Here is a 71,455-nt window from a genome sequence, read left to right as displayed (position 1 = left end):
GAATCAAACCCGGTTCTCCCAGATAAGAGAGCTCTGGCTGACCCAAGGCCATTCCAGCAGCTGCAGGTGGAGGAGTGGGGAATCAAACCCAGTTCTCCCAGATAAGAGAGCTCTGGATGACCCAAGGCCATTCCAGCAGCTGCAGGTGGAGGAGTGGGGAATCAAACCCGGTTCTCCCAGATAAGAGAGCTCTGGCTGACCCGAGGCCATTCCAGCAGCTGCAGGTGGAGGAGTGGGGAATCAAACCCGGTTCTCCCAGATAAGAGAGCTCTGGATGACCCAAGGCCATTCCAGCAGCTGCAAGTGGAGGGGTGGGGAATCAAACCCAGTTCTCCCAGATAAGAGAGCTATGGCTGACCCAAGGCCATTCCAGCAGGTGCAAGTGGAGGAGTGGGGAATCAAACCCGGTTCTCCCAGATAAGAGAGCTCTGGCTGACCCAAGGCCATTCCAGCAGCTGCAAGTGGAGGAGTGGGGAATCAAACCCGGTTTTCCCAGATAAGAGAGCTCTGGCTGACCCAAGGCCATTCCAGCAGCTGCAGGTGGAGGAGTGGGGAATCAAACCCGGTTCTCCCAGATAAGAGAGCTATGGCTGACCCAAGGCCATCCCAGCAGCTGCAAGTGGAGGAGTGGGGAATCAAACCCGGTTCTCCCAGATAAGAGAGCTATGGCTGACCCAAGGCCATCCCAGCAGCTGCAAGTGGAGGAGTGGGGAATCAAACCCGGTTCTCCCAGATAAGAGCCCGCGAACTTAGCCACTAGTTAGAGATAAATAAGCTTGTCCACTCCTGCTTGGGAAATTCCTGGAGACTGAAGGACGTGTTTGGTGAAAACGAGAGTCTGGAGAGGGGAAGGAGCTCAAAGTGAGGACAGGAAACCATAGACTCCACCCTCCGAAGCGGCTGCTTCCTTCAAGAGAAGTGATCTCTTATAATCCAGATGTCTAGAAGAATTGCAGATTTATACCCTGCAATTCCATCCTGTAAAAAGTCTGCCGTGAAAACCTTGTGAAAGCAACGTCACCCCAGAGTTGGAAATGACTGGTGCTTGCACAGGGGACCTTTCCTTTCCTTTTCCTTCTCTCTGAATCAGAGTCTCAGAGCCACTTACAATCTTCTTTCCCTTCCTCCCCCACAACAGACACCCTGTGAGGTGGGTGGGGCTGGAGAGGTCTCTCACAGCAGCTGCCCCTTCAAGGACAACCTCTGCCAGAGCTCTGGCTGACCCAAGACCATGCTAGCAGGTGCAAGTGAAGGAGTGGGGAATCAAACCTGGTTCTCCCAGATAAGAGTCCGCACACTTCACTGCTACACCAAACTGGCTCTCTCTTAACCACTACACCAAACTGGGTCTAGAAATTAAGAGCTTACCCAATTTTTTTTTTTAGACCTTTATTGGCATTAATACAAGAATACAGTATGCTTTAAAACCAACAGTGACACTATAGAATATAATAAAACCTTAAAAAACCAGCAAAAGTTAAATGATATAAAATAGTAGTAGGCTATGCATGAGTAAAAGCCTCTCTGATTTGAATTGGTGGGCAGTGCTGCTGTTGAGGCTATACCCAGGGCCAAGGAACTTTGCAGAAAGACACCTAGCCACCATGGGGGTCTCCAAAAGCCCAAGGGATACAGAAGATTCACTCCCACTTCCCAAGCAATTAAAAATTGGAGACTTTTATTCCACCCAGATTCCAATTCGCAACCGTTTTGAGGTTTTGGCTTACCCAATTGACCAAATTGGAGGCAGGGGGGAGATGAGATCGTTTGCATTGTTTCCTCATCCTTTGGCTCCGATTACACATGCTAAATAATGCAGTCTCAATCCACTTTCAGTGCACTTTCCAACTGTGCGGACTGTCAAAATCCAGTTTGAAAGTGCGCTGAAAGTGGGTTGAAACGGCATTTTCTAGCATGTGTAATTGCAGCCTTTGTGTATTTTTTGACTTCGCTATGGAGGCATGAGCATTTCTAGGCAGGGTTCTCTGGCCACAACAACATTTCAGTGGGTCTACTTACATCTCGGGATGTAGATCTTGTAGCCTTCCAACTTCCCTAATGGAGGCGTCCAGGCCACCTTGAGGCTATACAGGCCTTCTTCAATGACCCGGAAATGTGTCACTGGAGGTATGGAGGCTTGAAGAGAAACAACATATAACCCAGTCAGTTAGCGACAGAGAACTGCGTCACTCAAACATGGGCAGGTGATTTTCCACAGAGGGCCGGAAGGAAGAGTTTGGAGTCCAGTAGTACCAACAACAAAGCGAGCGGAGATGATGGTATCCCAGTTGAGTTATTCAAAGTCCTAAAAGTTGATGCTGTTAAAGTGACGCACACAAGATGTCAACAAATTTGGAAAACGCAACAGTGGCCACAGAATTGGAAAAGAGCAGTTTATATTCCAATCCCAAAGAAGGGTAATGCCAAGGAAGGTTCAAACTATCGCAACATTGCACTCATTTCGCACGCGAGCAAGGTCATGTTAAAGATCCTACAAGCTAGGCTTTAGCAATATGTAGATCGGCAGAAAAAAAAGTATAGTCCCGCACTTCAGGGTTAAACTTTCTCCATATGTCCTCCAAATTTTCCTGTTTTACTAATTCAAAAAAAGACTTTGGCAATTTTCCTTCTTTTCCACTATTTTTTTCCCCTCCGGATCTATCCAATGAGTTCTCAACTGTTCCATTAAAATCTCCCATTAAGAGTATTTGATCGTAGGTCAACTCATCTAGTTGTTGTGTAATGTCTTTAAAAAAAACATCTTTTGCACCATTAGGTGCATATAGTCCCAATAACAGCGTTTTTTTCCCATTTGATGTTATTTCCACTGCTACAAATCTTCCATCCTTATCTTTAAATACCAATTTTGGCTCCAGGTCTTGTTTAATATAAAAAACTACTCCCCTTTTTTTCTGGTCAGCTAACGAAAAAAATTCCCTTCCCAATTGTTTGTTCCATAAAAATTTATAATCCTTTTGTTTAATGTGGACTTCTTGCAAACAAATTATATTACAATTTTGCTTTTTAATCCAATGAAAAGTTGCCCTTCTTTTTTGTGGTGAATTTAGTCCATTAACATTCCAAGACAATAGTTTGTAATCCATCATGGTGCAAATTCTTTATTTTCTTCAAAAAATCTCCTCAGTTCTCGGGCATTTGTGATCGTGACTCTCTTCCCCTGAAGTTCAAAGCTCACACCCTCGGGGATTATCCATCTATACCTTGTGCCATTGTCTTTCAATTTTTCTGTCAACTTTTTATATGTTCTCCTGTCATTTATCACTTCTTTCGGTAGCTCCTTCATAATTCTCACTCTGCTACCTCTTACTATCAATGATTGTTCAAAGTTTCTCTTCATAATCCTTCCCACCATTTCCTTTGTCATGAATCTTACAACCACATCTCTTGGTAAGTTATTTTTTTTGGCATATAACGAGTTGACTCTATACATGTGATCATACATGCTTTTAGTCTTATCAGGGTCTTCTTCTAAGAATTCTGCGATTATGTTTGTTATATATCCTTTCAAATCATCATTCTCTTCCTCAGGTACTCCTCTCAAACGTAGCTGATTTTCCATTAATTTGCAGTCGTGAATCGTCACTTTTTCTTGTACTTTCAGCAAGGTGGTATCATGTGTTTTAACTTTCTCCTCCACCTCCTGTACTTTCTTGTCTATTTTCCCAATTTGGTTTTTGAGGTCATCCACTTCTTTTTTAATCACTGTAGTAAGTTCTTCCTTCAACTCTTCCATCATTTTCTTAACTCCTTTCATAATCCTGGCTTCCATAGCCTCCATTTGGTCTTGCATTTTTTCTAATGAAAGGGCTCTTGTTCGGAGCTGCCTGGGCTCTGACATTTAAGCAAAGAGCAAGGGGGATGCAATTAAAATACCAAAAATTTCCGTCGCACAATTTGCAAGTTTGACTACCAAGTTCAGAAGGTCTAAATTTTCTCTCTCAATTAAACTTTGTTCTGTTTTCTTCTGAGCTTCCCAGGCCCAGATATAAATTTTTGAAGAATTTTTCCCCTTTAAAAAAATGACGAAATTTTTGACCTCACCAATTTAAAATCTGACAGTCAGGTTCAATAGAGCAGGGCTTGCCCTTTCCAGCAAGCCCAATTTCGCTGGTTTCTGAGCCCCCAAAGCAAAGATATTTAACAAAAAAGTCTTTAAAAAATCCAAAATGGCGGCCGCGATTTTTTCTCCTTTTAAAGATTTTTTTCCCCTTTTAAAATCACCCCAGGAGCCCACCAATAATGTAGTCAATAGTTCTTATCTTCTTACCCTTTTCCCTGTCGTTTCTGTCACTTTTTAAAGTCCCAAATCTTTTTAAAACGATGTTTTAAATTGGACCTCCCAGCAATGGCTGCCGATGTTTCTCTATGATGTAGAGTAGGCTTTTTTCTTTACTGCTTCCTGTCTCTGTCACCTTCAACCTTATAGATTGCTTGACGCACTTCCTGTCTTGCTCAGTAGAGTTAGAGGACTGTTCCAGTATATTCCTGCGCAGTATGGTTGTTTACATTCCACAAATCGTAAGTAGACACAACAATGATTTCTCTTCAATTTTTAGCAGTTTTTAACACTGTCTTTTATGTCAAAATAGTCCAAACTTCACCCTTCCCTTCTTCTACTTGCAAGTTTTATATTTTCCCCTTATTTCCACCTTTAAAACGTCTCTTTAGTCTGTAAATAGCTCCGGAGTGAAAGAAGAGTTTCTGTACCTTTTTTCCTCTGTTTATCCAAGTTCCACTGGTCTTCCAAGACTTTAGTTGTTTAAAAATGTCCCAGAAGGTTAGGATCGTGACGAGCTTATGCCAAATCCATGGCTCTGAGAGATCTTGCAGACGATAATTTTGCAAACTTCTGAGACTCCTCAAAGCCTCAAAGGACCCTTCTCCAAAGCTCCTTTTCAGCCAAGGTAAATCTCTTCTAAAGTTTTTAGTGCAAGTCTTGGACCTTTCTCTCACTGAGAAAGGTAGGCAGTGGGCTTTGGTTTGCCCTCCACTACCCCGAACAAGACCTTCAGCTTGCTCCCGTTACGAGAGACAACTCAGCTCGCCATTTTCCTCCCCGGAAGTCTTTTTTTTCTGCAAGACATAAGACATTTTCTAGAATTGACATGCTATGGGGAACCAGAGATTTAGGCCTCATAACAAGAAAGATAGAGATTTTGCCTAAAATTGGCACTGACCATAACCCAATAATGTGGATTACAAAACTGTCCAAAAGATTGAGAAGATGGAGATTGAATGAAGACTTGCTACAGAACAAAGAAACAGTGACTTTCCTAGGAAAAGAAACTAAAGAATTTTTCCAAGTGAATGATAAAGAAGATATCGATTTTCAGACGGTCTGGGATGCTTATAAAGCAGTAATGAGAGGGTTGCTGATTACTTTGAACAATAAAGATAAAAGGGAAAAAGAAAAACAACTACTGGATATTCAAAATGAAATAAAGAAAAAAGAAAGAAAGCTGAGGAAAAGACCAGGGAAAAAGAAAATTCTAAGGGAAATTTCAATATTGCAAACGCAACTAAGACATTTATTAAACAAAGAAGTAGAATGGAATTTGAAAAGGCTCCAGCAAAAATCGTTTGAAGGAGCAAATAAGACGGGGAAATACTTGGCGTGGCAGCTGAAAAAAAAGAGGGAAAATAAAATAATTAATAGAATTGTGATAGATGAAAGAGACGTAGTTACTCAAGAGGGAATAAAAAGAGAATTTTTTAAGTATTATGCCAAGCTGTTTAAAGGTGCTGAAGTAAAGAGAAAAAAGATAGATGAATATCTACAGAAAATAAAAATTGAGCCATTAACTGAGAATATGAGAAAAATTTTGAATGACCCAATTGAAAAAATAGAAATTGAGGCAGCAATCAACGTGATGAAAAATGATAAAGCTCCCGGGCCAGACGGTTATACAGCCAAGTATTTTAAAATGTTTAAAGATGAATTAATACCAAAATTACAGAAGCTGATGAATGCAATAAGAGTCAAAGGGAAGGTACCAAATACATGGAAAGAAGCTGTTATTTCTTTGATACCTAAAGAAGAAAGAGATGTTACAAATGTGAAAAATTACAGACCAATTTCACTTTTGAACAATGATTATAAAATATTTACAAGAATTCTGGCAGAACGTCTTAAGCAATATTTGATAAATTTTATAAAAGAGGACCAAGCCGGTTTTCTTCCCAAAAGACAAATAAGAGACAATATTAGAACTGTTGTAAATATTGTAGAATATTATGAAAGACATCCAGAAAAGGAAGTAGCGCTATTCTTTGCGGATGCAGAAAAAGCATTTGACAATTTAAATTGGGACTTTATGTTTGCAGTGATGGAAAAAATGGAGCTTGGAGAAAGTTTTATAAGAATGATAAAGGCAATATATTCTGAACAAAGTGCAAGGCTGTGCATCAACGCAGATCTTACAGATGAAATGAAAATTAGTAAAGGTACCAGACAAGGCTGCCCGCTTTCGCCATTGCTGTTTATAATGACTCTTGAAATTTTACTAATGCAGATTCAAGAAGAAAAAGATTTAGAAGGACTACAAATAAAAGGATTTACCTATAAATACAGAGCATTTGCAGATGATATAATGTTTATAAATGAAAATCCTTTAAAAGTTACACCTTTGTTGTTAATGAGAATACAAGAGTTTGGGGAGTTGGCGGGACTTTATATAAACAAAGAAAAATCAAAAATCTTATGTAAGAATATGCAGAAAAATAGACAACAAGAACTACAAAGACTAACGGGTTGTGAAGTTACCTCTAAGGTAAAATACCTAGGGGTAGAGATAACAATGAAAAATATTGATTTGTTTAAGAACAATTATGAAAAGCTATGGCGTAAAATAGAAGAAGATATGCTAAAGTGGAACAAGCTCAATTTGTCACTGTTGGGTAGAATAGCTGCAGTAAAAATGAATATTTTACCAAGGATTATGTATCTGTTTCAAACCATCCCCATTGTGAAAGATGCTAAGCAATTTGATAAATGGCGAAGAAAAATTTCGGAATTCGTGTGGGCCGGGAGGAAATCTAGAATTAAAATGAAAGTCCTGATAGATGCGAAAGAGAGAGGTGGATTCCAATTACCAGATTTGAAACTGTATCATGAAGCAATTTGTTTAGTATGGTTAAAAGAATGGATAACGTTATTAAATAAAAAACTTCTAATGTTAGAAGGCCATGGAAAAAAATTCGGCTGGCATGCATATTTGTACTATGAAAAAAAGAAGATGGACGGTCTTTTCTCTCACCATTATATAAGGAGTAGCTTATTAAATGTGTGGATAAAGTACAAGAAATATGGTGATGAGAGGAGACCTTTATGGATAGTGCCGGCTGAAGTGATAAAGTTAACGGCCAAAACAGTCAAGGAAAAACAACTATCATACAACCAGTTACTAAAAATACAAAGCGGGAAAATAGAATTGAAAACTGCAGAAGAACTAAACTATAAATATGATTGGTTTCAAATGCAACAAATAAAAAGTTTGATGGAGAATGATATCAAAGCTGAAGGAATAAGGAAAGAACAAACAGAAATGGAAAGAGTTCTGCTTGGAGATAATGAGAAATTAATTTCAAAAGTGTACAAATTACTTTTACAATGGGCTACAGAAGATGAAGTAGTGAAATCTCAAATGATAAAATGGGCAATTAATGTAAATAAAGAAATAAAGATGGAATCTTGGGAATATCTGTGGAAAAATTCCATGAAACTCGCAACATGTCATAGTATTAAAGAGAACTGTTTTAAGATGATGTATAGATGGTATATGACTCCAAAAAAATTAGCAAAGATGAACAATAAGATGCCAGATAGGTGCTGGAAATGTAAAAAGCATGAAGGTTCTTTCTACCATATGTGGTGGACTTGTGAAAGAGCTAAAATGTTTTGGCAAATGATTCAACAAGAGATATCTAAGATCCTGGGATATGAATTCAATAAAGAGGCAGAGACTTTTCTGCTGGGATTACAAATGGAAAAATTTCCAAAAGAAGATAGAACATTAATATGGTACTTGCTCTCAGCTGCTAGGACATTGTATGCGCAGTTGTGGAAGCAAGAAAAAATACCAGAAAAATGGGACTGGATTATGAAAGTTATGTCATGGAGTGAAATGGACAAATTAACAAGAAAATTAAGAGACTGTGATTTAGAACTTTTTAACCAAGAGTGGAAGAAATTCAGAAGATATGTAGAGAAAGAGTGGAAAATAAAAGGACATTGGACAATTTTTGAGGATTAAGATTTTTAAGATAACAATATAACTCTTGAAGGGGGTTCTTCTTCCCTATGTTTCTTTTTTGTTTCGTTTTTTTTCTTGATAGTTAAGGGTACCTTTAATATCTGTTTTTTTAAAGAAAATAACACTGGCGGGGGTCAAGTAATTGGGGGAGGGGTGGGAGAAAGTAAGATGTGGGGTAGAATGATGGTCTTTTTCTTAATATATATTAAGCTTTTTATAAGTTGTAGTTATAGTTCTACTACCATATGTTACTAATAAAATTGTTTATTCATGAGCAATATGTAGATCGGGAACTACCAGAAGTTCGAGCTGGGTTTTGGAGAGGTAGGGGAACTAGAGATCAAATTGCCAATATTCGATGGATTATGGAGAAAGCATGGGAGTATCAGAAAAACGTCTATTTCTGCTTCATTGACTATGCTAAAGCCTTTGATTGTGTGGATCACAACAAGCTGTGGCAAGTCCTTCAAGAGATGGGAGTACCAGACCACCTCACATGTCTCCTGAGAAACCTGTATAAGGGACAAGAAGCAACTGTCAGAATGGAATATGGAACAACTGATTGGTTTAGAATAGGAAAAGGAGTTCGACAAGGATGTATATTATCACCCTGCTTATTTAGTTTATATGCAGAGTACACCACGCGGAATGCTGGCCTGGATGAAGCACAAACCGGAATTAAGATTGCCAGGAAAAACATCAACAACCTCAGATATGCAGATGATACCACTCTAATGGCAGAAAGTGAGGAGGACCTAAAGAACCTCTTGTTGAGGGTGAAACAGGAGAGCACAAAAGTAGGCTTGAAACTCAACATCAAAAAAACTAAGATCATGGCATCCAGCCCCATCACACCTTGGCAAATAGAAGGGGAAGACATGGAAGTCGTGACAGACTTCACATTTCTGAGATCCAAGATCACTGCAGATGGTGACTGTAGCCATGAAATTAGAAGACGTTTGCTCCTTGGTGTCAAGTCTGTTATGATGCTGAGTAGTCTAGGCCCAAAACGCTGGTTCAGGAAAGGGATCCTGGGTAAAAGCCATACTGTATTCATCTGCTGCTAGCTCACCCTTGCCTTCCCCATCACCTCCCCTTTGTTATGTAGTATAGCTTGGTAACGAGAGCACGAGAATAAGATTATGAAGCCTTCTCAGAGATAACGAGCGCCAGGAAGCGCCCAAGGCCAACCAAGGCCTGAGAACGATAAATGTAACAACGATGTGTGAATGTACCCTGCATAGTGTGCCCTCCCCTCTGGAATGCTTTTGATTTGTACCTTAAAAGTTTGCCCTTTGTGTATGCTCGCCAGTCTCGCAATCTTTCAGCTACAGTTCTGCAACATGTTACAATAAACTAGAACTTCTTATCAAGAAAGTCTCGTTATTGCAACCCCAGACTTGACACTTGGGAGGACAGCTATGGCGAACCTGGGCAGTATAATAAAAAGCAGAGACATCACCCTGCCAACAAAAGTCCGTAGTCAAAGCGATGGTATTCCCAGTAGTAATGTATGGCTGTGAGAGCTGGACTATAACGAAGGCCGAGAGCAGAAGAACAGATGCTTTTGAGATGCGGTGCTGGAGAAGACTCTTGGGAGTCTCTTGGACTGCAAAAAGATCCAACCAGTCAGTCCTAAGGGAAATCAACCCAGACTGTTCCCTGGAAGGTCAGATGCTGAAGCTGAAGCTCAAATACTTTGGCCACCCAATGAGAAGGGAGCACTCACTGGAGAAGACCCTGATGCTGGGAAAGACAGAAGGCAAAAGAAGAAGGGGACGGCAAAAGAGGAGATGGCTGGACAGCGTTACTGATGTAACAAACACGAATTTGAGCAGACTTCGGAGGATGGTGGAAGACAGGAGGGCCTGGCGTGACTTGGTCCATGGGGTCGCAAAGAGTCGAACTCGACTGTGCGACTGAACAACAACAAAAAGTACCTTAAAGGTAGCCCCGTGGTGCAGAGTGGTAAAGCTGCAGTACTGCAGTCCGAGCTCTGCTCGCAACCTGAGTTTGATCCCAGCGGAAGCTCGGTTCAGGTAGGTGGCTCAAAGTTGACTCAGCCTTCCATCCTTCTGAAGTCGGTAAAATGAGTACCCAGCTTGCTGGGGGGAAAGTGTAGATGACTGGGGAAGGCAAGGGCAAACCACCCCGTAAAAGGTCTGCCGTGAATGTCAGACCCAGAGGCAAGGAAAAGACAAGTAAAGTTCAAGACCTTTATTCCAGCATCATAGGCAGATACAGGCGTTGTCGGAACTGACTCTCCCGCCAGTTCCTCGCTCTTATAACCCCTTGCCCTGACCGTTATAATTCAAGCCAAGCACGCCAAGCTAAAGCGGGGATTTTGCATGGGTTCACTACTATTCAGTCATCACCGCAGGTGCTCGTTATCACCCCTTGGTTACATCTCCTCCAGCTCCCTTGACCTTGGTTGCATAGTAACTAGCAAGTTCCCAGACATGCCACCCTCCCTCCCGATAAACCGGCATAGCAAAGCACAAACGTTAGCATTGTTAATTGTTTGGATACATATGGCAAGAGGAACAAAAATGGAGTGACTCTTGACGTCATGATACGGCATCACCCCAGAGTCAGAAACAACTGGTGCTTGGACAGAGGACTACCTTTGCCTTTTTCTTTTTTTTTAGCATCCTAAAGACCAATAAAATTTCCTGTAAGCCTGTCTTTTCCCCCTTCACAGGATTACAACAGTGAAAGAGGGGATCTGTTTCTATGTTCTGGTTTATTGGGCAAGGAAGGTTCATTTCCCCTTTACATACGTGCACAATTTCCACACTGGTTGCAAGGGAATTGCTTTCCCTTAAATGCAAAACGTGGGGACCGATTCCCCACTAGCCTTACGCCGCTCTCACGCTCCTCTTCTCTGCGGGGACACTGTCGGATTTCTGCCAAGGGGCTGCAACTAGCTTTGCCTTTTTCGCGCAGCAAACAAGATCCTCTAAAAAACGGTTTCTGTTTGCTGCACGAAAAAGGTGAAGCTAGTTGCAGCTCCGGGGCAGACAGTGTGAAAACCAACAGAGGTCTCACAGAGAAGAGGAGCGTGTGAGCGGCATAAGCCTAGTGGAATCGGTCAGGATGTCATTGGGAGGGACGATGGCTCAGTGGTAGAGCATCTGCTTTGTAAGCAGAAGGTTCCAGGTTCAATCTCTGGCATCTCCAACTAAAAAAGTCCAGGCAAATAGGTGTGAAAAACCTTAGCTTGAGACCCTGGAGAGCCGCTGCCAGTCAAGGGAGGGTCGGTGGCTCAGAGGTAGAGCATCTGCTTGGTAAGCAGAAGGTCCCAGGTTCAATCCCCGGCATCTCCAACTAAAAAGGGTCTAGGCAAATAGGTGTGAAAAACCTTAGCTTGAGACCCTGGAGAGCCGCTGCCAGTCAGAGGAGGGATGGTGGCTCAGTGGTAGAGCATCTGCTTGGTAAGCAGAAGGTCCCAGGTTCAATCCCCGGCATCTCCAACTAAAAAGGGTCCACGCAAGTAGGCGTGAAAAACCTCAGTTCGAGACCCTGGAGAGTCTGAGTAGACAATACTGACTTTGATGGACCGAGGGTCTGATTCAGTAGAAGGCAGCTTCATATGTTCATATTGCTAGGACTATTGCTGTTCCAAAAGGCTTTGCGGAACATGGAGATGTAGGTGTCTGAATGTCTACTGATCACTGCCCATGCCAGCATCGATGATGTTGCGTGCTATTTGAACTATGGCCAGATTATCACTACGTTAGTGATAAGGACTGACAATTTCCTTTTCTTTCTCATCTAGAAGGGTCTTAAGAATCCAATCAAGGGCTTAATTTGAAGCCAGGCGTATAGATAAGTTTCTCAGCTGACTAATAAAAACCTAGCCTGATGGGAATTCTTGCCTTGAGGCCAGGAATGCAATAAAATGCAACGATTTCTCCTCTCTCTCTTTGATTTTATTAAGGCTGTCAAACTCCCAGCTATCAAACTCATGGGCCACATCTGGACTGCCCAGGGCTTCAATCAGTCCCGCAGCAATTTTCTCCCCCCTCCTTTCTTGCCCCTTGGAAGCTTCAAGGCTGCAGACGACGTTCCCAGGTTCTTCCGCCTTGTCTTTGCTGGCTTCTGGGCTTGCAAAGCAGCAAGGAAAACCCGGAATGGATTTCCTCTGCACCCAGAGACCTTAATGAAAAATCCATTCCGGGTTTTCCTTGCAAACTTTGTGCTGCAATGTATTTCAGTGGAGTGGAGCTACAGGAGCACTTTGCAGCATTTATGGCCAGGTGAAAGGAAAGGAAAGGTCCCCTGTGCAAGCACCAGTCGTTGCCAACTCTAGGGTGATGTCGCTTTCACAACGTTTTCACGGCAGACTTTTTTTTATGGGGTGGTTTGCCATCGCTTTCCCCAGTCTTTTACACTTCCCCCCCAGCAAAGCTGGGTACTCCTTTGACCGACCTCGGAAGGATGGAAGGCTGAGTCAACCTTGGGCCAGCTACCTGAAATCCAGCTTCCACCGGAATCAAACTCAGGTTGTGAGCAGAGAGTTCAGACCACTGCAGTACTGCTGCTTTACCACTCTGCGCCACGGGTGAAGCGCCTTGCAATTAAAGGGGGGATGCTTTGAGCCAGCTTGGATTAATTGGTGAGTACTCTAACCTAGTATTCAACCATCAGCAGTACTCAACCATCACCAGTGGTCTGACCTAGCCTCAGATCGCAAAGCAAGGAGACACACCATCCACCAGGCTGTCTCTTCCTTTGAGAACACACGCATAGCTGGTCTTGAGGACAAAAGGAGACTGAGGAAGAATTGCACTGCTACAGCACCAACCCTAAATCAGACTTTTCCCTGCAACCACTGTGGCCGGACCTGCCTGTCCCGCATTGGTCTTGTCAGCCACCAGCGAGCCTGCAGCAGACGTGGACTATTGCACCCTTCTTAAATCTTCGTTCGCGAAGCCAAGCCGAGAGAGACTCTAACCTAGGAACCCACAGCCAAAGGAGGACTTATTTCCCACTAGCCTTACCTAGCTCTCGCTCTCCTCTTCTCCACGGGACTTCCGTCGGATCTGCCCCGGGGCTGCAACTCACTTCGCCTCTTTCACATGGCAAACGGAAACCAGTTTTTAGAAGATCTTGCTTGCTGTGTGAAAGAGGCAAAGCGAGTGGCAGCCCCGGGGCAGTTTGTGTGAAGTCTGACGGAAGCCTCGTGGAGAAGAGGAGAATGAGACCAGGGTAAGGCTAGTAGGGAATCAGTACAGGATAGTACACTGGAGAGCCGTTGCAAATGCAATTTTGGGCTGTGTCAACAGAAGTCTAGTGTCCAGATCACATGATGTGATGGTATCACTTTACTCTGCTCTGGTAAGACCTCACCTGGAGTCTTGTGTTCAGTTTTGGGCACCACATTTTAAGAAGGATCTAGACAAGCTGGAACAGGTCCAGAGGAGGGCGAAGAAGATGGTGAGAGGTCTGGAGACCAAGTCCTATGAGGAAAGGCTGAAGGAGCTGCGGATATTTAGCCTGGAGAGCAGGCGGCTGAGAGGTGGTAGGATCACCATCTTCAAGTACCTGAAGGGCTGTCCTATAGAGGATGGTGTGGAATTGCTTTCTGTGGCCCTGGAAGGTAGGACCAGAACCAATGGGTTAAAATTAAATCAGAAGAGTTTCCGGCTCAACGTGAGGAAGAACTTCCTGACCGTTAGAGCGGTTCCTCAGTGGAACAGGCTTCCTCGGGAGGTGGTGGGCTCTCCTTCCTTGGAGGTTTTTAAACAGAGGCTAGATGGCCATCTGACAGCAATGAGGATCCTGTGAATTTAGGGGGAGGCGTTTGTGAGTTTCCTGCATTGTGCAGGGGGTTCGACTGGATGGCCCTGGAGGTCCCTATGATTCTAAGCAGACCCAGAAAGAGAGAGAACTCCCAACTGGTAGGTATGTGCATGTATAGCGTCTGGATTACAAGGTATCCGTTTGCAAACTTAACTGTGCCTCTGACAACCCTAAAGCTATCACTGCTGGAGATCCAAGGCAAAAGGCGTCCTCTTGGCGTGATTGTGGTACCCGGGGCTTTTTGTTTGTAGCAGGAACTGCTTTGCTTTTTCAACAAAAAAATCCCAGCAGGAACTCATTCGCACATTAGGCCACACTCCCTGATACCAAGCCAGCTGGAACTGTGCTCCTGTACGTTCTTGCTAAAAAAAAAAAAAAGCCTCGGCTTTGCTTATTAGATGACATGTCCCTGATGTAGCCAATCCTCGCCACTGAGGATGTTCTCTGCAGCTGAGAACGAAACGTCTGGAAGAAAAACTTTCTCCAGTAGAACACGGCACTTGAGCCTGAAAGATTCTACAAACCCTAATCCTCCAAAAGCTTACAGAGCTCTTCGTACAGGGCCTGCTGTAAGCTCTTGGAGGATTGGCTACATCAAGGGTGTGTGGCCTAATAAGCAAAGGAGGTCCTGCTAGAATTCCTTACAGGGCTCTTCGTACAGGGCCTGCTGGAAGCTCCAGGAGGATTGGCTACATCAAGGGCGTGTGGCCTAACATGCAAAGCAATTTCTGCTACAAAAAAAGCCCTGGTAGTGTTACACCTCAAACAACTTTTTATTGGGGAATATTAATCTTTCTTGGCTCAAAATGGTAGGCCTACGAGAGGTGAGGTGTACAGGATCTATGTCTGTGTCTACGGAGATAGACCACTGAAAATCCTTTGGTTAATAATGGATTTTATTACAGGCATAGGGTTTCAAATAGTTACATCCCGGTCAAACAATTTCAAGCATACAAGAGGAATTACAAAGAGGTTGGCTGAATCGGTATGGATGGGGGAAGGTGATACAATACCTAGATCTTTGCAGGGGAGACTCAGTCAGAGGAGACGCAAGGCCTCTGGAGGGAGATTTCTCTTGAGAGGAAGGGGGGTTGCGGGTAGGAAGGGGTGGGAAAGGAGAGGATGGAGGAATTCCCTTTTTTTCCCTCTCTTCATCTACCAGGATCCTAAATCCGACAGGTGGGGTTGTCTGTTTTCTAGGGTAAATTACTTCACATCACTCAATTAACCCACCCAATGAGGGGGCAGAGCGTCACACCAATGGAAAATCGGGGCGTCATATGTGTAATGTCCAATCAGAGACCATTCGTATCACAGATCCACACCCCAATGTAGGAATTTTAATTACACTGGCCAAATGACTTTATGGCCTTGTTTTTTTCCCAAAACTGGTTCCTTTGAAGCTCCCCGAAAGTGATAGATTTCTCTCTTAGTGTCAAACATGGATGGGCATCCGTCAGGTGGTCAGGGGACTGGTTGACTTTGATGGCCTTAGCAGTTAATTAAAGAAAAAATAAAAACTTTGTTAAGAGTCAAAATTGTGATATCAGTTTACAGGTTATACCACACATTCACAACAAGAGGAGTACTTAGCCTCTAACCTTCGTGTTTCTGCTGTCTTGCCCTGAGGAATAACAGACAAGCCATTTATTTGTGTTGGAGGTTTCTTGGGTCATTCTTATTTCTTTAACAGGACTTTAAAGGTTGCCAAAAGAGTGGAGGGATTTTTATAGCACTGCCCACATTTGTCTCTCTGGGCCCGGAACTTTTTCATTCCCAGGAGCAGAAAGATGGACGCTTCTCAACCTTTCAGCTGGCCACATGTTATTCTGGCTTGTGAACCAGAACCACACCACAGCCTGCTTTGGGCCAAGAAGGAACTGGATTTTTCTCCCTTATGCGCAAGAGAGACCATTCCAATTCAAATGGGCATTGCTGTGTCATATTTAATATTCTAGGATGACATTGCAATATCACATTCCAGGGGTGCATGGCTTGGGAATAAGTACAGGGGTGTCTTCCTGGATATCAGTAGTACCACTGGCCAGTCCATAATACAAAATAAACCAATGAGGCATTTGTGCACGTCTGTGGAATAGATTGGGCTGGAAGTAAATTTGACTACTCCAAGGTTGATTCCTGTTTCCTGGTTGTCCTCTTCACCTCTCAAGGTGGAAAAAAAGTCTACCAAGAAGCGCAAGATTGAAAAAAGGCAGACTCACTGGTTTTTCCTTTGATGGTCATCTGCTCTCCAAGAATGTCTGCATAGATGGCCACGACGGTGAAGGAATATTTCATGTCAGGTTTCAGATCTGTCACCAACACTGTGCTCTTGGTGCCATCTAAAACAATCTGTTACGTGTATGCAGAGAGAAAAGAAGAAGTTGAATTTATATCCCGCCTTATTCTCAGAGCGGTCACAATCTCCTTTGCTTCCCTCCCCCCCACAACAGACACCCTGTGAGGTGGGTGGGGCTGAGAGAGCTCTGACAAAAACTGCCCTTTCAAGGACAGCTCTGTGAGAGCTATGGTTGACCCAGTGCCATTCCAGCAGCTGCAAGTGGAGGAGAAGAAGAAGAAGATATTGGATTTATATACTGCCCTCCACTCTGAATCTCAGCGTCTCAGAGCAGTCACAATCTCCTTTACCTTCCCCAACAACAGACACTCTGTGAGGTGGGTGGGACTGAGAAAGCTCTGACAGAAGTTGCCATTTCAAGGACAGCTCTCCGAGAGCTGTGACTGACTCAAGGCCATTCCAGCAGCTGCAAGTGAAGGAGTGGGGAATCAAACCCGGTTCTCCCAGATAAGAGAGCTCTGGCTGACTCAAGGCCATTCCAGCAACTGCAAGTGAAGGAGTGGGGAATCAAACCCGGTTCTCCCAGATAAGAGAGCTAGGGCTGACCCAAGGCCATTCCAGCAGCTGCAAGTGAAGGAGTGGGGAATCAAACCCGGTTCTCCCAGATAAGAGTCCACACACTTACCCACTACACCAAATTGGCTCTAAGAGAGAGAGGGAGGAAGGGAGAGAGGGAGGAGGAACACGTACACACATGAATGCAAAGTTAATATCCCATGGCCGGGTTTCTTCAGAACAAAAACGAGAATCTAACGAACCGCATTAAAAAGGAAACCATCAGGGGACCAGCAAGAACCTGTGATCGAAAACCAGGCAGGCTTTCTGGCATCCGGACAACAGGATCGGTTCTTGTTTGATTGGCGTGGGAAAGAGACAAGCGTACACCCGCCGTCTCTCAGCTCATGCCAGATACACATATACACGTCGCTGTGGTGGCAGACAGAGAGACTCGTGCCAATATAGCTTCACCGGAGCACTCTCTGCGACACATCCAAGACCTGGCTATTATGCTATGCTCCCGTCTCCTGTGGTTCCGTTATAATAATGGAGATTTAGACATCTGAAGCTGTCTGATACAGGAATCGGCTATTGGTCCAACACTCTGACCTACAGCAGCTTTTCAAGGGCCTCTGGACGGAAGTCTTCTATTACCAGAGGGGAGTATTATTTCTTTTTGTAAATAATATTTTTTTTTATTTTGTAATATAACTCATGTGATTTCTCCATCTTACATTCCTACAGTATCTTACATTCATATTACAGATCCATCAATTACCTCCCTCCCTCCCCCCTCCCACCCCTCCCAAATTGACAATTATAGAACCCATTTATATTTTCAACCATATGCGCACCCTTTGGAGCCTGAGCCTTATTTGATGATGATGATGATGATGATGATGATATTGGATTTATATCCCGCCCACCACTTCGACTCAGAGTCTCAGAGTGGCTCACAATCTCATTTATCTTCTCCCCCCACAACAGGCACCCTGGGAGGTAGGTGGGGCTAAGAGAGCTCTCACAGCAGCTGCCCTTTCAAGGACAACCTCTACCAGAGCTCAGGCTGAACCAAGGCCATTCCAGCAGGTGCAAGTGGAGGAGGGGGGAATCCAACCCGGTTCTCCCAGATAAGAGAGCTCTGGCTGACCCAAGGCCATTCCAGCAGGTGCAAGTGGAGGAGTGGGGAATCCAACCCGGTTCTCCCAGATAAGAGAGCTCAGGCTGACCCAAGGCCATTCCAGCAGGTGCAAGTGGAGGAGTGGGGAATCCAACCCGGTTCTCCCAGATAAGAGAGCTCTGGCTGACCCAAGGCCATTCCAGCAGCTGCAAGTGGAGGAGTGGGGAATCAAACCCGGTTCTCCCAGATAAGAGAGCTCTGGCTGACCCAAGGCCATTCCAGCAGCTGCAAGTGGAGGAGTGGGGAATCCAACCCGGTTCTCCCAGATAAGAGAGCTCTGGCTGACCCAAGGCCATTCCTGCAGCTGCAAGGGGAGGAGTGGGGAATCAAACCCGGTTCTCCCAGATAAGAGAGCTATGGCTGACCCAAGGCCATTCCAGCAGCTGCAAGTGGAGGAGTGGGGAATCAAACCCGGTTCTCCCAGATAAGAGTCCGCACACTTAACCACTACACCAAACTGGCTCTCTTTTCATTATTGGCCCCTCCTGTTTTTACTCATCCTATATATCAGGGGTGGCCAAGGGTAGTTCTCCAGATGGTTTTTTTGCCTACAACTCCCATCATCCCCAGCCAGCATGGCCAATGGCTGGGGCTGATAGGAGTTGTAGGCAAAAAGCTTCTGGAGAGCTACCTTTTGCCACCCTTGCATATATTTATACCACATTTCCTTAATTTATTCAATCTTGTCCTCTCCTTGCTTTCCTTGTTTTAGTATTGATAACATATCTGACTGAATCCATTCGGATAAATAACTGTTCCCAGAGGAACTGCTCCCAGAGGGGAGTAGACAGATTTATGGAAGACACGTTTACCAGTGGCTACTAGCTCAGTGACTAAAGGGAATCTCCATATTCAGAGGCACTAAACCTCTGGATCCCAGAGTCAGGAGGCAACATCAGGGGAAGGCCTGTTGTTGGATCTCCAGAGGAACTGGCTGGCCACTGTGTGAGACAGGAGACTGGACTAGATGGACCCTCACTGGTCTGATCCAGCAGGGCTCTTCTGAGGTTCTTATGAAGGCCTCAGCCTCTCTGCCCTGTTGTTGGCCCTCCAGAGGAACTGGCTGGCCACTGTGTGAGACAGGAGGCTGGACTAGATGGAACCTCCCTGGTCTGATCCAGAAGGGCTCTTCTGACCTTATGAAGGCCTCAGCCTCTCTTCCTACTGTTGGCCCTCCAGAGGAACTGGTTGGCCACTGTGTGAGACAGGAGGCTGGACTAGATGGACCCTCCCTGGTCTGATCCAGAAGGGCTCTTCTGACCTTATGAAGGCCTCAGCCTCTCTTCCTACTGTTGGCCCTCCAGAGGAACTGGTTGGCCACTGTGTGAGACAGGAGGCTGGACTAGATGGACCCTCACTGGTCTAATCCAGCAGGGCTCTTCTGACGTTCTTATGAAGGCCTCAGCCTCTCTTCCTACTGTTGACCCTCCAGAAAAACTGGTTGGCCCAGGTGTGAGACAGGAGGCTGGACTAGGTAGACCCTCACTGGTCTAATCCAGCAGGGCTCTTCTGACGTTCTTATGAAGGCCTCAGCCTCTCTTCCTACTGTTGACCCTCCAGAAAAACTGGTTGGCCCAGGTGTGAGACAGGGGGCTGGACTAGATGGACCGTCACTGGTCTGACCCCAGCAGGGCTTTTCTGATGTTCTTATCAGAAGAAGACCTCAGCCTGTGTTTCCTTTTGTTGGCCCTCCATGGAAACCAGTTACTACGAGCTGACTTCCATGAATGGAAAAAAATCCTCTTGTATGTCATAAAATGGCTGCAATTCAGAATTCCCTGAAACCACGTGCTGACCTGCGAAGGACCCCAGCAAGCCAGATAGCCTGCTTTATGTAACCTTGTTGGTTCAAAGTAAGGGCTCTGAAGCCAAACCTCAGTTATGAAATCCCTAAAATCAGCCAGTATCATAATGATCCTGTATAAATTGATGGTGCGGCCTCATTTGGAGTACTGTATACAATTCTGGTCACCACACCTCAAAAAAGATATTATAAGAGTGGGAAAAGTGCAGAAAAAAGCAACTAGAATGGTTAAAGGGTTGGAACACTTTCCCTATGAAGAAAGGTTAAAACGTTTGGGGCTCTTCAGCTTGGAGAAACGTCGACTGAGGGGTGACATGATAGAGGTTTACAAGATTATGCACGGGATAGAGAAGGTAGAGAAAGAAGAACTTTTCTTCCTTTCTCACAGTATGAGAACTTGTGGACATTCAATGAAATTGCTGAGCAGTCAGATTAGAATGGATAAAAAGAAGTCCTTCTTCACCCAAAGGGTGATTAACACATGGAATTCACTGCCACAGGAAGTGGTAGCGGCTACAAGCATAGCCAGCTTCTAGAGGGAAATGGATAAACATATGGAGCAGAGGTCCATCAGTGGCTATTAGCCACAGCATATTGTTGGAATTCTCTGTCTGGGGCAGTGATGCTTTGTATTCTCAGTGCTTGGGGGTAGGCAACAGTGGGAGGGCTTCTAGCCTCACTGGTGGACTTCCTGATGGCACTTGGGTTTTTTGGCCACTGTGTGACACAGAGTGTTGGACCCAATGGGCCACTGCCCTGATCCAACATGGCTTCTCATGTTCTTATGTGACACACAGTGTTGGACTGGATGGGCCATTGGCCTGATCCAACACGGCTTCTCTTATATTCTTATGTGACACAGAATATTGCACTGGATGGTCCATTGGCCTGATCCAACGTGGCTTCTCTTATGTTTTTATGTGACACAGAGAGTTGGACTGGATGGGCCATTGGCCTGATCCTACATGGCTTCTCTGATGTTCTTATGTGACACAGAGTGTTGGACTGGATGGGCCACTGGCCTGATCCAACATGGCTTCTCTTATGTTCTTATGTGACACAGAGTGTTGGACTGGATGAGCCACTGGCCTGGCCAACATGGCTTCTCTTATGTTCTTATGTGACACAGAGTGCTGGACTGGAGGGGCCACTGGCCTGATCCAACATGGCTTCTCTTATGTTCTTATGTGACACAGAGTGTTGGACTGGATGGGCCACTGGCCTGATCCAACATGGCTTCTCTTATGTTCTTATGTGACACAGAGTGCTGGACTGGAGGGGCCACTGGCCTGATCCAACATGGCTTCTCTTATGTTCTTATGTGACACAGAGTGTTGGACTGGATGGGCCACTGGCCTGATCCAACATGGCTTCTCTTATGTTCTTATGTGACACAGAGTGCTGGACTGGAGGGGCCACTGGCCTGATCCAACATGGCTTCTCTTATGTTCTTATGTGACACAGAGTGCTGGACTGGAGGGGCCACTGGCCTGATCCAACATGGCTTCTCTTATGTTCTTATGTGACACAGAGTGTTGGACTGGATGGGCCACTGGCCTGATCCAACATGGCTTCTCTTATGTTCTTATGTGACACAGAGTGCTGGACTGGAGGGGCCACTGGCCTGATCCAACATGGCTTCTCTTATGTTCTTATGTGACACAGAGTGTTGGACTGGATGGGCCACTGGCCTGATCTAACATGGCTTCTCTTATGTTCTTATGTGACACAGAGTGTTGGACTGGATGAGCCACTGGCCTGGCCAACATGGCTTCTCTTATGTTCTTATGTGACACAGAGTGCTGGACTGGAGGGGCAATTGGCCTGATCCAACATGGCTTCTCTTATATTCTTATGTGACACAGAGTGTTGGACTGGATGGGCCACTGGCATGATTCAACATGGCTTCTCTTATGTTCCTAAGTGACACAGAGTGTTGGACTGGATGGGCCACTGGCCTGATCCAACATGGCTTCTCTTATGTTCTTATGTGACACAGAGTGTTGGACTGGATGGGTCACTGGCCTGATCCAACATGGCTTCTCTTATGTGACACAGAGTGTTGGACTGGATGGGCCACTGGCCTGATCCAACATGGCTTCTCTTATGTGACACAGAGTGTTGGACTGGATGGGCCACTGGCCTGGCCAACATGGCTTCCCTTATGTTCTTATGTAAAACTTGCAAAGGTTACGAAAACAATGTTCTGAAGACGCCCTCACCTGCCGCTTATCCTCTGCAGAGACCTGTCCGGTAGCCAAAAGGGATTCCACAAGGAGGTGATACCCGGTAACTTTCCCCGTAGCTGGAGTCCAGCTCAGTCTGACAGAATTGTAGCTTGGCTCACTGATCGTGAGGTCTCGAGGCCCGATGATTTTCTCAGCTGCAAAAATAAAGAAGGGAAAGCAGAACCAAACGTCAAGTGAAGATACTGGAAGCCAAGGAGAGGAGGAAGTGAGAACTAAACGTTTTTTCCCAAGCGCCATGTCAAACCGGTGATGCCCGTTGGATTCAAGACACGTGTAGAATTATAGAGTTGGAAGAGACCAGGGTCATCTAGTCCAGAGCTCTTTTTATAGCAGGAGCTCCTCTGCATATTAGGCCACACAGCCCTGATGTAGCGAATCCTGGAGCTTACAGTAGGTCCTGTACTAAGCTCTTGGAGGATTGGCTACATCGAGGGGACGTGGCCTAATATACAGAGGAGCTCCTGCTGCAAAAAGAGCCCTGATCTAGTCCAACCCCCTGAAAAATGCAGGAAACTCACAGATACCTCCCCTTAAATTCACAGGGTCTGCACTGCTGTCAGATGGCCATCCAGCCTCTGTTGAAAAACCTCCAAGGAAGGAGAGCCCAGCACCTCCCGAGGAAGCCTGTTCCACTGAGGAACCGCTCTAACCGTCAGGAAGTTCTCCCTCATGTTGAGCCAGAAACTCTTTTAATTTCAACCCCTTGGTTCTGGTCCTACCTTCCAGGGCCACAGAAAACAATTCCACACCCTCCTCTAGAGGACAGCCCTTCAAGGACTTGAAGACGGTGATCCTATCACCTCTCAGCTGCCTCCTCTCCGGGCTAAACATCCCCAGCTTCTTCAACCTTTCCTCATAGGACTTGGTCTCCAGACCCCTCACTGTCTTCGTCGCCCTCCTCTGGACCCGTTTCGGCTTGTCTATATCCTTCTTAGAATATAGAGCCCAAAACTCAGCACAAGACTCCAGATGAGGTCTTACCACAGCAGAGCAAAGTGACACCATCACTTCATGTGATCTGGACACTACACTTCTGTTAATAAGGAAGACAAGTGTGGTTGGGTGCTCCGGATCCTGACCAGAGTGGTGCCAGTCGGTAGAATCATAGATTTGGAAAGGACCTCCAGGGTCATCTAGTCCAACCCCCTGCACAATGCAGGAAACCCACAAACACCTACCCCAGATTCACAGGACCTTCATTGCTGTCAGATGGCCATCTAGCCTCTGTTTAAAAACCTCCATGGAAGGAGAGCCCACCACCTCCCGAGGAAGCCTGTTCCATTGGGGAACCGCTCTAACTGTCAGGAAGTTCTCCCTCATGTTGAGCCAGAAACTCTTTTGATTTAATTTCAACCCATTGGTTCTGGTCCTACCTTCCAGGGCCACAGAAAACAATTCCACACCCTCCTCTAGATGACAGCCCTTCAAGGACTTGGTGATCCTATCACCTCTCAGCCGCCTCCTCTCCAGGCTAAACATCTCCAGCTTCTTCAACCTTTCCTCATAGGACTTGGTCTCCAGACCCCTCACCATCTTCGTCGCCCTCCTCTGGACCCGTTCCAGCTTGTCTACATCCATCTTAGAACATGGTGCCCAAAACTGAACACAAGACTCCAGGTGAGGTCTTACCAGAGCAGAGCAGAGCAAAGCGACACCATCACTTCAAGTGATCTGGACACTAGACTTCTGTTAATAATGTGTAGGTTTCAGTGACTTGACAGTACTTTTCACCAACAAAGCCCATGGATTAGAAAAAAACATGAAGGTTAAAAAAGCAGAGTTCCTAGATCGCTGCCACAGAATACTCATATTCTTTGCAGAATCAGGAAGGAATATAAAATCATAAGCCGAGCCATGCTGGATCAGACCAAAAGCCCATCCAGTTCAACGTTTTGTTCACACAGCAGCCAACTGGCTGCCCCCTGTGCTCTCTGGCAACTAATTTATAGAGCCATATGGCCTCTGGTACTGGAGGGAGTAGATATCCATCATGACTTGTTGAATAGCCTGTAGAGGAGACAACTGAGAGGTGATAGGATCACTGCCTTGGCCAGTTCCGCAGGGCCTGTAAGACAGCCCTTTTCCAGCTGGCCTATAACTAAGTAGCATTGGAAACTCTATGGAAGATTGCAGTGTAGTATTCTGATAGATCGCTTGTTTTTATGTTTGACCATTTTACTGTTTTAACGGTGTAATTTGTTGTATTTTAAATCCAAAATCTATGTTAGTTCTTATGTGTTGTAAGCCGCCCTGAGCCACTTCGGTGGGAAGGGCAGGATATAAATTGAAATAAACTGAAACTGAAACTGCCTTCAAGAACTTGAAGGGCTGTCCTATAGAGGATGGTGTGGAATTGTTTTCTGTGGCCCCGGAAGGTACGACCAGAACCAGTGGGTTGAAATTAAATCAAAAGAATTTCCGGCTCAACATTAGGAAGAAAAACAGGTTACTCACCTGTAATTGATGATCTTCGAGTGGTCATCTGTGCAGTCACACACATGGGTTTTCCCGTCAGGACGAACCCTACCTCGGAGATTTTAAAAGCTAGCCTAGGCGTTATTTTTGGCGCGCACTCCCTTCCGTCCTGGGGAGCAGGCATCCACTGCGCATGCCTGGAACGGGAGGGAGGCGCCCCACCCACCCAGTTTCTTTCCCCGCCGCCGACATAGTAGATGAGCGGTTGCAGAGTACCAGTGGCCAGCAGCGGGGATGGTTGGGCGGGCGTGTGTGACTGCACAGATGACCACTCGAAGATCATCAATTACAGGTGAGTAACCTGTTTATCTTCTTCGTGGTCTCTGTGCAGTCCCACACATGGGTGACTGATAAGCTGAACTGTACGGCGGTGGGTGCTGGCACTAGAGTAGGAGAGAAAAATTAATGCAATGTTAATGCAAATCAGTCAAGCAAGTATTGGACTCCAAGGTAAGTTGGTACTTACCGGATCCAGATCGTATCTTAGTCGAAGATAGAGCGGAGTACTGCCTGTCCAAAGGAGGCATCTTGCCTAGCACGAACGTCCAGAGCGTAGTGCATAGCAAAGGTCGAGGTGGAAGACCAGGCGGCGGCAGCGCAGACGTCTTCCATGGAGACCCCTCTGGCTAAGGCAGATGATGTTGACAAAGCTCTTGTAGAGTGAGCTCGTAGTGTAGTTGGGACCGGCTGCTTTGCTAGTCTGTAGCACAGCTTTATAGCAGCAACCAACCATTTCGAAAGTCTCTGCGTAGATATCCTTTGTCCCTTATTGTGCCGTCCATAGGCCACAAAGAGTCTGGAGTCCTTCCTGAATGATGCTGTCCTATCTATGTAATAAGCGAGTGCCCTTCTAACATCTAGGCAGTGTAGGGCTTCTTGGCCCTTATCCGTAGGACGTTGAAAGAAAGCGGGTAGAGTTGTGATCCTGTGGAGGTGAAACGTGGATACTACCTTAGGCAAGAAGGTAGGATCTGGTCGTAACACTACCCTATCGTGATGAAAAATGGTGTAAGGCGTGTCTGCTCTAAACGCACAAATATCACTGGCTCTTTTAGCGGAGGTGAGTGCGACTAGCAGCGCCGTTTTCCACGAGAGGAAATGCAGAGGGATTGAAGCCATGGGTTCAAAAGGTGGTTTCATTAGCTGGCTTAATACTAGAGATAAACTCCAACTGGGGTACAGTTGTCGTGATGGTGGATGCAGGAGTAAAATTCCTTTCAAGAAGGATTTCGCGGCGGGGTGTGAAAATACAGACCGTCCTTGTATGTGAGGGTGAAAAGCTGAGATTGCTGCCAGGTGCACCTTTAAAGACGAATGAGTTAGCCCCTTTTCAGATAATGACAATGTATAGGCCAAGATTTGAGGCATAGAGGCAGACAAAGGTTTAAAGTTATGCTTGGTTGCGTAGATGGAAAATCTTTTCCATTTCATGGAATATGACTTTCTCGTTGATGGTTTTCGTGCATTTAATAGGACGTTTCGCACTCCCTCAGGGAATTCTGAGAAGGTATCCTCCAAGCCGTCAAGCGGAGTCTGTCCGGGTCGTGATGAAGAACCCTGCCGTTCTGTTGTGAGAGGAGGTTCTTGGCCCGGGGGAAGTGATGGTAAGTATTGTCCGATAGGAAAAGGAGCGTTGTGAACCATGGTTGGCGAGGCCACCACGGTGTGATTAGAATACAATTTGTATTGTCCAGTTGAATTTTCTGTATTGATCGTGTTATCAGTGGAAACGGTGGGAAGAGAAAATGTAATGGACCTGTCCATTTCTGAATGAAGGCATCCCCTGCAGATTGTGGTGAGGGCGGACCTCTCATAAAAAAGAGAGCACATTGTGCATTGTCTGGTGCAGCAAACACATCTATTGATGGTGTTCCGAATTTCTGGAACACTGGTAGGAGGTACTGCCTGTGGAGTGACCACTCGTGGTCGTTGATGAGGTACCTGCTTAATGTGTCCGCTTGTGTGTTCTGGGCACCGGGGAGATGTACTGCAGTGAGATGGATCTGATGTGTGATACTCCAGTGCCAGAGGTGCATTGCTCGCTTGCAAAGACGGGTAGATGCAGTCCCTCCTTGCCTGTTTATATAGAACAGTCGCCACGTTGTCGGACGCTATTTGAACGTGACGGCCGTGAAGAGATGGCAGGAATGATTTCAGAGCTCTGTGGACGGCTAAGAGCTCCAGGCAGTTGATATGGAGCGACTGTTCGTATGGCGTCCATTGCCCCTGGACTGAGAGGGTGTTTAGATGGGCTCCCCAGCCCCTCCTTGATGCATCTGTTGTGACTACCGCTGACGGGCTTGGTCTTAAGAATGGCATGCCTGTTAGCAAATGATTTCGAACTGTCCACCATCCCAGAGAGGGAAGGATGTTGTTTGGGACAGTTAGGAGGGTTTGTTGAGATTGGTGTTGGGGACGAAATGCACGAACAAACCAGATTTGTAGGGGCCTCATACGGAGTCTTGCATGTGGTAGGACCGCCGTTGTCGCTGCCATGAGTCCTAACATGCGTTGAATGGTGAAAGCTGTCTGTTTTGGCTGTTGCATTATTTCTGCGGCTAGTGTGTGAATAGAGGCTATTCTGTCTGTTGGGAGGTACGCCCTGTGGTCCGTGGTGCAGAGGCGAGCCCCTATGAATTGAATGTCCTGTGAGGGGATTAGATTCGATTTTTGCTGGTTGACTTGGAGACCCAGGTCTGCTAAGAGTGCAAGGGTTATAGCAATGTCTTTTTCCAGTTGTGACCTTGAAGGCCCCACAAGGAGCCAATCGTCTATGTATGGGTAAGTTGCAATTCCGCGCTGTCTGAGGTATGCAGCGACCACCGCCATACACTTTGTAAAAGTCCTGGGTGCTGTGGAGAGTCCGAACGGAAGCGCTCGAAACTGATAATGTCTGTTTCCCACGGCAAATCTCAGGAACTTTCTGTGGCCTTGATGGATTGTTAGGTGAAAATAGGCATCCTGTAAGTCTACCAGCGCCATCCAAGCATTTTGAGGGATTAGGGGCAAAATGGATTGGAGGGTGACCATCCTGAATTTTCTGTGGTGGATGAACTTGTTGAGAGCCCTGAGATCCAAAATCGGGCGCTGACCTCCATCCCTCTTGGGGACTAAAAAGTACCGGGAGTAGAAGCCTGTCCGATGGTACTGATCTGGGACAGGTTCTATGGCCGCCTTGGCCATAAGAGTGATGATCTCTTCTTGGAGGGGAGGGGATGGAGGGGTTGCAACAAAGTGGTGTCTTGCAGGGGAAGAATGAAACTCTATTGAATAACCTCTTAAAATGATATTCAGGACCCATTTGTCTGTGGTAATTAACTTCCAGTTCTCGTAGAACGGTAGGAGTCTGGAAGTGTGGTGAGGTGGCAGAGGTGGAGAGTCAAAGAGACTGCTTGGATGCAGTTGCAGTCTTCTTAGGTTGTTGTGGTCTTTGCTGCCGCTGGTTAAAAGGTTGCTTAGATGGTGGAGCCTTACGCTTCCAGTATTCCGATTGTCGAGGGGACCTGGAGCGTTTGAATGGCATTGGCTTCCATGGTCTGGCTTTGTAGCCCTGCTGTTGCTGTTGAGTCACACCAAGTCTTTTTGCCCGTTTGCGGCTGTCGTCGACTGTGGTGAGTATGTCGTCTGTCGTGGCATTAAAAAGGCCTTGGCCGTCGAAAGGGAGATCCTCGATTTTGAATTTAATGTCGGGTTGTAGGGAGGAGGAGCGAAGCCAGGCGTGCCTTCTCAAGGCAATGGAGGCAGCCATCGCCTTGGAGGTGCATCCCACGGAGTGACGGATGGTATTTATTTGTTGTTTGGAGACTCTATTGAGCTCCTGTAATAATGTGCATGCTTGTTTTTGAGCAGGTTCTGGTAGAGCCGAGACAAGCGTGCCGAGTTGGGAGGACAGATTGTGGGAGTAAGCAGCAAAATATGCCAAATAATTATTGATTTTGGCGTTTGCTGTGGAGATGGAATACATCTTCCTTCCCAGTGTGTCCAATTTCCTGCCCTCCTTCTCCGGGGGTACAGGATGACGAGTCTGCTTCGATTTGGAGGAAGAGTGGACTATCATCGAGTTCGGAGCCGGGTGACTGAAAAGAAACTTCGACTCCGTAGCTTGGATCTTGTATAGGGATTCGATGCGCTTTGACGTGGGAGGAATAGATGCCGGCTTGTCCCAGGCTTCTTTAATGGCATCTAGATGTACCGGAAGCATCGGCAGAAAGGAACCAGCAGGTAGGTCCGAATGGACCAAATCGTGAACTACATCCGTGACCTTGGGCGCGTCCGATGTCAGCTTTACATTAAGAGCAGAAGCCATGTTTGCGACCAAGTCCAGATATGTTTTGGCTCCGTCGGATGGTGACAAATCTGCAGGCTTCGCAATATCTGAAGCTGGGGATCCAGGAGAGGACATCGATTGCATCGAGTCCGATGAGGCGTCGGATTCGGCATCGGAGTTGTCAGGTTCGGGTGCTTGCGGGTCCGGTCTGGTTGGACTCGTGTTCTTAGGCTTAGAGGTCGAAGTGGAAGGAGTCGGAGATGGCTGTTTCGTTGGTTGTTTACTCCGTTGGACGGGAGTTGCTTCCTTGGATTGGTTCCTGTGGTGATCTGCACGGTACCGAGAGTGGTGGTAGCCGCAGCATTGATGGGAATCCATTGATGGAGACCTCGAGGTGTAGTAGCGTCTTCTCGGGGACATGGATGGAGACCGAGATCTCGGGTTGTAGCGATAGCGGTCCCTCCCCCTGCTAGGGGATCTCTCCAGGAAACGTGTATGATGGTACCGATGTCTCTCGATGCTCGGAGATCTGGCTGGGAATCGATGAGTATCAAAGTACCGATGAGCATCGTGTCTATATTGGATGGGATTCGACATATCGCGGAACGATCTGGGGTTGATGTGTTGTTGAGTCCACTGCAGCGGGTCTCGGATCTTCTCCAGCGAAGGGTCTGGTATGGATCCTTGCAAAGAAGGGGATCGGGACGGAACCGGGATAACTTCCTCCGTCTGCTGATGCGGTGAGTCCGTAAGCGGAGTGGCCGCTTCCTGGGTATCGGATCCGGGTGTGGACGGATCACAATGTCTGTCAGGCTCGTGTTGTTCCGAAGTTTTGTTCGGAGCGGTAGGCTTTCTCGAGTCCTTCGGGTCGGTAGATTTTTTCGGTGGCTTCGGGTCGGTAGGTTTTCTCGAATCCTTCGGGCCCTTCGGATCGGAGTGCTTGTGTTTCTTGGTGTGCTTCCCAGTTTTCAGTTTAATAGGCGCGACCGTTTGTTGTGACGTCGCCGCGCCGTCGCCGGTTTTCGCGGCATCGCCGGGCTTATGCTTGCTGGGAACAGTGGCCACTGAAGCTGCCGACCTTGCGCCGTCCCCTTGGGGAGACAGAAGGGGAGGCGACTTACTTGTGGTAGAGGATTGCGACATTTCAGGGTGAAGCACAGACTCCATAAGATGACTTCTCAGTCTAGCGGCCCTGTTTTTCCGCGCCTGTTTGCCGAATTGAAGGCAATGCGCACAGGCGTCTACTTTATGGGCTTCTCCCAGGCAAAATAAACAAAGTGAATGTCCGTCCGATGTAGGGATTTTTGCCCTACAACGCGAACACCTTTTAAAGGTTATTCTACTATCCCTTCCTTCCATACGCCCGGGGGGGGAGGGGGGGGAGGGGAAGGGAGGTCTGAGGTAAAAGCAGGAAAGATATTTTTTTTTTTGAAGAGTAATGAAGAGTATAAGAATATTAGAAGGAAAATGGAATAAAAAGAGAGGAAACGACGAAGAAGCGAAGGCTAGGTTCTGAGGTAAAAGAGGAGCGCAACGAGGTAAGACTATCCCAGGCGACGGTTGGAAAGAAACTGGGTGGGTGGGGCGCCTCCCTCCCGTTCCAGGCATGCGCAGTGGATGCCTGCTCCCCAGGACGGAAGGGAGTGCGCGCCAAAAATAACGCCTAGGCTAGCTTTTAAAATCTCCGAGGTAGGGTTCGTCCTGACGGGAAAACCCATGTGTGGGACTGCACAGAGACCACGAAGAAGATCTTCCTGACCGTTAGAGCGGCTCCTCAGTGGAACAGGCGTCCTCCTTAGGAGGTGGTGGGCTCTCCTTCCTTGGAGGTTTTTCAACAGAGGCTAGATGGCCATCTGACAGCAGTGAAGATCCTGTGAATTTAGGGAAAGGTGTTTGTGAGTTTCCTGCATTGTGCAGTGGGTTGGACTAGATGACCCTGGAGGTACCTTCCAGCTCTATGATTCTATGTATAGCCTGGAGAGGAGGTGGCTGAGAAGTGATATGATCACCATCTTCAAGTCCTTGAAGGGCTGTCCTATAGAGGAGGGTGTGGAATTGTTTTCTGTGGCCCCGGAAGGTAGGACCAGAACCAATAGGTTGAAATTAAATTGAAAGAGTTTTCCACTCAACCTTAGGAAGAATGTCCTGACCGTTAGAGCGATTCCTCAGTGGAACAGGCTTCCTCAGGAGGTGGTGGGCTCTCCTTCCTTGGAGGTTTTTAAGCAGAGGCTAGATGGCCATCTGACAGCAGTGAAGATCCTGTGAATTTGGGGGGAGGTGTTTGTGAGTTTCCTGCATTGTGCAGGGGGTTGGACTAGATGACCCTGGAGGGCCCTTCCAACTCAAGGATTCTATGAAAACACAGTTTTAGTCACAGCGAGCGGGGGGGGGGACGAGCGGAGCGCCATGGCAGTGACAGCAGTGGCAGGGGGCGGGGGGAGGCAGCGGTGGCGGGCCAGAGGGGGCTGGCTTCCGGGGGGCAGGGAGGCAAACTAAGAGCTTGCCTGAGGCACTGGAGGGGAGGAGAGCCCAATTTGCCGCCCCCTGCCTCTCGGTGCCCTAGGCTACCGCCTAGTTTGCCTAGTGGGTGAGCCGGCCCTGGGTGTGACAAGCACAATTGAACGCCAAAGGGAGTTCTGGCCATCACGCTCAAAGGGGAACACACACCTTTTAAAGGTCTACTCTCCATTGGAATTCATGAAGGACAGGGGCACCTTCTTTGGGGGCTCATAGAATTGGACCCCCTGGTCCAATCCTTTTGAAACTTGGAAGGTGTTTTGAGGTGAGGCTCCAATGAAAACGCTGTGAAAGCAACGTCACCCCAGAGTGGGAAACGACTGGGGCTTGCACAGGGGACAACCTTGACCTTTTTACCTCAAAAAGACAGCTTCCCCCATGCTCCAGATATTCGCAGATCAATTCTCCATTATGCCCTATGGGAATCAGTCTCCATAGGGAATAATGGAGTGCCCAGCAGCCAATTCCCCCCCCCCCCCCGCTTTCTAATGACCCTGAAGTGGGGGGAGGGTCTCCAAACCGGATGATCCCCTGCCCCCACCTGGGGATTGGCAACCCTGCCACAGTTAGAAAGGATTTCCATCTGCAGAGCGGGACTTCCCTGCCTCCCCCTTCTCGCCGCAGCCCCATACCCCATAAACGCTGTTCCTGGAGGAAAAGGAACCCCCCCAAAAAAGAGTGCAGGGAGAAACAGGAAAAAATTATTCCCCTCTCTGGTCCACAAAAACGTTCCCAGGCACAGAAGGGAGAAGATCAATTTCACAGTCGTTTTCTTTCAGCTTTACAGGCATGCAGGGCCTTTTTTTTTTGGCAGAAACTCCTTTGCATATTAGCCCACACCCCCGATGTAGCCAATCCTCCCGGAGCTTACAGGGCAGGAACTCCTTTGCATATTCGGCCACGCCCCCTGACGTAGCCAATCCTCTTGGAACTTACAGGGCAGGAATTCCTTTGCATATTCGGCCACGCCCCCTGATGTAGCCAATCCTCCCGGAGTTTACAGGGCAGGAACTCCTTTGCATATTAGGCCATGCCTTCTGATGTAGCTAATCCTCCCGGAGCTTACAGGGCAGGAACTCCTTTGCATATTAGGCCAAGCCCCCTGATGTAGCCAATCCTCCCAGTGCTTACAGGGCAGGAACTCCTTTGCATATTTGGCCACGCCCCCTGATGTAGCCAATCCTCTCGGCGCTTACAGGGCAGGAACTCCTTTGCATATTAGGCCACGCCTCTTGGAACTTACAGGGCAGGAACTCCTTTGCATATTAGGCCACACCCCCTGATGCAGCCAAACCTCCTGCAGCTTACAGGGCAGGAACTTATTTGCATATTAGGCCATGCCCCCTGATGTAGCCAATCCTCCTGGAGCTTATCAAGGGTGTGTGGTCTAAGATGCAAAGGAGATCCTGCTACAAAAATACCCGATGTAGCCAATCCTCTTGAAGCTTCAGGGCAGGAACTCATTTGCATATTAGGCCATGCCCCCTGATGTAGCCAATCCTCCTGGAGCTTATCAAGGGCGTGTGGTCTAAGATGCAAAGGAGATCCTGCTACAAAAATACCCGATGTAGCCAATCCTCTTGAAGCTTACAGGGCAGGAACTCATTTGCATATTAGGCCATGCCCCCTGACGTAGCCAATCCTCCTGGAGCTTATCAAGGGCGTGTGGTCTAAGATGCAAAGGAAATCCTGCTACAAAAATACCCGATGTAGCCAATCCTCTTGAAGCTTACAGGGCAGGAACTCATTTGCATATTAGGCCATGCCCCCTGATGTAGCCAATCCTCCTGGAGCTTATCAAGGGTGTGTGGTCTAAGATGCAAAGGAGATCCTGCTACAAAAATACCCGATGTAGCCAATCCTCTTGAAGCTTACAGGGCAGGAACTCATTTGCATACTAGGCCACGCCCCCTGATGTAGCCAATCCTCCCAGAGCTTACAGGGCAGGAATTCCTTTGCATATTAGGCCACGCCCCCTGATGTAGCCAATCCTCCTGAGCTGAGAGGGCTCTTCGTACAGGGCCTCCTGTTAGCTCTTGGAGGACTGGCTACATCAGGGGGGAGTGGCCTAATAGGCAAAGGAGGTCCTGATTTTAAAAAAAAGCCCTGGATGGTGCAAGAAGGGACTCACCCTGGGCGGTTTGCTTAACAGGCCTTGGAGGCTCCGAAGCAGCGAAGCAGAGCCGGCGGGAGAGCTTGGCCGACAGACCGCCGAGCAGATGGAAGTCTCCGACGTGAAGGACGTGCTCCTCCGCAGGGTCAGAGGCCACTTTACTCAGCCGCTTCTTATCTGCATTTTTCACTCCTGACGGGCACAAGGAGGACAGAGGAAAGGAATGAGAAGGCTCCGGTCTCAATGGTTGCCATTGCGCTCTATGGGTCAAACAGGGTCGGCTCTTGCCACTAGGCGAACTAGGTCACTGCCTAGGGCACCAGCCTTCTGGAGGTGCCAAATTGGGTTCCCCCTCCATGGGACTCGGTGATGTTTTCAAGGCGGGGGGAGCAGAAGTTAGCCTTGCAGAGAGTGCCAGGCAGTCTAGGACCGGCCCTGGGGTCAAAGGAGACCAAATGAAGAGGGAAGACATAGGTGAGATGGCAAAGAAGCGCCAAGCACACCAGATGTTGAGCTCTCGTGTGAACCTGCCTGCCCTGTGCTGGATGGCTCCATCTCATCAGATCTCAGAAGCTAAGCTGGTTAGGACTTGGATAGGAGACCTCCAAGGAAGTCCAGAGCAGCTGTGCAGAAGCAGACAATGGCAAGCCACTCTGAACATCTCTTGCCTTGACCTGGATGGCCCAGGCTAGCCTGATCTTGTCAGCTCCTGGAAGCTAGGCAAAGTCGGCCCTCCTTAGGACTTGGATGGGAGACCACCAAGGAAGTCCAGGGCAGCTATGCAGAGGCAGGCAATGGCAAGCCACCTCTGAACATCTCTTGCCTTGACCTGGAATGGCCCAGGGTAGCTTGATCTCACCAGATCTCTGAAATTAAGCAGGGTTGGCTCTGGTTAGCTCATGGATGGAAGTCCACTGTTGCTATGCAGAGGCAGGCAATGGCAAACCACCTCTAAACGTCTCTTGCACTGACGTGGATGGTCCAGGCTAGCCTGATTTCATCAGATCTCAGAAGCTAAGCAGGGTCAGCTGGCTAGCACTTGGATGGAAGATCCAACAAGGACGTCCAGGGCAGCTATGCAGAGGAAGGCAGTGGCAAGCCGCCTCTGAACATCTCTTGCCCTGATCTGGATGTCCCAGGATACCCTGTTCTAATTACATCTCAGATGCAAAGCAAGATCAGTTTTAGTACGTGGATGGGAGACCACCAAGGAAGTCCAGGGCTGCTACGCAGAAACAGGCAAGGGCAAACCACCTCTGTTCATCTCATGCCCTGAAAACCTTGTGGGGTTGTCGTGAGCAGGCTGCAGCTGAACTGGACTTCCTATCACATCGACATCAGATGTTGGGAGGAAGGGGGGGAGGAGGAAGGGAGGGAGGAAAGAAGACGAGAAGGAGGGAGGGAGAAAGGAAGGAAGGAGAGAGGGGGAGGGGGAAGGAAGGGAAGAAGAAAGGGAGGGAGAAAGGAAGAAGGGAGGGAGAAGGGTGGGAGAAAGGGAGGGAGGGAGAAAGGAAGGATGGAGAGAGGGGGAGGGAGGGGGAAGGAAGGAAGTGAGGGAAGGAGGAAGGAAGGAGGGAGAAAGGAAGAAGGGAGGGAGAAGGGAGGGAGAAGGGTGGGAGAAAGGGAGGGAGGGAGGGAGAAAGGAAGGAAGGAGAGAGGGGGAGGGGAAGGGGGAAGGAAGGGAAGGAGAAAGGAGGGAGGGAGAAAGGAAGAAGGGAGGGAGAAGGGTGGGAGAAAGGGAGGGAGAAAGGAAGGATGGAGAGAGGGGGGAGTGTGAAGGAAGGAAGTGAGGGAAGGAGGAAGGAAGGAGGGAGAAAGGAAGAAGGGAAGGAGAAGGGTGGGAGAAAGAGAGGGAGGAAAGAAGGAGAGAGGGAGGGAGGGAGTAAGGAAGGATGGAGAAAGGGGGAGGGAGGGGGAAGGAAGGAAGTGAGGGAAGGAGGAAGGAGGGAGGGAGGAAGGAAGGAAGCCCATCCAAGTTGGTGTAATGATCCAGAGGAGTTAAGCTGTGTTTGTTGCTGCAAAATAGTAAAGAGTCCAGTAGCATGTTTAAGACTAACAAATGTTATTGTAGCATAAGCTTTTGAGAAACACAGCTCTCTTTGTCAGATGCATCTGATGAAAAGAGCTGTGTTTCTCGAAAGCTTATGCTGCAATAACATTTGTTAGTCTTAAAGGTGTTATCACACTCTTTACTATCTTGATGTGGTAGTTCAGTGCACAGACTCTGATCTGGGAAAACTGGCCTTGATTCCCCCCTCCTCCACATACAGGTGCTGGGGTGACCTTGGGTCAGTCACAAGTTCTGTCAGAGCTGCTTTCTCAGGAGCAGTTCTCTCAGAGCTCTCTCAGCCCCACCTTCCTCACAGAGTGTATGTTGTGGGCAGAGGAAGGGAAAGGAGACTCTAAGCGAAGGGCAGAGCATAAAGGAAGTGGCCGTCTCATCAGCAGAGCCAGTGTTAGGGTTTTTGGTGCCCTAGTTGAGCTGCCCACTAGTGCCCCCCCTCAAATTTAAAGAACAGAGAACTGTAGAAGAAATGAAGAAACATGAAGCTATTTACATTTTTAATTTACAGGTGTTTTTTCTAAATTCCATTAAAAAATGGTGAGATTAAGCAATAAAAATTATAAGAATACTACTTGATCCTTTTAGCTGGAGGTGCAGGGACAAGATCTCGTGCATGCAAGAAAGGTGCTCTGCCACTGAGCTATGGCTTCCATCCCATGACTCTGTCAGCCGCCCTGAGACCGCTTGTGGAGAGGGAAGAAAGAAAGAAAGAAAGAAAGAAAGAAAGAAAGAAAGAAAGAAAGAAAGAAAGAAAGAAAGAAAGAAAGAAAGAAAGAAAGAAAGAAAGAAAGAAAGAAAGAAAGAAAGAAAGAAAGAAAGAAAGAAAGAAAGAGGGAGGGAGGGAGAGAGGGAGAGAGAGAGAGAAAGACAGACAGAAAGACAGAAAGAAAGAAAGAAAGAAAGAAAGAAAGAAAGAAAGAAAGAAAGAAAGAAAGAAAGAAAGAAAGAAAGAAAGAAAGAAAGAGGGAGGGAGGGAGGGAGGGAGGGAGGGAGAGAGAGAGAGAAAGGAAGGAAGGAAGGAAGGAAGGAAGGAAGGAAGGAAGGAAGGAAGGAAGGAAGGAAGGAAGGAAGGAAGGAAGGAAGGAAGGAAGGAAGGAAGGAAGGAAGGAAGGAGTGGCAGCATACAACTCCAACAGGAGCCAATTTTTAGAAACTGCAGTTGGCTCTTCTTCAGCTTTCACAATTGGTTAATTTATCCCTGCCGGGCTCCAAGGAACGCACTATGCAGGCGCCGGCCGCTTTCATGTTTCTTGGGTCTGTAACAGACCCGGGGAATGCAAAACTAGCCAGGCAGCATCTGTGCTCCATGGAGCCTACTTTCCATTGGAGAAGGCAGGCTCCAAGGAGCACACGCGTTGCGCGTGAGGAGAGGGCGCACCCAGCGTAGCCCTTTAGGCCAGGGAGCACCCTAGGCGGTTGCCTACTTGGCCTACTCCCACGCACCAGCCAAGCTCGTCAGAGCCTTGGTTTCTACTTATACGTACCCACTGCAAACACTGTGACGCCCTGGTCCCTCACAGTTCCTGCTGGGCCATCGATGGAATCCAGAGAGTTCCCATCTGTAATTAAAATCACTACCTGCAAGGAAACACGGTGAGGTTGAAAGCAGAAAGATGGATGTTAAGGGCACAACAGGCAGAGGGTAATGTGAACATCAGTCGTGGCTGTTAATGCTCCTTGCAACACAGTGAGAAAACCCTCTATAACAGGAGTGTCAAACATGTGGCCCGGGGGCCGAATCAGCCCCCAGTTTGGTGTAGTGGTTAAGTGTGCAGACTCTTATCTGGGAGAACCAGGTTTGATTCCCCATTCCTCCACTCGCAGCTGCTGGGATGGCCTTGGATCAGCCAGAGCTCTCTTATCTGGGAGAACCGGGTTTGATTCCCCACTCCTCCACTTGCACCTGCTAGCATGGCCTTGGTCAGCCATAGCTCTCTCTTGCAGTGCTGTCCTTGAAAGGGCAGCTGCTGTGAGAGCCCTCTCAGCCCCACCCACTTCACAGGGTGTCTGTTATGGGGGAGGAAGGTAAAGGATATTGTGAGCCGCTCTGAGACTCTTTGGAGTTGAGGGCAGGATATAAATCCAATATCTTCTTCCTATCAGGCCCCCGAGCAACTGGCTGTTATCTGCTTCCTTCTCCCTCTCTCTTCCTTCCTTCTGCATCACAGCTTGCTTTCCAAGGCTTGCTCAATCGCACAGGAGCTACAGAGCAAAGCCTCTGTTTTCTTCATTGGCTGAAGCTCCTCCCTTGGGGAGGAAGAGCTTGCTTTGCCAGGCTCTCTCAATCGCACAGCAGAGCTCATGAGCCAAGCCTTTCTTCCGTCTCACTCCCCACTTTCTGTATATTTAGCACTGCTTGCCATTCCATACTGTTGTCTAATGAAGTGTGCTATGAGCACACAAAAGCTTACGTTCTGAATAAAACTTTGTTGGTCTTAAAGGTGCGACTTGACTCTTCCTTTGTTCTACACTGAAACTCTTGTTGATCCTACTGGACTCAAATATAATTGGTTTCCTGCAGAGCAACATGACTTCCCTCTGAAACCCCTCACTATGGTATCCTCAGAGAACAGACCAGTTTGGGTGGTGGGTGGCTCATTTTGTATGCCAGCATCCTTGCTACATGTTACACGCGCACAGTATAAATCTCCACATGCTGGTAGAGGTATGTCACATGAGACAACAATAGAGGAATCTCCCTGGGAGGGAGTTCCAAAATTTTGGTGCCACAACTGAGAAGGCCCTACCTTGGGTTACTGCACCCATCCAGCCTCAGATTGGCGGGACAACCAAAACAAGGTCTCCAAAGATGACTGATGAATGAGTAGTTTCATATGGGAGAAGACAGGGCTTAAAGTATGTTGGTCTTTAAAGGAAGGACTAAATATTGCTAAGCAAAGAATGGAGATAGATGAACAGAGAGTCTAGAATTTTTTCTGCTTTTCTCTGACTGACTCAGCTTCGTTTACCCCTGGAAAATTTTCCATATGAGAAGTTTAAGGTGGAAGTTCTGGGAGTTCTGAATTTCCCCTCCTAGGTTTGGAGTCAGGTAAGACATCCTCCTTTTTAGAAATAACCAGGGGTGGAATTCTAGCAGGAGCTCTTTTGCATTGTAGGCCACACCCCCTGATGTAGCCAATCCTCCAAGAGCTTACAAGGCTTTTTTGTAAGTTCCTGGAGGATTGGCTGCATCAGGGGGTGTGGCCTAAGATGGAAAACAGCTCCTGCTAGAACTACACCCCTGGAAATAACTTTAGAAGGTTACAATTCAGATGGACTTGGGGTCTATAAGAACACCTGGACTGATGTTTCCAGTTTAGAGTCAATCAATCAATCAATCAATCAATCGTTTATTACAATCCAAGATCAGATCAAGATCATCAACAAAACCATACACATTAGATGCATGTCTGCGTATACTGAATATAAATATGCATTTGCAAGAATGAGATGCATTAAAACTGCGTTCTTCTGTCTGATTCAACATGCCAAGGCACAAAAACTCGCTACCTTAAAGATAGTTTCATCACAACAATTGGTAAGAAGAAAAGAAGTATAAAATTGAATGGCTCTGCCTGGATAATTGGACTTAATTAGAGCGATACACGTATTCCGAACGTTCCGATAAAACCAGCAACACAAGAGGACCTGCTCAATTGTTTCTACCATCCCATCGATTGGCAAGGACAGACGTGTTTTGCATGTGGAGCGCGTGCATATCTCCCTTCAAGAAAAAGGAAAGGAAAGGTCCCCCTGGGGTGACGTTGCTTTCACAACGTTTTCACGGCAGACTTTTTACGGGGTGGTTTGCCATTGGCTTCCCCAGTCATCTACGCTTTCCCCCCAGCAAACTGGGGACTCATTTTACCGACCTCGGAAGGATGGAAGGCTGAGTCAACCTCAGGCCGGCTACCTGAACCCAGCTTCCACCAGAATTGAACTCAAGTAATGAGCAGAGAGTTCAGACTCACAGAACTGCAATACTGCTGCTTTACCACTCTGCGCCACGAGGCTGCAGTTAAGGAAGACAAGGGTGGTTGGGTGTTCTGGTCCCTCCATACAGACCCTGACCAGAGTGGTGGCAGCTAGTGGAATCACAGAATCATAGAGTTGGAAGGGACCTCCAGGGTCATCTAGTCCAAACCCCTGCACAATTCAGGAAACCTACCCCAAATTTACAGGATCTTCATCGCTGTCAGATGGACATCTAGCCTCTATTTAAAAACCTTCAAGGAAGGAGAGCCAACCACCTCCCGAGGAAGCCTGTTCCACTGAGGAATCGCTCTAACTGTCAGGAAGTTCTTCCTAATGTTGAGCTGGAAACTCTTTTGATTTAATTTCAACCCATTGGTTCTGGTCCTACATACTGAGGCCACAGAAAACAATTCCACACCATCCTCTATATGACAGCCCTTCAAGTACTTGAAGATGGTGATCCTTTCACCTCTCAGCCGCCTCCTCTCCAGGCTAAACATATCCAGCTCCTTCAACCTTTCCTCATAGGACTTGATCTCCAGACCCCTCACCATCTTCATCGCCCTCCTCTAGACCCATTCCAGCTTGTCTATATCCTTCTTAAAATGTGGTGCCCAAAACTGAACACAATACTCCAGGGGAGGTCTTACCAGAGCAGAGTAAAGCGATACCATCACATCATGTGATCTGGACACTAGACTTCTGTTGATACAGCCCAAAATTGCATTTGCCTTTTTAGCCACCACATCACACTGTTGACTCATGTTCAGCGTATGATCCACTAAGGCCCCCTAGACCCATTTCGCACAGACAACTGCTAAGACAAGTCTCCCCCATCCTATAAGGATGCATGGGATTTTTCCTTCCAGCCTTCCTAGGCCCCTGCTGTGGGACAACATAAAAGCTCTGTGATGTTTAGGAGATTCCAAAGGTTCCATGGCCATCTGGCAGCAATGCAGATCCTGTGAATTTGGGGGGAGGTGTTTGTGAGTTTCCTGCATTGTGCAGGGGTTTGATGACCCTGGAGGTCCCTTCCAACTTTATGATTCTATGACTTCAGACTCCAAGTCAGGTGGACTTGGGGTCCATGAGAAAACCATATCTGATGTTCCCAGTTCAGAGTCAAAGTAGTGGCAGAAGCATTTGCATGCTGCATCACAACGCTTTGAGCACAAATTGTTTTACAGTGCCCGAGGGGAAGCCGTTGAGGAGCTTTTAACATTTACATATTTGCCGTTTAATCTCATATGCCACTGAAAAAAATTAATGTAAAAGGCAGGAAATAGTGTGTGCTTAATTTTATTTTTTTTTAAAAAAGAATCACAATTCTCCGCCAACGCTTCCTATATTCATTCAAAGCGCATTAGGATTAATTGGACTGAAACGTTACGTATACGTTGTGGTGGGTATTTTCTTTGCTGCCAGCAGGTGGAGCTCTTGCTCAATTTAACTCTGCTTAAAGCCAACATCAGTTAAAGCAAGGTTTTTCCCAAACTCGTTTGTTATGAGGGCCGGATCTGACATAAATGAGACCTTGTCCGGCTGGGACATGTTGGGCCAAGCTGTATGTGTACCTATCACAATACAAGAACTCGTGGGCATTCAATGAAATTGCTGAGCAGTCAAGTTAAAACGGATAAAAGGAAGTCCTTCTTCGCCCAAAGGGTGATTAACATTTGGAATTCACTGCCACAGGAGGTGGAGGCGGCTACAAGCATAGCCAGCTTCAAGACGGGATTGGATAAAAATACGGAGCAGAGGTCCATCAGTGGCTATTAGCCACATTATATTATTGGAACTGTCTGGGGCAGTGATGCTCTATATTCTTGGCGCTTGGTGGGGAAGCCAAAGTGGAAGGGCTTCTAGCCCCACTTGTGAACCTCCTTATGGCACTTGGGGGTTTTTTTGGCCACTGTGTGACACAGAGTGTTAGACTGGATGGGCCATTGGCTGATCCAACATGGCTTCTCTTATGTTTTTATGTTCTTAATAGCATTTATCTCCAGAGAGTGCTTTTAAACTGTTCTCCTCAGAGCCTACTTGGACACTGATTGGCTGAAACCAGTGCCAAGCTTTCTGGGGATTGTAGGCAGTCTCTTCCTACTGAGACACAGGCCTCACAGGCTCCCTAGGCCCACTAGGCCTCTGTCTCACAGCACAGCACAGATCATGACACTGACAAATAGGACTGAACAAATAATGTCCATAAACAATATCAGTGCACAGTCCAAGTACTATTCCAAAATTGGCCTGGAGTGGATCACAAATTTGGAGAATAATGAAGGAAAGGACGCAGCAGCCAAAACAAGAAGCTCAGGACTGGTTTCGGTGAAGAGACCTTATTCAACTTTTAGGCTCCATCTGCAGCCATTACAGTCGTGAATATGTGTTAGCTATGGAAGCTCCAGTCTATATTCATTCTGTAGACATACTTCAAACACTTTGTAGCTGGAATTCCATATTCATGACTGTATTTTCATGTTTTCATATTCGTATTCAAAGCAGGTTGTCCTTGAAAGGGCAGCTTCTGGAGAGCTCTCTCAGCTCCAGCCTTCTCACAGGGTGTTTGTTGTGGGAGAGGGAAATAAAGGAGATTGTGAGCTGCTCTGAGACTCTGAGTGGAGGGCAGAATATAAATCCAATGTCTTCTTCTTCTTCTTCTTCTGGAGATCAACTGTAATTCCAGGAGATGTCTAGGTCACCCCACCAACCATCTGCTTCTCTGTGCAGCTACAAGCATAGCCACCTTCAAGAGGGGGTTAGATAAAAATGTGGAGCAGAGATCCATTAGTGGCTATTAGCTACAGTGTGTATGTGTGTGTGTGTGTGTGTATAATTTTTTTGGCCACTGTGACACAGAGTGTTGGACTGGATGGGCCATTGGCTTCTCTTATGTCCTTATTATAGATCAGGTAGCAGAGATATAAACTTTATAAAGGACACAGACAAACACAAAATATATATATATATATTTTTTAAAAGACCTTAAAATAAAACATGTTTAAAACATTAGCACTCGTTGGTCTTGAAGGTGCTTTCTTTATATTTCTCCTATTGGATCCAAGGAACTGGGCAAAGGAAGCTCTGGCTCTAGTACCCAGTATCTGTATAAATCGATGGTGCGGTCTCATTTGGAATACTGTGTACAGTTCTGGTCACCGCACCTCAAAAAGGATATTATAGCATTGGAAAAAGTCCAGAAAAGGGCAACTGGAATGATTAAAGGTTTGGAACACTTTCCCTATGAAGAAAGGTTAATACGCTTGGGGCTCTTTAGCTTGGAGAAAGGTCGACTGTGGGGTGACATGATGGAGGTTTACAAGATTATGCATGGGATGGAGAAAGTAGTGCAAGAAGTACTTTTCTCCCTTTCTCACAATACAAGAACTCATGGGCATTCAATGAAACCACTGAGCAGTCGGGTTAAAACAGATAAAAGGAAGTCCTTCTTCACCCAAAGGATGATTAACGTGGAATTCACTGCCACAGGAGGTGGTGGTGGCTACAAGCCTAGCCAGCTTCAAGACGGGATTGGATAAAAATATGGAGCAGAGATCCATCAGTGGCTATTAGCCAAACTATATTATTGGAACTGTCTGGGGCAGTAAAGCTCCGTATTCTTGGTGCTTGGGGAGTGGGCAAAGTGGAAGGGCTTCCAGACCCACTTGTGAACCTCCTGATGGCACTTGAGTTTGGGGGTTTTTTGGCCACTGTGTGCCACAGAGTGTTGGACTGGATGGGCCATTGGCCTGATCCAACATGGCTTCTCTTATGTTCTTATGTTCTCTTTCCTTCCTTCCCCAGGGGACCAGGAGGGTGAGGAGCCTCAACCAATAGAAGGAAGAGAGGCTTGACTCAGTAGCTCTGCTGTGCAACTGAGAGAGCCTGGCAAAGCAAGCTATTCCTCCCCCTCCTTCCTCTCCAAGGGAAAAGCCTCCACCAATGGAGAAAATAGAGGCTTTGCTCTGTAGCTCCTGTGTGATTGAGCAAGCCTAGCAAAGCAAGCTCTGCCTCCGCCTCCTTCCTCTCCAAGGGAGGAGCCTCAGCCAATGGAGAAAAGAGAGGCTTTGCTCTGTAGCTCCTGTGTGATTGAGCAAGCCTTGCAAAGCAAGCTGTGAAGCTGAAGGGAGCAAGAAGAAGGAGAAGGAAGCAGACGACAGCCAGTTGCTCGGGAGCCTGATAGGAGCCCTCCGGGGGGGGGGCCTGATTCGGCCCCTGAGCCACGGGTTTGACACCCCTGTGTTAAAGGAACAAATCAGACAGGGATTGCAGAGTTACTCACCTTTGCTGCATCTTCTCTGAACATCCCCGCATGGATCACTACATCTGCTAGAAAAGCAAAGGCATCCCGTGTTTTTCCATGCCCCCCTTTGAACGACAGGTCCCGGATGGTCACCAACACTTCCTCAATGGTGATGTAATCCGTCAGGTCGATGCTTATTCTGATTGCCATAAGCAAATCCGCGGATAAAGCAAAGGGAAATGCATTATTTCTAGAGCTGTCAACCAATTAAAGATGTGTTAATCAATTACCTGTCAGGATCTTCACAGATTGAGCTCTTAATTGACAGATTAATTTCCATCTTGCAAAATCAAAACAACAGAGGTGAAATTGGATCAGCCCGAAGGAAAGGGACCCTGTCTTGTTGTAAAAATTATAGAAGACAAAAATATGACTTCGTTGTTAGAAGGAAATCTCATTGTTTTGTGAGGTATTTATTTTAATCTTATTGACAAATACGAAAGATATATAGAAATCCACAGGACTTTTTTTGGTAGGAAGAGCCCAGCAGGAACTCATTTGCATATCAGGCCACACACCCCTGATGTCACCAATGTTTCACATAGGGCTTTTTGTAAAAAAAAAGCCCAGCAGGAATTCATTTGCATATTAGGCCACACCCCCTGACACCAAGCCAGCCGGAACTGCATTCTTGTGTGTTCCTGCTAAAAAAAAAGCCCTAGAAATCCATATAAATATGTGTGTGTGTGTGTGTGAGTGATTAATATCATTCATATACATTCTATCTGCTGACCACAGCTTCAATTGTCCCTTCTCCACTGAGTTCCTTGCCTCATATGTGGGTAGATTTCCTAAGCACTTGGAATGTTCATAAACATTCCCTAACAGCAATTGGTCAATTGCTATTTCTGTTTCTATAGGGAAGTTTGCAGGAGCCCAGAGTGGCACACAGCGGTAAACTGTAATACTGCAGTCCAAGCTGTGCTCATGACCTGAGTTCGATCCCGGCGGAAGCTGGGGTTCCGGTAGCCAGCTCAAGGTTGACTCAGCCTTCCACCATCTGAGGTCGGTAAAATAAGTACCCAGGTTGCTGGGGGGGAAGTGTAGATGACTGGGGAAGGCAAGGGCAAACCACCCATAGCAAAAAGTCTGCCAAGAAAACATCCTGATGCGATGTCACCCCAGAGACAGAAACAACCGGTGCTTGCACAAGGGACTACCTTTACCTTTAGGGAAGTTTGATGTCAATGAACTAAAGCCAGAGCTCTTAAAAATCTCTAGAAATGTCCAAGTCTTCAAATCAAAGTTACCTTCTTTTCCCTCCAATTTTTGTTGTCTGATTTGGGAGACAGATCAGTAATATCTGGGGAGGGACGGTGGCTCAGTGGTAGAGCATCTGCTTGGGAAGCAGAAGGTCCCAGGTTCAATCCCTGGCATCTCCAAAAAAGGGTCCAGGCAAACAGGTGTGCAAAACCTCAGCTTGAGACCCTGGAGAGCCGCTGCCGGTCTGAGAAGACAATACTGATTTTGATGGACCAAAGGTCTGATTCAGTATAAGGCAGCTTCATATGTTCATATGTTCAATATCACCATCTGCCACCTTCCTTTTTTTGCTCGGAGTTCCCATTCACCTTTGCATCAAAAATTACCTCAGAATTACCTTACGCCAAAAAATTGTTCAGTATTAAATCCCAGTGCGTGTTCTACTGGATGTCAAATGGCTAACAGTAAACTAGTTTGGGATTTGTACAAAAAAAGGCACAAAAATGGGCCACCTCCCGACAAATTAGGGTTCTTGATATATTGTCAACATACTCCTGAGACACACAGATAAATATATGAATGAACTACATAAACTCAAAAACCTACCTGAGGAGGACTCAACATGCCCCACAAAGGAAGAAATGTTGAGAGTCACTGAAATTCAGTTACAGAAAAAGTGGGGAGGGGGAAACTTGTTCAAGCCCTTCAGAGCTTGTAAAATCTTAGAATCATAGAGTTGGAAGGGACCTCCAGGGTCATCTAGTCCAACCCCCTGCACAATGCAGGAAACTCACAAACACCTCCCCCTAAATTCACAGGATCTTCATTGCTGTCAGATGGCCATCTAGCCTCTGTTGAAAAACCACCAAGGAAGGAGAGCCCGCCACCTCCTGAGGAAGCCTGTTCCACTGAGGAATCGCTCTAACGGTCAGGAAAGTCTTCCTAATGTTGAGCCGGAAACACTTTTGATTTAATTTCAACTTCTTGGTTCTGGTCCTGGGGCCACAGAAAACAATTCCACACCCTCCTCTATCTTCCTCTATTCCTCACCATGTTCAGTTGGCGATTTGGAGGAGAGGAGAGGTCCAAATTGGTCCCCTCCCTCCATGGTTTTATTATTTATTTATTTAAAACATTTCTTTCCCGCCTTTCTGCCTGACACAGCTTACAATGTCAATAACAGAAAAACATGGTAAAATACATTTTTAAAAAAAAACAACCCTGGAGTTTAAAATCAATCATTCAAAACCGTTGGGAGGCAGACATCCTGAAACTAATATCAAATGCCTTCATGAATAAAACTGTCTCACAACTCGTACTGTCGAATATCAGTCATTGCAGCGTTAAAATCAGAATTCTGTGTCGGAGATCAAACCATGAAATGAAACACGAATGGATATTCAGTACAGATACTAAATATTTAGAGGTTATCTACTTAATATTGATCATTGAGAAGAATTGGGCTGAGGCTTTTGATAGCCAGTTCGCTCTGCTCACGACCTGAGTTCGATCTCCGGTGGACTCAGCCCTTCATCCTTCCGAGGCTGGTAAAATGAGTACCCAGCTTGCTGGGGGGGAAACCATAGATGACTGGGGAAGGCAATGGCAAACCACCCCGTAAAAAGTCTGCCATGAAAACATTGTGAAAGCAACGTCGCCCCAGAGTCGGAAACGACTGGTGCTTGCACAGGGGACCTTTCCTTTTTTCGCTCTGGGTTTATCCTCTCTGAGGCAAAGCAGTGGAAATGAGCCATAGAATCATAGAGTTGGAAGGGACCTCCAGGGTCATCCAGTCCAACCCCCTGCACAATGCAGGAAACTCACAAACACCTCCCCCTAAATTCACAGGATCTTCATTGCTGTCAGATGGTCATTTGATGAAAAACCTCCAAGGAAGGAGAGCCCACCACCTCCCAAGGAGGAAGCCTGTTCCACTGAGGAACCCCTCTAAACTCACAAACCCCTCCCCCTAAATTCACAGGATCTTCATTGCTGTCAGATGGCCATCTAGCCTCTGTTGAAAAACCTCCAAGGAAGGAGAGCCCACCACCTCCCGAGGAGGAAGCCTGTTCCACTGAGGAACTGCTCTAACGGTCAGGAAACTTTTCCTAATGTTGAGCCTGAAACTCTTTTGATTTAATTTCCACCCATTGGTTCTGGTCCCACCTTCAGGGGCCACAGAAAATAATTCCACCCCATCCTCTAGATGACAGCCCTTCAAGGACTTGAAGATGGTGATCATGCCACCTCTCAGCCAGGCTAAGTCCTCCACATTGTAGCTTGGCTCTGGTTTATTCGCCCTTAGACACTGGAACTCTGTTCTCAAGTTACAGTGAACACAAGTACAATCCATAAATTCAAGTCCAGTAGCACATCACAGAGCAACAAGATTTCCGGGAGCTTTTGAGAATCAAAACTCTTAAAAACGTGAAAGACACTGCAGACTTGGCCAACCTGAAAAATCATCAATGGTTGAACATAGCCTAACTCAAACAGGACACAATATGCCCTTTAACGCTGGAACAATACACCCAGTTACCAGGTTAGATTACACAGGGAAGCCATTGAAATCCAGAAACATAAACACAATTTCAACAGGAAGGAAGTTTAAAAATGAGTGAGCCACGGCTTCCAGTCCTGAAAAACACAAAACGCTCTGCATCTTGCAGCAGCACTACAGATAAGATTAGAATTTCAACAGCCAATCCATATACAAAAGAACCTCCTCAGGAAAGCGCCTCCACTAGCATGTCACAGCCTGGGAAGCTCCTACAAAATAATGACTCAGCCTTACCCCACCTTCCTGAGTAGATATAAATTACCTGCCTACCATCATCGTCTCACTTTGACAAAAAAGAACTCCAGTTTTCTGAGTTATACCTCTGAGGATGCAAGTCGCAGTTGCAGGCGAAATGTCAGGTTCTACAATGCCAAGACCATGGCCACACAGCTCAGAAAATCTACAACTACTAATGTACTCTGGCTGTGAAAGCCTTCTACAACATATAGTCAAAACTTCCTTTCGTCAGATATAAGTAGAAGTGGAGACCTTATCTAGGGTTGCCAGTTGGGATTGTTGTGTCGGCAGGGGGGGTTGGAAGGGTGTTCCAGGAGTGGGTGATGATGTCATGTGACATGCTGGCGTCACCTGGAATTGTCATCATAGTGTCAATGATGTTGGGGGTGATGCTCTGGTTTTTGGGGAAAACTCTATGGTAAAATCAACATAAAACCGTAGAGTTTTGCCCCCAAACCGGAATGACACCGTGAGACATCCCCGATGCACTGATGTCACTTCCGTGTGACATCCGCACGTTGGAGATGTCACATGGTGACATCATTGCCTGGGGGTGAAGTTTCCCCCTGCCAGCCAGCTGGCCAGCGGTGGGCTAAAGCCCCCAAACCAGGGGATCCCCTACCCAGAACTAGGGGATGGCACAGTGATTTTGGACTCGAATCTAGTTGTTCTACTACAAGGCAACGTGAGTACCCTCTGAAACTAAGTACAATCCATGCACAGTGGACACTTGATTTTTCTTTGCATACATGTTAAGTGATTCTCGTGTTGCTTTCCACGCATGTAGAGCTCCACATATGATCGAAAACCTCCATGTGCTTAGGTATCAGTCCCTGGTTTTATTTGAAAGCGAATGCACTTCATAAAATGAATTCTGTATAGGATTGGTTGCCAATCCCCAGGTGGGGGCAAGGGATCCCCCAGTTTGGAGACCCTCCCCCCTGCTTCAGGGTCATCAGAAAGCAGGGGGGAGGGGAGAGAAATGTCTGCTGGGAACTCTATTATTCCCTGTAGAGATTTATTCCCATAGAAAATCATGGAGAATTGATCTGCGGGTTTCTGGGGCTCTAGGGGGGCTGTTTTTGGGGGTAGAGGCACCAAATTTTCAGTATAGCATCTAGTGCCTCTCCTCAAAATACCCCCCAAGTTTCAAAAAGATTGGACCAGGGGGTCCAATTCTATGAGCCCCAAAAGAAGATGCCCCTATCCATTATTTCCTATGGGAGGAAGGTATTGAAAAGGTGTGCGGTCCCTTTAAATGTGATGGCCAGAATTCCCTTTGGAGTTCAATTATGCTTGTCACAGCCTTGATCTTGGCTCCACCCCTAATATCTCCTGGCTCCACCCCCAAAGTCTCCTGGCTCCACCCCCAAAGTCCCCAGATATTTCTTTAATTGAACTTGGCAACCCTAATTCTGTAACTTCTCTTTATTATAAAGGTCTTGGTCAGACTGCAACCTTTTTTCATTGTTGGTGCTCATGTCCTTTAGTACAAGCCCTTTGGGTTAAAATACTGGATAAAATCAAGGAAATATTATCTGTGACCACCCCTCTAACGCCAGAAGCTGTATTATTAAATCCCCAGAACATGAAATGTAATGAGGAATCCAAAAAAGAAATTACACTTACACTCTTGTCCATAGCAAAAACTTTAGTAGCGTTGAGGTGGAAAGATTCAAAAATACCTACTATTGACCAATGAATGAATAAACTGTGGGATTACTTTATTTTAAGTAAATTGGCTTTTAATACTTCTAACTGCTCTCCTGCCTTATATGACAGAAAAGTGACAAGACCATGGTACTCTATAGTTTGCTTTCTGTTACAAACTAATTACTTGTCCGCTAATGTAGTATACCAGAAATTGATTTATTTTTAAAATATTTTAAATATGTTGCATTTTTTACTCTGTTTTCATTCAACGTACATTGTATATCTGTACTACTTTGTACTGTCTGTTTATTGGTATTTTAAAATTAATTTAAAAACCCCAATACGTTTCTATTTAAAATTAGTCAAATTTTAAATTTTTAAATAATTTTTTTACAAATTTTAAATAAATTTTCAATCACAAATGTAAATAAAAAGAATCAAAAAGCAAGTGAACGCATGTTGACTATTCTTTACAAACAGATGTCTTGCTATGCAGGCAGGATGGACAGACTGTGTTATGTACTGCGCTCTATGCTTGGGGAAAAACTTTTGTGCGCCCGGCAGCAGTGGGGCACTAGAGATTCTTTGCACAATAGAGACCTGGACTCTAACGGGGACCAATGAGCGGGTTTGACGCGAAGCTTAACTGTCGTGATTTGGTATGGGGATCTGGGGGGTGGTTCTTTTGCATGAATATAAGCGAAGTCGCGGCCCCACCATTTTGCCTTGTTCTGGAGTTATGAACAGGAACATATGAAGCTGCCTTCTACTGAATCAGACCCTTGGTCCATCAAAGTCAGTATTGTCTACTCAGACTGGCAGTGGCTCTCCAGGGTCTCAAGCTGAGGTTTTTCACACCTATTTGCCTGGACCCTTTTTTAGTGGAGATGCCGGGGATTGAACCTGGGGCCTTCTGCTTACCAAGCAGAGGCTCTACCACTGAGCCACCGTCCCTCCCTAAAAGGGACCTAAAAGTTATCCATAAACCAGTATGTAACATCTTCATTATAACATGCCTCTACCAGGGTAGGGAAAACTGCATCCTAGTTACAGTGCGGCGACCCCCTTTCTGTATCAATCCTTTGTGGATTCTAAAACAAACTTAAGGACTGCAAAAAAAAAAGCAGAAAGTGATACGGTTGCCAGGTTCTACCTGGCTCTCGGCGGGGGACTCCTTTCGTGCGCTTTGTGCTCAAGTGGCACAATGACATCACCCAGAAGTGACATCATCGCACCGGGCATGACATGCCAGGGACACTCTATGGTTCAGGTTAAAAAAAAACCCTCTGTGGTACCACAGAGTTTTAACCCAAATGCTAGAGCACCTCTCCGTGTGATGTGCCCAGTGCAACGACATCACTTCCGGGTGACGTCCTTGCGCCAGGCACGTCACGCGAGGATGCAGCACTTTGGGGGTGGGGATCTTGGGTTGAGGGCCCCCAAAACTGGGGAAACCCCACCCACAGTGGGAGCCCAACAGCTCTAGAAAGTGAAGATACTTTAGTGGTTCACCTTGGTTTATCTCCATACAGCACCACACCCAGGCGAACACCTGCCTTCCCCAGCACTGCATTTTTGAACGTCTGGACGACATGGTAGATGAAGTCCTTCACCAGCCGGAAGCCATTCTCCCCGATGCTCCAAGACTCCTCCACAAGGAACAAAATGTCTGCCATCTCAGCTGTACCGCAGGCTGAGAAGAGAAAAAGAAACATCTTGGAAGCACAGGTTCTAGACAGCAGAATTCCTTGCAGATTTGAAAAGTGCCTCAACAGCTGAGTTGGGTCACCCTCAGAAGCTGGGACCATTAGCTGGACCCCAGGGCCTGCTCTTTTACCTCAGAGAAGCAGGTGGTTGGTGGGGTGACCTAGACATCTCCTGGAATTACAGTTGATCTCCAGAAGAAAAAGAAGACGACATTGGATTTATATTCTGCCCTCCACTCAGAGTCTCAGAGCAGCTCACAATCTCCTTTATTTCCCTCTCCCACAACAAACACCCCGTGAGGTAGCTGGAGCTGAGAGAGCTCTCCAGAAGCTGCCCTTTCAAGGACAACCTGTTTTGAATACGAATATGAAAACATGAAAATACAGTCATGAATATGGAATTCCAGCTACAAAGTGTTTGAAGTATGTCTACAGAATGAATATAGACTGGAGCTTCCATAGCTAACACATAATCACGACTGTAATGGCTGCAGATGGAGCCTAAAAGTTGAATAAGGTCTCTTCACAGAAACCAGTCCTGAGCTTCTGGTTTTGGCTGCTGCGTCCTTTCCTTCATTATTCTCCAAATTTGTGATCCACTCCAGGCCAATTTTGGAATAGTACTTGGACTGTGCACTGATATTGTTTATGGACATTATTTGTTCAATCCTATTTGTCAGTGTCATGATCTGTGCTGTGCTGAGACAGAGGCCTAGTGGGCCTAGGGAGCCTGTGAGGCCTGTGTCTCAGTAGGAAGAGACCGCCTACAATCCCCAGAAAGCTTGGCGCTGGTTTCAGCCAATCAGTGTCCAAGTAGGCTCTGAGGAGAACAGTTTAAAAGCACTCTCTGGAGATAAATGCTATTAAGAACATAAAAACATAAGAGAAGCCATGTTGGATCAGCCAATGGCCCATCCAGTCTAACACTCTGTGTCACACAGTGGCCAAAAAAAAACCCAAATGCCATAAGGAGGTTCACAAGTGGGGCTAGAAGCCCTTCCACTTTGGCTTCCCCACCAAGCGCCAAGAATATAGAGCATCACTGCCCCAGACAGTTCCAATAATATAATGTGGCTAATAGCCACTGATGGACCTCTGCTCTGTATTTTTATCCAATCCCGTCTTGAAGCTGGCTATGCTTGTAGCCGCCACCTCCTCCTGTGGCAGTGAATTCCAAATGTTAATCACCCTTTGGGTGAAGAAGGACTTCCTTTTATCCGTTTTAACCTGACTGCTCAGAAATTTCATCGAATGCCCACAAGTTCTTGTATTGTGAGACAGGGAGAAAAGTACCTCTTTCTCTGCCTTCTCCATCCCATGCATAATCTTGTAAACCTCTATCCTGTCACCCCGTAGTAGACGTTTCTCCAAGCTAAAGAGCCCCAAGCGGTTTAACCTTTCTTCATAGGGAAAGTGTTCCAACCCTTTAATCATTCTAGTTGCCCTTTTCTGGACTTTATCCAATGCTATAATATCCTTTTTGAGGTGCAGTGACCAGAATTGTACACAGTATTCCAAATGTTCTTTCCTCCTGAGAGGTCAAGCAGGTAGAATAGCTGCTGATGGAGGAAGACCCTCACTCTGAGGGAGAGACTGAGCAGGCCGAGGCCTAGGGCCTAACAGACAAGGGACGCTTAAGTCTAGTCACGTTAGGAACTTTATGTTTATTTTCCTTCACCCACATTACTATAGTTTTAAAGCGCCTTATCTGTTCGCTTCCCCTTTATTGATTTTCCTGCTTAAAATAAACGTTTTTTGTTGTTCTTTGTTACTCACGCCTATTTTCTTGGCCAAAGGAAGGAATCTGAAGGGCTTGGGAGGGGACTCTGGGCCTTCCCAAGGGAAGGAGAAGAAGAATTGCAGATTTATACCCCGCCCTTCTCTCTGAATCAGAGACTCAGAGCGGCTTACAATCTCCTTTATCTTCCTCCCCCACAACAGACACCCTGTGAGGTTGGCGGGTCTGAGGGAGCTCTCACAGCAGCTGCCCTTTCAAGGACAACTCCTGAGAGAGCTATGGCTAACCCAAGGCCATTCAAGCAGCTGCAAGTGGAGGAGTGGGGAATCAAACCCGGTTCTCCCAGATAAGAGTCTGCACACTTAACCACTACACCAAACTGGCTATCATTGGGACCTCATTGGCAGAGCCAGTTTGGTGTAGTGGTTAAGTGTGTGGACTCTTATCTGGGAGAACCAGGTTTGATTCCCCACTCCTCCACTTGCACCTGCTGGAATGGCCTTGGGTCAGCCAGAGCTCTCTTATCTGGGAGAACCGGGTTTGATTCCCCACTCCTCCGCTTGCAGCTGCTGGAATGGCCTTGGGTTAGCCATAGCTCTGGCAGAGGTTGTCCTTGAAAGGGCAGCTGCTGTGAGAGCCCTCTTAGCCCCACCCACCTCACAGGGTGTCTGTTGTGGGGGGGAGAAGATATGGGAGATCGTAAGCTGCTCTGAGTCTCTGATTCAGAGAGAAGGGCGGGGTATAAATCTGCAATTCTTATTCTAATTCCAGAGTGGTGGCAGCGTCAGGTGCCACCCCCACCTGGGTCATGACAGTCAGCCACATTTATTTTCTTAATTATAATATAGCAGGGGTGGTCAACGGTAGCTCTCCAGATGTTTTTTGCCTACAACTCCCAACAGCCCCTGCCAGCATGGCCAAAGGCTGGGGCTGATGGGAGTTGTAGGCAAAAACATCTGAAGAGCTACCGTTGGCCACCCCTGTTATAATATATCAGAGGTTGGATACAGAAATTGTTGTCATGACTGTTCCTTATTGACATAGTATTATTGCGCTACACAGTTTTCTGTTGTTTACTAATAATTTCGAACTGTGCTTCTCACTTGGTTTTGCTTCATTTCTAGCCCACCTTTCTCTCCAATGGGGACCGAAAGCAGCTTACCTAATCCTCCTCTCCTCCGTTTTATCTGCAACGACAACCCTGTTGGGTAGGCTAGGCAGAGAATATGGGATTAGCGCAAGGTCACCCAGCAAATTTTCATAGAAGAAGTGAGCCTTTGAACCTGGGTTTCCCAGAACCTCTGAACCACTACACCAAGGGTGGCCAGACTTGCTTAATGTAAGAGCCACACAGAATACACGTCAGAAGTTTGATAGCTGCAAGACATAGATGTCAGATGTTTGAGAGCCACAAGGCCGGTCGGTAGGAAGGGATACAGATTTGGGGGGGAGGGAGAGGTGGAAAGAAAGCAACTTTAACTTGAAACGCATTCTCCAAGCTGCCAGCTGGCTTGGCTTGGAGAAGCGATTTGAAGAGATAAATGCCTTCTCCAAGCTGGCTGATGGGGCAGTGAGGGCTTCGAGAGTCACAAAATACGTGTGAAAGAGCTACATTTTAAGTCACCATATTTGGGCACCACATTTAAGAAGGATGTAGACAAACTGGAACGGGTCCAGAGGAGGGCGACGAACATGGTGTGGGGTCTGGAGACTGAGTCCTATGAAGAAAGGTTGAAGGAGCTGGGCATGTTTAGCCTGAAGAGGAGGCGGCTGAGAAGTGATAGGATCACCATCTTCAAATACTTGAAGGGCTGTCATATAGAGGATGGTGTGGAATTCTTTTCTGTGGCCCCAGAAAGTAGGAGCAGAACCAGTGGGTTGAAATTAAATTAAAAGAGTTTCCGGCTCAACATTAGGAAGAACTTCCTGACAGTTAGAGCGGTTCCTCAGTGGAACAGGCTTCCTCGGGAGGTGGTTGGCTCTCCTTCCTTGGAGGTTTATAAACAGAGGCTAGATGGCCATCTGACAGCAATGAAGATCCTGTGAATTTAGGGGAGGTCTTTGTCGGTTCCCTGCATTTTCAGGAGGTTGGACTAGATGACTCTGGAGGTCCCTTCCAACTCTATGATTCTAGGATTCTGTGATTCTACATGTGGCTCCCAAGCTGCAGTTTGGCCACCCCTGCACTACACTGTGACTGATGGCGTATTCCATCTGGCTATTAAGAAATAAAGCAATTTATGGCCACCACGTATGAAAGTGCAGGTGGTCTGAAGAAGGACCGCATGCCCTCCTGATCGTATGCACCCCCCACCCCCCAAATTCAAAAATTAAAATCCTGTCATGTGTTTAAACCCATTTAGGCTGGTCGCTTCTGCAACAAAATGCCCGCTCGAGACAGCTATATTAATCATGAGGGGGGGGGATATGATTTGGTTTGAGCATTTCCATGCGCCTCTTAGATTACCCCTTTCCATAAATCAAAAGGTTGCCGCGGACATCTGCTGAGTCTGATTTATTGCACCATTCCCCGACTCTGCATTAAACAGCATTATAGTCGAGCGTATGGGCCTAATTGACAGCTTGGAATTTAATATGGGTAATTCTCAAAGCTGGTGCCAAAGCGTCCCTTTAACCCTTTGAAGGATGCCACAAAATTTAAAGGCGCAGTCTGGCATATTCAAGGCTGGGGTTAGGGCTGCTGAGTCCCCTTGGCCACCAGCAGGGGGTGGAAAGAGCTTTTTTTGGAGCAGGACCTCCTTTGCATATTAGGCCACACACCCCTGATGCAGCCAATCCTCCTGGAGCTCTCAGTAGGCCCTGTACGAAGAGCCCTGTAAGGAATTCTAGCAGGACCTCCTTTGCCTATTAGGCCACACCCCCTGATGCAGCCAATCCTCCTGGAGCTCTCAGCAGGGCCCTGGACGAAGAGCCCTGTAAGGAATTCTAGCAGGACCTCCTTTGCCTATTAGGCCACACCCCCTGATGCAGCCAATCCTCCTGGAGCTCTCAGTAGGCCCTGTACGAAGAGCCCTGTAGGAATTCTAGCAGGACCTCCTTTGCCTATTAGGCCACACCCCCTGATGCAGCCAATCCTCCTGGAGCTTCCAGCAGGCCCTGGACGAAGAGCCCTGTAAGGAATTCTAGCAGGACCTCCTTTGCCTATTAGGCCACACCCCCCTGATGCAGGCCAATCCTCCTGGAGCTCTCAGTAGGCCCTGTACAAAGAGCCCTGTAAGGAATTCTAGCAGGACCTCCTTTGCCTATTAGGCCACAAACCCCTGATGTAGCCAATATTCCTGGAGCTCTCAGTAGGCCCTGTATGAAGAGCCCTGTAAGGAATTCTAGCAGGACCTCCTTTGCATATTAGGCCACACACCCCTGATGCAGCCAATCCTCCTGGAGCTTCCAGCAGGCCCTGTACAAAGAGCCCTGTAAGGAATTCTAGCAGGACCTCCTTTGCCTATTAGGCCACACACCCCTGATGCAGCCAATCCTCCTGGGAGCTCTCAGTAGGCCCTGTACGAAGAGCCCTGTAAGGAATTCTAGCAGGACCTCCTTTGCATATTAGGCCACACCTCCCTGATACAGCCAATCCTCCTGGAGCTCTCAGTAGGCCTGTACGAAGAGCCCTGTAAGGAATTCTAGCAGGACCCTCCTTTGCATATTAGGCCCACACACCCCTGATGCAGCCAATCCTCCTGGAGCTCTCAGTAGGCCCTGTAAGAAGAGCCCTGTAAGGAATTCTAGCAGGACCTTCTTTGCATATTAGGCCACACCTCCCTGATGCAGCCAATCCTCCTGGAGCTCTCAGTAGGCCCTGTAGGAAGAGCCCTGTAAGGAATTCTAGCAGGACCCTCCTTTGCATATTAGGCCACACCTCCCTGATGCAGCCAATCCTCCTGGTGCTCTCAGTAGGCCCTGTACGAAGAGCCCTGTAAGGAATTCTAGCAGGACCTCCTTTGCATATTAGCCACACACCCCTGATGTAGCCAATCCTCCTGGAGCTCTCAGCAGGCCCTGTACGAATTGCCCTGTAAGGAATTCTAGCAGGACCTCCTTTGCCTATTAGGCCACACCCCCCTGATGCAGCCAATTCTCCTGGAGCTCTCAGCAGGCCCTGTACGAAGAGCCCTGTAAGGAATTCTAGCAGGACCTCCTTTGCCTATTAGGCCACACACCCCTGATGTAACCCATCCTCCTAGAGCTTACAGCAGGCCCCTGTAAGAAAAGCCCTGTAAGTCAATCAATCAATCAAATTTTTATTTATATCCCGCCCCTCCCTGCCGAAGGCAGGCTCAGGGTGGCTAAACGACACAGTCAATACAATAGTTTTTAAGTATTTAAACATAACTAATTAACACATTAATTAAAATTCGACTAAAACTCTAAGAACAGTAAAATCATTCAAATTAACATTGGTGCTATTATATAGATTCCATTAGCAGTTTCCCTTTAGTCGGTGAAGGCCAATCGAAAAAGGGTGGTCTTGCAGCCCTGCGGAACTGTTCAAATTCCCGCAGGGCCCGCAGATCCTCCTGAAGCTGGTTCCATAGGCGTGGAGCCATAACCGAGAAAGCCCGATGATGGGTATTCTGTAAGCTCTTGGAAGATTGGCTACATCAGGGGTGCATGGCCTAGGGTTGCCAGTACCCAGGTGGAGCAGGAATAACGCCCGAAGGCATCCATGCGAAACCAACCTCAGTTATGGAAAACTTTATATAAACAACTTACTGCATAACCAACAATTCTTATAATAAATACAGTTACAAAATACCCCGAAAACAAAGCCCTCTCATTCAACATACAGTACATTTCTAACAGTGGGAGTCCGGGGAAAACCTTGTGAAGCCGTGAAGTGAAAATCCAAGGTTGCGGCGATCCTTTCAGCCAGGAAGGTATAACGACAAGCAACTCAGCGTTTATTTCGCAAAAGCGGCACAGCGCAATTCCGTAGTCCTTTCAGCCAGGAAGGTATAGACGACAAGCAGACTCAGCGTTATTTCGCAAAAGCGGCACAGTGCAATTCCATAGTCCTTTCAGCCAGGAAGGTATAGACGACAAGTGACGCGGCGTTATTTCGCAAAAGCGGCACAGCGCAATTCCGTAGTCCTTTCAGCCAGGAAGGTATAGACGACAAGCGACGCGGCGTTATTTCGCAAAAGCGGCACAGCGCAATTCCGTAGTCCTTTCAGCCAGGAAGGTATAGACGACAAGCGACGCCGGCGTTATTTCGCAAAAGCGGCACAGTGCAATTCCGTAGTCTTTTCAGCCAGGAAGGTATAGACGACAAGCGACGCGGCGTTATTTCACAAAAGCGGCACAGTGCAATTCCGTAGTCCTTTCAGCCAGGAAGGTATAGACGACAAGGCGACGCGGCGTTATTTCGCCAAAGCGGCACAGGGCAATTCCGTAGTCCTTTCAGCCAGGAAGGTGTATACACGAAAAGTGGTAGCCCGCTATTTCATATAGGCAGCACAGCGCAATGAGGCAACAGAGAAGTGCACTTAGCCCGTTTCACCTGGGGCTTTGACAAGCTTCACTAGATCCTGGATAATTCATACAAAGCAATAGCTGAACTTTTTTTGGCAGATTAAACGGCCGAAATAACGCCATGTCGCTTGTCGTCTATATCCTTCCTGGCTTGATAGGACTACGGAATTGTGCTGTGCCGCTTTTGCGAAATAGCACTGTGTCACTTGTCGTCTATACCTTCCTGGCTGAAAGGTCTAGAATTGCGCTGTGCCGCTTTGGCGAAATAATGCTGCGTCGCTTGTCGTCTATACCTGTCGTCTATGGAGTCCCCCCCCGCCCAAGCCCCAGATACCCACAGTTCTATTCTCCATTATTCCCTATGGGCATCAGTCTCATAGCAAATAATGGAGTGTGCAGCAGACATTTCCCTCCCCTCCCCCCGCTTTCTGACAATCCCTGAAGTGGGGGGAGGGCCTCCAAACCGGGGACCCCCTGCCCCCACTTGGGATTGGCAACCCTACGTGGATGCCTTAGTGCTTCTTAGCTGCACCACCCGGGAGGCTGGCAACCCTACCTCACCTGAGACCCTGGAATGCTGCTATCAGTTCGAGCAAACAGTGTTGACCAGGGTATTTTTTGTAGCAGGAATCCCTTTGCATATTAGGCACACACTCCTGATGTAGTCAGTTCTCCTGGAGCTTACAGTAGGCCCTGTACGAAGAGCTCTGTAAGCTCCAGGAGGATTGGCTACATCAGGGGTGTGTGACCCAGTGGTCATTTTGTAGAAAAATAGGTGGTCGAGCTCATCCAGGGATTGTTATGCAGCTGCACATACTATTCAATGGACAAGGAGGTAGAACTCTCAGGAGGAGGAGGAGGAACTCTCAGAAAGGTTCAGGAGCTGCACTCCTGTGAGCTCCAACCGAATCTGAGGCCTGGTGTGGCCTAATATGCAAAGGAGTTCCTGCTAGAATTCCACCCCTGCTCGCAAGGTATTCTCCGCTTAGTTAATTTTCTATACAAGGCAAAGCTTTGCATTTGTGAAAAGTTTCTTGGTAATATTTTGCCAACAGTCAAGCGACTTTCTTGACCTCTCGCTACAAAAGTGATTTAAGAAAAAAAAAACCCCATCAATTTACATGTATGGTTCTATGAGAGATCAGATAGACTGGCTTTTAAAATTATTTATTGCAGGAACTCCTTTGCATATTAGCCACACACCCCTGGTGTAGCCAATCCTCCCAAGAGCTTACAGTAGGCCCTGTAAGAACAGCCCTGTAAGCTCTTGGAAGATTGGCTACATTGAGGTGGTGTGGCCTAATATGCAAAGGAGTTCCTGCTGTTAACTCTACCCCAGGGGAAGAAAAGTTTTTCTCAGATCTACTGCGGGCGGGTCCTATTAGGTAGTTCTGACCTCCCCTATCAGTATAGACCTGGCTTCTTGGCAAACACATTATATCTAAAAGCACGTCTGTTATTGTGGGGAAACGGCGCCAGGAAACAATCTGGGTTGAATCTGTTGACTGCTGCTAAAAGGGCTATAGCCGCGCGTGGGATTCTTTTAACTGGATTGGGTAAATCTAATCAGATTTGGAAAATTGCCCTGGTAATGAAAACTGATATACTACCGGGAGCTCAGAGAAATCATTTTCACTGTACAGAGACATATTATTTGTATAATTTCCAATCACTCCGGAATTATAAAATAATATATTCTGGGTTTTTTATAAATGAAAAATAAATAATCCTGGATAATAATAATCCTTCTGCTTGCACAGGGAAGAAGTGAAAGAAATGGGGATTTTTCAGGTATGAACATCAAAGGCGTGCTTGAATGCAGGGCTGGAATTCTAGCAGGAGCTCCTTTGCATATTAGGTCACACCCTCCTGTTGTAGCCAATCCTCCAAGAGCTTACAAGGCTCTTTTTTGTAAGCTCTTGGAGGATTGGCTACATCAGGGAGGTGTGGCCTAATACGCAAAGGAGCTCCTGCTAGAATCCCACCCCGCTTGAATGTGGCCAGTACAATAAGAACATAGCATGGAAAGAAGTGGTGATGCTTTTCTAGCATCAATTTCTGCAATTCTTTTCAGTTGCAGCTTCAAAATGTAGGTGGGTGAGGTGCTGGATGGACTGAAGTTAAGCATTGATATGCATTCTACTTTATTCAGTCTCATCTTCGTGGTCCAGGCTTTACCGTAGAATTACAGCCTGACGAAGGGTCGAAACGAAGATTTACCTGGGACATCTGTTGCTGTGGTTGTTGCTGCCTGTTTAAATTTAAAATTGTGGTTCAGCATTGCAGATGCATGCACTGCATCCTTTAAGAATAATTAATAACAGCAAGGGTTTTTTGTAATTGCTTGTGGATTTTTTTTGTGTACATTCCATTATGACAGTGCTGTTTTCAGAATTTACATAACACATAGCCCGGCACATGTGGGAAGCACTGCATGTTTGTATCAGCGACACCGTAAATCACAAAAGGGAAGAGAGATGAAGAAGAAGAAGATGATATTGGATTTATATCCACCCTCCACTCCGAAGAGTCTCAGAGCGGCTCACAATCTCCTTTACCTTCCCCACTCCACCCACCCCCAACAGACACCCTGTGAGGTAGATGAAGATATTGGATTTATATCCTGCCCTCCACTCCGAAGAGTCTCAGAGCGGCTCACAATCTCCTTTACCTTCCTCCCCACAACAGACACCCTGTGAGGTAGATGAAGATATTGGATTTATATCCCGCCCTCCACTCCGAAGAGTCTCAGAGCGGCTCACAATCTCCTTTACCTTCCTCCCTACAACAGACACCCTGTGAGGTAGATGAAGATATTGGATTTATATCCCGCCCTCCACTCCGAAGAGTCTCAGAGCAGCTCACAATCTCCTTTACCTTCCTCCCCCACAACAGACACCCTGTGAGGTAGATGAAGATATTGGATTTATATCCCGCCCTCCACTCCGAAGAGTCTCAGAGCGGCTCACAATCTCCTTTATCTTCTTCCCCCACAACAGACACCCTGTGAGGTAGATGAAGATACTGGATTTATATCCCGCCCTCCACTCCGAAGAGTCTCAGAGCAGCTCACAATCTCCTTTACCTTCCTCCCCCACAACAGACACTCCCTGTGAGGTAGATGAAGATATTGGATTATATCCTGACCCTCCACTGCGAAGAGTCTCAGAGCGGCTCACAATCTCCTTTACCTTCCTCCCCCACAACAGACACCCTGTGAGGTAGATGAAGATATTGGATTTATATCCCGCCCTCTATACTCCGAAGAGTTTCAGAGCGGCTCACAATCTCCTTTACCTTTCCCCCAACACAACAGACACCCTGTGAGGTAGATGAAGATATTGGATTTATATCCCGCCCTCCACTCTGAAGAGTCTCAGAGCGGCTCACAATCTACCTTCTTCCCCACAACAACAAGCATTTGCAACAACAAGCGTTTGCAATAAAAAAGGCCAACGCCATGCTGGGAATTATTAGGGAGGGAATTATTAGGAAGGGAATTGAAAACAAATCAGCCAGTATCATAATGCCCTTGTATAAATCGATGGTGCGGTCTCGTTTGGAGTACTGTGTGCAGTTCTGGTCGCCGCACCTCAAAAAGGATATTATAGCATTGGAAAAAGTCCAGAAAAGGGCAACTAGAATGATTAAAGGGCTGGAACACTTTCCCTATGAAGAAAGGTTGAAACGCTTGGGACTCTTTAGCTTGGAGAAACGTCGACTGCGGGGTGACAGGATAGAGGTTTACAAGATAATGCATGGGATGGAGAAAGTAGAGAAAGAAGTACTTTTCTCCCTTTCTCACAATACAAGAACTCATGGACATTTGATGAAATTGCTGAGCAGACAGGTTAAAACGGATAAAAGGAAGTACTTCTTCACCCGAAGGGTGATTAACATGCGGAATTCACTGCCACAGGAGGTGGTGGCGGCCACAAGCATAGCCACCTTCAAGAGGGGTTTAGATAAAAATATGGAGCAGAGGTCCATCAGTTGCTATTAGCCACAGTGTGTGTGTGTGTGTGTGTGTGTATAAAAATTTTTGCCACTGTGTGACACAGAGTGTTGGACTGGATGGGCCATTGGCCTGATCTAACATGGCTTCTCTTATGTTCTTACAAACACCCTGTGAGTTGGGTGGGGCTGGAGAGGGCTCTCACAGCTGCTGCCCTTTCAAGGACAACCTCTGCCAGAGCTCTGGCTGACCCAAGGCCATGCTAGCAGGTACAAGTGGAGGAGTGGGGAATCAAACCCGGTTCTCCCAGATAAGAGTTTGCACACTTAACCACTACACCAAACTGGCTCTCCGCGTTTAAAAGAACACGATCTGGTGTCGTGACTGAGTTATGCCAAAAGACGGTGCCAGAGATGATATCTCAAATATAGAACACTGTTTTGGGCGGGAAGAAGAAGAAGATGACGACGACGATGACAATATTGGATTTATATCCCGCCCTATACACTGAATCTCAGATTCCCAGAGCAATCCCAATCTCCTTTACCTTCCCACGCACACGCACACACCTTGTGAGGAAGGTGGGCCTGAGAGAGCTCTTATAGCAGCTGCCCTTTCAAGGACAACTCATACAAGAGCAGACCTTGACAACACAGAGTTGGTTCCCAACAACCCTGACAATACAGAGTTGGTTTCCAACAGTTATGATAAGGATTTCATGTGTGAGCACAAATGCTTTAGGATCATCTCAGATCTCGATGCCTCTTTAAAAGTCAACTTGCTTTCTCCTATGTGGCCACAGTGACATGAGGAAGATTTCCATCTGTCTGCTTTATAGGTTTTGGTTATTTTCCAAGCTTGGTGTAGTGGTTAAGTGTGTGGACTCTTATCTGGGAGAACTGAGTTTGATTCCCCACTCCTCCACTTGCAGCAGTTGGAATGGCCTTGGGTCAGCCATAGCTCTCACAGGAGTTATCCTTGAAAGGGCAGCTTCTGGGAGAGCTCTCTCAGCTCCACCTACCTCACAGGGTGTCTGTTGGGGGGAGGGGAACATAAAAGGATATTGTGACCACTCTGAGTATAGGGCAGGATACAAATCCAATATCTTCTTCAATTTTTTGGAGGGGAAAAATATTACCAAGTTTGTCAAATCTTAGAGTTCAGCAAAATTCTCACAGGGGGGTTGAACAATGGAGCCCAGGAGCAAGTATTTGGTGGGGGGTAGTGGTTGGGGGTGTAAGGAAGAGCACAATAAAATTTAGAGGTTCTGGAGCTCCATTCCTGTGCGCTCCGAAAACTCTAAGTGTGGTGTAGTGGTTAAGTGCGCGGACTCTTATCTGGTGGAACCGGGTTTGATTCCCTACTCCTCCACTTGCAGCTGCTGGAATGGCCTTGGGTCAGCCAGAGCTCTCTTATCTGGTAGAACCGGGTTTGATTCTCTACTCCTCCACTTGCAGCTGCTGGAATGGCCTTGGGTCAGCCAGAGCTCTCTTATCTGGGAGAACCGGGTTTGATTCCCTACTCCTCCGCTTACAGCTGCTGGAATGGCCTTGGGTCAGCCAGAGCTCTCTTATCTGGGAGAACCGGGTTTGATTCCCCACTCCTCCGCTTACAGCTGCTGGAATGGCCTTGGGTCAGCCATAGCTCTCTTATCTGGGAGAACCGGGTTTGATTCCCCACTCCTCCGCTTACAGCTGCTGGAATGGCCTTGGGTCAGCCATAGCTCTCTTATCTGGGAGAACCGGGTTTGATTCCCCACTCCTCCACTCACAGCTGCTGGAATGGCCTTGGGTCAGCCATAGCTCTCTTATCTGGGAGAACCGGGTTTGATTCCCCACTCCTCCACTCACAGCTGCTGGAATGGCCTTGGGTCAGCCATAGCTCTCGCAGGAGTTGTCCTTGAAAGGGCAGCTGCTGTGAGAGCCCTCTCAGCCCCACCCACCTCACAGGGTATTTGTTGTGGGGGAGGAAGATAAAGGAGATTGTAAGCCGCTCTGAGTCTCTGATTCAGAGAGAAGGGCGGGGTACAAATCTGCAGTCTTCTTCTTAAAAATGAGGCTGATTCTATTCATTGCTATTATGCACCGTGAAGCGCTTACCTTCCTGTGGGGCCCCAGCTTCACACTGGGCCAGGATAGCTACGAGAGCCAGGATCTTGGCATACGATGTTTTCATTTTGTTATGGCAGAAGCCCCTCCGAAGGTTCAGGCATAATTGGATTGACGGCCAAAAGCCAAGCGCCTGCAAGAGAAAGGAAGACGTTGCACGCTTTGGGCATGAGAAAAGCCACCAGAGACAGACCGACCCGCGAAAGCGGCTCTCTCGACATGAGGTCAGTCCCGTCCAGCCATAAAAAGACAAAAAGGAAAGTGCGATTTAAAGGAACGTGAAGGCTCCTCCCAGGAGCTGATTCCATTGGGCCATTAAATGGGCTGCAAAGCTCACAGCAGACCATGATGCTCGAGGTGGGGTTGCCATCTTCCAGGTGGCACCTGGAGATCTCCTGGTATCACAGTTGATTGCCAGACAGCCAGAATCAGCTGCCCTGGGTACAATAATAATAATAATAATATTTAATTTATATCCCACCCTACCTCAGGCTCAGGGCGGCTTACATAGCATAATATAAAATGCAAACATTACAATAATACAATAATAAAAGTACTCTGGTTACATAACAAATTATATATTACAGTTCAATTATATGTATTATTACATTAAAACCATCTGTTTTAATGGATGGCTGTTGGGGTAGAGGCGCCAAATTTGCAGCATACAATCCAGCGCCTCTCCCCAAAGTACCCTCCAAGTTTCAAAACGATTGGACCAGGGAGTCCAATTCTATGAGCTCCCAAAGAAGGTGCCCCTCTCCTTCATTATTTCCAATAGAGGAAAAGCATTTAAAACGTGTGCGGTCCCTTTAAATGTGATGGCCAGACCTCCCTTTGGAGTTCAGTTCTATGTATTATTACATTAAAACCAATACATTCAATTTCAACGTAACTGAGTTCGATACATTTGGAGTTCACAGAAAACGGGCTTTATCGGGGCCTACATACTAAGGCAACATGGCGGAGCCGCGCCCCCGCTTCTATGCATGCAAAAAGACGACCCCCCCCCCCAATTCCCTCTACCAAATCACTGCAGTCAAGATTCAATGTGAGGCGTTGCCCATAGAATGAGTAGGACCAGGTCTGCGCTAACGAATGAACGTCTTTGAAATTGGAGGAGAAATGTGCAGTGATGTGCGTTGCAAGTCATGACTGAGGAAGCGTGGCCGAAACCGGTCTCCTATTATTCCTTCTCCGAGGATTTATTTCCATGAAAAACAGTATTCGAAGTACTGGAGTCTGGACTGTATCAGAGAATTTTGTACACTGGGACTTTTTGCATTCTTTATGTAATTTTGTTGCATTGTGTCTTTAAATAATATTTCTATAAGAATCTTCTGTGTGCTACATGGATACATTGTAATTTTTTGCCAAATATTTACCGGGTATCCTCTGTGTTTACCAATCCCAAGGTAGGGGCAGGAGATCCCCTGTTTTGAGGCCCTCTTCCTGCCTCTCCCCAAAGTACCCTCCAAGATTCAAAAGGATTGGACCAGAGAGTCCAATTCTATGAGCCCCCAAAGAAGGTGCCTCTATCCTTCCTTATTTCCAATAGAGGAAAGGCATTGAAAAGGTGTGCAGTCCCTTTAAATGTGATGGCCAGAACTCCCTTTGGAATTTAATTATGCTTGTCGCAACCTTGCTTCTGGCTCCACCCCCAAAGTCCCCAGATATTTCTTAAATTGGACTTGGCAACCCTAATCTATATAGCTATTATAGGGATAAGCTTTGATGAGCTGCTTTCCCTGTCAGAAAAAGGTGCTTTTGTTTTACTTAAACAAAGAACTACGTAGCCCCTCATAGATGTTCTCCTCTGAGATTAGGGATACCTCCTGTAGGGGCAATAACAGTGTACCCTTTCTCCCTTAGTTATCCACATACCCACAGAGCCTCTAGTGGAATCTTGGCAACATATATTTCCTGCTTGACTTCCCCTAACCTTCATAGAATAGAAGAATTGAAGAATTGCAGATTTATACCCCGCCCTTTTCTCTGAATCAGAGACTCAGAGCGGCTTACAATCTCCTATATCTTCTCCCCCCACAACAGACACCCTGTGAGGTGGGCGGGGCTGAGAGGGCTCTCACAGCATCTGCCCTTTCAAGGACAACCTCTGCCAGAGCTATGGCTGACCCAAGAAGCAGCAGCAGCAAGTGGAGGAGTGGGGAATCCAACCCGGTTCTCCCAGATAAGAGAGCTCTGGCTGACCCAAGGCCATTCCAGCAGCTGCAAGTGGAGGAGTGGGGAATCCAACCCGGTTCTCCCAGATAAGAGAGCTCTGGCTGACCCAAGGCCATTCCAGCAGCTGCAAGTGGAGGAGTGGGGAATCCAACCCGGTTCTCCCAGATAAGAGTCCGCACACTTAACCACTACACCAAACTGGCGTTCCTGTTAGCTCGCTTTGGTGTCCTCCCTTCTGCTGTGCTGTATGAGAGGTTTAAGAAAATTCCATATTCCAACAGGTTTTGTGGTTGTGGTTCAGGGGATATAGAAAGTACTGAATGTGTTCTCCTGCATTGTACATTTTACTGTGATATTCATGCCATGTACTTAGATCCTCTTCTTCGAAATCAGGAGGTGCAATCTGATGGTGGTAAGACTCTTTTCCTATTGTCCTCTCTCTTTTTTTGGCCACTGTGTGACACAGAGTGTTGGACTGGATGGGCCATTGCCCTGATTCAACATGGCTTCTCTTATGTTCTTATGTGACACAGTGTTGGTCTGGATGGGCCATTGGCCTGATCCAACATGGCTTCTCTTATGTTCTTATGTGACTCAGAGTGTTGGACTGGATGGGCCACTGGCCTGATCCAACATGGCTTCTCTTATGTTCTTATGTGACACAGAGTGTTGGACTGGATGGGCCACTGACCTGATCCAATATGGGCTTCTCTTACGTTCTTCTGTGACACAGTGTTGGACTGGATGGGCCACTGGCCTGATCCAGCATGGCTTCTCTCATGTTCTTATGTGACACAGAGTGTTGGACTGGATAGGCCACTGGCCGATCCAACATGGCTTCTCTTATGTTCTTATGTGACACAGAGTGTTGGACTGGATGAGCCACTGGCCTGGCCAACATGGCTTCTCTAACGTTCTTCTGTGACACAGAGTGTTGGACTGGATGGGCCACTGACCTGATCCAACATGGGCTTCTCTTACGTTCTTCTGTGACACAGAGTGTTGGACTGGATGGGCCACTGGCCTGATCCAGCATGGCTTCTCTCATGTTCTTATGTGACACAGAGTGTTGAACTGGATGGGCCACTGGCCTGATCCAACATGGCTTCTCTGATGTTCTTATGTGTCACAGAGTGCTGGACTGGATGGGCCACAGGCCTGATCCAACATGTCTTCTCTTATGTTCTTATGTGACACAGAGTGTTGGACTGGATGGGCCACTGGCCTGATCCAACATGGCTTCTCTTACGTTCTTCCGTGACACAGAGTGGTGGACTGGATGGGCCATTGGCCTGATCCAACATGGCTTCTCTGATGTTCTTATGTGTCACAGAGTGCTGGACCGGATGGGCGACAGGCCTGATCCAACATGTCTTCTCTTATGTTCTTATGTGACACAGAGTGTTGGACTGGATGGGCCACTGGCCTGATCCAACATGGCTTCTCTTACGTTCTTCCGTGACACAGAGTGTTGGACTGGATGGGCCATTGGCCTGATCCAACATGGCTTCTCTTATGTTCTTATGTGACACAGAATGTTGGACTGGATGGGCCACTGGCCTGATCCAACATGGCTTCTCTTATGTTCTTATGTGACACAGAGTGTTGGACTGGATGGGCCATTGGCCTGATCCAACATGGCTTCTCTTATGTTCTTATGTGACGCAGAGCATTGGACTGGATGGGCCATTGGGCTGATCCGGCATGGCTTCTCTTATGTGACACAGAGTGTTGGACTGGATGGGCCATTGGCCTGATCCAACATGGCTTCTCTTATGTTCTTATGTGACACAGAGTGTTGGACTGGATGGGCCTTTGTCCTGATCCAACATAGCTTCTCTTATGTTCTTATGTGACACAGAGCATTGGACTGGATGGGCCATTGGGCTGATCCAACATGACTTCTCTTATGTTCTTATGTGACACAGAGCGTTGGACTGGATGGGCCATTGGGCTGATCCAACATGGCTTCTCTTATGTGACACAGAATGTTGGACTGGATGGGCCACTGGCCTGATCCAACATGGCTTCTCTTATGTTCTTATGTGACACAGAGTGCTGGACTGGATGGGCCATTGACCTGATCCAACATGGCTTCTCTTATGTTCTTATTGGGACTGTGGCAAAATGTCTGTGCTGTGCTTCTAAGAGGAGAGGAATGTTTCAAATGTTGGGGTAATATATGTTTTCTCCCTTGCTGATTGTGCTGATTTATGCCAGTAAAAGTTGTTGTTGAGTCCATATCTCAGATGGAAATCTCGCATTTCTAGACTACTCGCGGTTGCCCGGTTGCCCGCGGACATTTCCCACCATGCATAAAGTCCAATACATAACAGTAACATTCTATCACAAGTGTATATAATCACAGATTCAACCTTTTTCTCTTATAACCCTCCAAACAATTAAGGTCCGTAACACAGTCAGTTCATGGGCAAAAACATTGTCCCAATCAGGAAATCTTTACAGCCTTCAGCCCCTTCTAGATAATTCAAGACGTTTCAGTTCTGTTCTCCTTCAGTTGTCAGGCTGTTAAATGGAACCCGATTTCAATGACTTTTCAATACAGACACCAAGTTCACAGCTTACCAAGAACAAACCCACTGATTCATTGTTGTAAGCTGTGAACTTGGTGTCTGCATGAAAAATCATTGAAATCGGGTTCCATTTAACAGCCTGACAACTGAAGGAGAACAGAACTGAAACGTCTTGAATGATCTAGAAGGGGCGTCTGTATGAAGGCTGTAAAGATTTCCTGATCTCTCCTTTGGACAAGATTTTTGCCCATTAACTGACTGTGTTAATTTTTGGGGTGGGGTTGTAGGAGAAAAAGACTGATCCTGTGGTTCCTTTCCCTCACTCCAATGGCCAAATTGCAAACTTCAGGAATTCTTTGCCGGTTTATTCAAATATTTACACTCTGCCTTTCCCTCAAGGAGGCTTTCAATTCTCAACAAAAACCATATGTAATATGGCACGTCTCCATTTAACGCACCCTCATTTTAAAAAAACCCATCGCTCTAACCTGAATAAACCTGCCTTGTCTCTCTCTCTCGGCTTGACTTCGCGAACGAAGATTTAAGAAGGGTGCAGTAGTCCACGTCTGCTGCAGGCTCGCTGGTGGCTGACAAGACCAATGCGGGACAGGCAGATCCGGCCACAGTGGCTGCAAGGAAAAGTCTGATTTGGGGTTGGTGCTATAGCAGTGCGATTCTTCCTCAATCTCCTTTTGTCCTCAAGACCAGCTATGCGTGCGTTCTCAAAGGAAGAGACAGCCTGGTGGATGGTGTGCCTCCATGCTTTGCGATCTGAGGCTAGGTCAGACCACTGGTGATGGTTGATGCAACAGGTACCAAGGGATTTCTTCAAGGAGTCCTTGTACCTCTTCTTTGGTGCCCCTCTACCTGCCTTGTAGGACCTCCAGAAAACATCTAAAGATGGTGTAGGGTTGCCAATCCCCAGCTGGGGGCAGGGGATCCCCCCGTTTGGAGCCCCTCCCTCTGTTTCAGGGTTATCAGAAAGTGGAGGGGGGAGAGGAAATGTCCACTGGGCACTCCATTATATCCTATGGAAACTGGTCCCTACAGTATAATGGAGAATTGATCTGTGGGTATTGGGAGCTCTGGGGGCGGGTGGTATTTTTGAGGTAGAGGCACCAAACTTTCAGCATAGCATCTCTGCTAAGTGAACGTAAGGACAGCTGCTTGACCAGTCCAGCCATCCTAAATAGGGCTGCCAAGCCCCCGGCTCACATTGGGCTGGTGGGGGAAACCTCCCCCAACATTGTCAGCGTGATGTCACCCAGAAGAGTCGTCATCACGCTGGCGACATTGCATGGTGGCCGCTTTAGGCGTTTCCGGGAAAACTCTATGGTTTTCCCAGACGCTCTAGCCATGTGGGAGGGGAAACTCTATGGCAGGGGAGGCCAAGGGTAGCTCTCCAGATGTATTTTTGCCTACAACTCCCATCAGCCCCAGCCAGCATGGCCAATGGCTGGGGCTGATGGGAGTTGTAGGCAAAAAAACATCTGGAGAGCTACCCTTGGCCACCCCTGCTCTGTGGTACAATAGGTACCATAGGTCTAGCCATTTGGGAGGGGAAACTTTATGGTACAATAGGAGAGATGGTGGCTCAGTGGTAGAGCATCTGCTTGGGAAGCAGAAGGTCCCAGGTTCAATCCCTGGCATCTCCAAAAAAGGGTGCAGGCAAATAGGTGTGAAAAACCTCAGCTTGAGACCCTGGAGAGCCGCTGCCAGTCTGAGAAGACAATACTGACTTTGATGGACCAAAGGTCTGATTCAGTAGAAGGCAGCTTCATATGTTCATATGTACCATAGAGTTTTCCCCTCCCAAATGGCTAGAGCATCTGGGAAAACCATAGAGTTTTCCTGGAAACACCTAGAGCGGCCGCAAGCAATGTCACTGGCGTGATGACGTCACTTCTGGGTGACGTCATTGTGTTGCACGCATGCGCAAAGCGCGCATAAAAGTCCCCGCTTTACAGCTCTGGGGACTTGGCAACCCTAATCCTAAACCAGACCCAGCAGTAACAACAAGACCACTTCTCCCACTCTGTCTACCCCATCAGCCAATGCAAAAGGATGGACAGTTGGGAACTTTTTAAAAGGATCTACAGAATCTCTGGGGAGCAGGAACAATTCCAATAAAGAGAGGGGCTTTGGATGGCATCTCAGAAATTCCCTTGATCTTTTATAGCCCCTTGCATGTGGCTGCGAGG

At 47.0% G+C, this 71,455-nt stretch overlaps 1 protein-coding gene and 1 non-coding gene across 2 annotated transcripts; one reads left to right on the top strand and one right to left on the bottom strand.

The window, feature by feature from the left end:
* Positions 1 to 11,382: 11,382 nt before the first annotated feature.
* TRNAT-UGU (transfer RNA threonine (anticodon UGU)) lies at positions 11,383 to 11,453 on the top strand. Its single transcript has one exon. It is a non-coding gene; the product is annotated as a tRNA-Thr (tRNA).
* An 18,265-nt stretch (positions 11,454 to 29,718) lies between these two features.
* On the bottom strand, positions 29,719 to 64,616 carry LOC132575768 (collagen alpha-1(XII) chain-like). Its single transcript, XM_060244458.1, has 6 exons — positions 64,528 to 64,616; positions 51,049 to 51,229; positions 43,863 to 44,022; positions 37,090 to 37,183; positions 33,559 to 33,732; positions 29,719 to 29,834 (listed from the first exon to the last, which is right to left on the bottom strand). Exons 1-6 carry the CDS (start codon positions 64,601 to 64,603, stop codon positions 29,719 to 29,721), a joined length of 801 nt encoding a protein of 266 aa, XP_060100441.1. The 5' UTR covers positions 64,604 to 64,616.
* Positions 64,617 to 71,455: the final 6,839 nt, after the last annotated feature.

This window comes from Heteronotia binoei, chromosome 8 (assembly GCF_032191835.1).
Source record: "Heteronotia binoei isolate CCM8104 ecotype False Entrance Well chromosome 8, APGP_CSIRO_Hbin_v1, whole genome shotgun sequence".
Lineage (NCBI taxonomy): Eukaryota > Metazoa > Chordata > Lepidosauria > Squamata > Gekkonidae > Heteronotia > Heteronotia binoei.
Note: the sequence above shows the minus strand (reverse complement) of the source record. Positions and strands in the feature narration are given on the sequence as shown.

Coding starts and splice junctions, on each gene's coding strand:
- LOC132575768 (XM_060244458.1), bottom strand. CDS start 64,603: ATGAAAACATCGTATGCCAAGATCCTGGCTCTCGTAGCTATCCTGGCC. Junction 37,184..43,862: donor TCAGAGAAGATGCAGCAAAG/GTGAGTAACTCT, acceptor GTTTCCTTGCAG/GTAGTGATTTTAATTACAGA. Junction 29,835..33,558: donor TGTTAAGCAAACCGCCCAGG/GTGAGTCCCTTC, acceptor TCCGATCCGAAG/GGCCCGAAGGATTCGAGAAA.